Consider the following 70,062-nt stretch of genomic DNA (forward strand, 5'->3'; position numbering starts at 1 on the left):
TGACTTTGCAGATTCAGATGAGTAATACACAATGTGAATTAACTAATACATTATGCTGTGTTATTGTAGACTAAACCCAGCAGTTATATCAGCTCAACCTTCACCAGCTGCAACATTAAAGTGAGGTTTACACATTAATGCACCAATAATTATAATCCACTAATATAATATTATTCTGAAATCAGCCCTTCTGCATAACTAACATTTTGAATGCAGGACATTTACTTGTCAGAGAGTCACTGTGGTATTGCTACTTTTCTTCCACAGCGTTTAATTAGATCAACAAAAAGACAACAATTTCATTGCTTCACTGACAGAAGACGTACGCAGATCATTCCCTTATGTAAAAGTATATACTATAAAATACTCAATTACAAGTCAAGGTAAACATACAAATGTGTTGTCATTATATTATTGGATCAATATTATTGATTCATTAACATTTAAACAGTACTTGTACTGTTGTAGCTGTTAAAGGCAAGCTAATTTTGACTATTTTATGTACTTTTTGGTATTTTAATCTTTAACAATTCATCATATAAAAAAAAAAATTTAAAACTGTTTTTTAAAAAGTAACTAGTAATTACAGATGGGAAATAAATGTAGCACAGTAAAAATTATTTATATATATAGTAAATAAAAAAAAGTAGCATAAAATGGAAATAAGCACCTCAAAATAGTACTTCGGTACAGTACCTGAGTGAATGTACATTTTGACCACTGCTAAACATTATTCAGCTATGAAATCATGTAATTTCTTCCATAAAACCTCTGCTAAACACAAATATAAAGCATAATGTGGTGTCGAATAAAGCACTGTACATTTTATCTCAAGCCTTCTGGTATATGTTTTCATGTTAGCAGTAACATCATAGTGAGTGACCCAAAAACCCGGACCACCACAAACTCTTTCTACTATGGGGTCCGCTTTCCTCTCCTCCGGAAAGAGGACTGACCCCAGGAGAGCTGCAGTTTTTCCGTTTTAGCTTAGCATCTTGAATTTCACTTTACATTTTCCCCTCTCGTGGCTGTACAGTACAGTATACCTGCTGCCTTTTGTTTCTTTTCCGTACAGGAGACATTTTAATCTCCAGCACAGCTTCTCATAAACTAACGTGGCCTGTGACGGTTAATGAAGTGGATGGCACTTGTCTTTATCTTCCCTCTTTAATTCATGCTGGGTGAAACGTTGTCAGAGTTATGATGGAGTTTCCATGGAAGGCAGTAAAAGCTCTGGGCACTTTATCAACCCAATATTAACTGTTAAATGCTCACATATTAAATGTCTGGGTGTGTTGGGTCTCGAATTATGCTCGAAAAGCTATAAATTACATTAGTATTTGCAAATGTACAATAACAATAACAATCCAAACGCTTAACATAATACTGAGAGGCCTTGATTTGTGAACTGTCCTAAGAACTTTTATGAGCAGGATAGGAGAAAGTCCATCTGGCCTGTATTTAATGTCAGCCTTCCCCCTCCATTAAAAGCTGTCCTATACGTCCCTCTTGGCAACCCAGGACAGGGCAACCCATAAAACAAACCAGCCTTTGCAGATTTCGCCAATTTTAACGCTTTGAAAAAGTGACTGTGTAAAACAAATTACATCTGTGAGAGCAGAGGAGGGGGTTTCTGTCTGCAGGGGTTGAGGGATTAACGTGACTAAAACCTGTGACGTCTCCGGTGCTTTGAGGCATTATCTGTGAAGTTGCTTTATAGGCTGATGGAGATTTCTCCTCTGTTGCCATAATGCATCAGAGAAGGCCTTAGAGCCTGTGGCCCTGGCGGAGGAAAGGGGGTAACAAAGCGTTGCTATAACTCAACAAGTGCCTGAGAGGCTGCGGCCGACAAATGTACGAAATGTGTGCTAAAAAACTAAGGTTTTGTTTAGTAATTCAGCTCCTTCCTCATTCGGCAGGAGATGATGATAGTTGTAGTAATTGTCATGATGATAAGGGTGATGTGAATATCTCATTATCATGAATTTGTTTTTATGCAGTAGAGGAAGAAGTGCTCAGATCCTTTACTTTACATAGCAATAACACAGTGCAGAAATACTCTACATCATGCATCAGAAGTATCCTATTGAAATATATATTTGTGTATCATATTATTATTTTATTAATATGAACAGATCTGTATGAAGCATTTTACCATTTTTTTTATGAAGAATGCATTGTGTTTTATGAGCTGATCAAATGTTTCTTCTATAAAATCTTAATCTGCAAAGTACCATTATCTTGCAGATAAATGTAGTGGGATAAAAAGTATTTTCCTCTAATATGTAGTAGAGTGGAAGTCTAAAGTAGTATGAAATGGAAATATCCAAGTAAAATGCGAGTACCTCAAAATTGTGCTTTAGTACAGTACTTGAGTGAATGTATTTAGTAATGTTGTGCTGCTTTTATGTATTTCAAAATTACACCCTAGCGTTATTTGCCCAAAATTTTAAATCTCTCTTTCTCATAATGTTCTTTGGCACCCACGGCAAACAGAGGTGTTAGCTTCTGGCTAATGTGCATTGCAATGTGTTCTTCATCAGTAGTGTATTTTATTTAGTCATTGTAGCTCCATGAGTGAGTGTTGCTCTGGAGGTGGCTCTGTTTCCTTCGGAGGTATGTTTGTTCCATCAAACACTGATTTATGAGATCAGCTGGATGCTCTTTTGCTAAATGAGCTCTGAATCATCAGCGTGAGAGATGACTTCCTCCTGAGACTAGCTAAATATTATTACATGGTACGAATCTTTAATTTGATAGCAGGCCAAAATGTTTCCAGCCGCCCCCAGTCATTTTTGTCCAATTCACTGGAATAAGCAGCTTCAAGTCTTTTATTTATGGTCTTTTATACCAAACACAGTTGGGACATTTCTCACTGAACGGGATTAGAATAGAGTGTGTCTGACGTTGTTTTGGAGAAAGAGTAAAATGCACATTCAACCAACCAACCAACCAACAACAACAGCATGTCAGTGTGTGTGTGTGTGTGTGTGTGTAAATATATATATATATAAAATTGTTAAATTTCACATGCAGTGCATATCAGAAAAAACAATCTGCATGACCTTTAAGTGATATTCTTCCTTACACTTCTTATTAACCTTAAATATACCTAAATATATCTTCAGTGTGTAAATCAAGTGTTTTTCTAAACATTTATATAGAGGACTGTTCTGCAGCTGCACACGTACCAAACATGTTCACCAACGCTGAAAGCTGAGCCCCTCACACAGAAGCTGTCGCCACATTTCCAAAAAGCCACATTATTGAGTGCTTTTTTAACATGGTCGCAGTTTCCAAGCATTTTGGCCTCGCTCTCAAAACCAGGCCCTTGCCAGCAGTTGGGAGTGGAAGAAGAAGAAGAAGAAGGGGGGAAAAAAAGGCATCTCAAGTTAAATTTAAAGATGTGTTTCTCTTGGAAGCCAGGCTGCGCTGCCATAAACCAAGGGAGACATTTTCATGCTCCACATTTTTCATGGTTTCTCTCTGAGTTTCCTCCCTTCCTTTCTCACTCCACCTTGGCTCCAGAGTTACCTACTGCTGCACTGGCTGCAGACCACAGCCAGCGGGGCACTGTGGAGTGGCCAGTTCCTCCCTCTCAGCCTGAACAGAAGCCCCTCCACCTCACCAAAAAGGCTCTCCTGGTTGTCCTTGGATGGCTCTCACAGAGGAGAATCCCTCAGAGAATCCGTCACCTGGACAGTACTACTTAAGCCCTCTTTCACCACCCTTCTCAAATAATACACTGCCTACACACTCTGAGCTGATGGCCAACTGTAATCAGTTATAAGCTAAAAGTCCTCTGACCTACCGCCCTGTTTTTTAATGTGGCCATGAAGGAACCGTTTTATTGCAGACTGCAGACTGTTGTCTTGAGCCAACCCTGTGTGGTATACGCTGTAATTTGTGAAGGGTGCAGAGGTTTGGTATTAATTAGGGCTGTGAAATGGCAGCAGTCCGACCGCCTGCCCGTTTCCATAGAGGCTGAATTCACTGAGTGATGTACACACTGGGAGGGGGATTATGGCCGAGCTCTGGCTGCCCGCTGAGATCCAAACACAAAAGAGAGGATGTAAAAAGCACTTTCATTTCACATGACCTGTCATCAGCAGCAAATTTTCACTCTGCTCTCTGAAACCGGGGTGAACTGCCTGTGGCTTTTAAACTAACCGTATGTTAGGTCCAAGCATCAGATCGAGTTGACGTTATGTGCGTGCAAATGAGAGAGTTGCTCGCATATTCAACCTCAGTGCTGGCTTTAAGGAGCATGAAATTATTATTCTTCTCGGTGATGAGAATATCATATTATGAGGTTAGATTTTAGGGCTTATGTACAAATTTCAAAGTGGGAACATTTCAAATTGGGTTATACTCAAAGTGCACTGTAAAACATTTTAAGCTGGTTCAACTGAAGTTCCCCTGGTGCCTTAAAAATGTGAGTTAATGGAACAAAAGTTTGGTAATCAGTTCAAAGTCTTCTCATAAGTTCCAAAAAGGTAAAACCAGCTGACTTAAAGGCATAGTAAGTCATTGTGATGCAATACACGTTTTCACATTTCTCCTCACAGTTTGCTAACTCTCTGTTTTGTGTGATCTCTGAAAAAAAATCTGGTTTTCCTACACAGCCCTTGCTCTGTAAATGGAAAACAAAGAAAGTGGTGTGGACCTTGCCACAAAACATTGTTTCAGCCAATCAGCAACAGATGGCGTTGGATGGATAGAGTGTTGGGGGGAGTGAGATAGTGTAAGAGAGAGTTCTATACACCGGTACATTTGAACGTGCTGGACTCCTGGCACTGTGATGAAGGAGAGATGGTAGAGAAACAGCCAAAGAAGAAAAGTTCTGAAGAGTATAAACAGAGAAGAAAATTATATGACCAGTTGTTGACCAGTTAACCATTTCAACACTGGAGAAACCTCAGAGATTTGAAATTTTAGGTGCAGAGCTTTTGAGGGAGCATTGAAGGGAGGGGTGTATTTGTTTGGCAGTTGAGTTAAAATATCAACAATCCTTCTGCAGAATCACTTACTCTCCCTTTAAGTTCTTGAACTTAAGAAGATATGTGAAAAACTTTATTTAAGGAGTTTAGCAAACTCTCAACTATGCATTGATTCAACTCATCAAGTCAGAACAACTAATGTTTAAAAGTTTTAAATTTGTCTGGAAATTAAAACTAGACATTTTAAGTTGAATTAACTTCCCAGACACTGTCACATTACTTGTACTTCATCTACATTTCAGTCCTCGGCATTATCAGGCTAAGTTAAAGGTGGAGTAAGCGATTCTAATACAAAATACATCTTTTTGTCAAATTCAGCGAATATCTCTCCTCATGGTCCACCAGCTGTCCGTTCTGTGTGTGGGGTGAAAAAAAATCCAGTGTATGCTCAGACAGAGCATTTAATGTTTAATGACTACAGACATTCAGCTGACTTTCTATTTGACCAAAACATGCAGTTGTTTTGATGTTAGTAGGGCTGTCGCTAACTAAGGATTTAGATAGTCGAATCAGAATTGTCAAGTCCTGCCTATAGTCGACTGATAGTCGTATCATGTGGTTTTTTGTGCACGGTAATTGCCGGGGGGGGGGGTTACACATTATAGCTTTGCTTTAATCTTGAGAAGCTGCAGAGCTGCTGTCTCTATTCATTCAACTTACACTGTAAATTTCCAGCTAAACTGAGGCTTTTTGAAGACCCCTTTCTCTCTCTCTCTCACCTGTTATTCACCATCTTGTGTGAGTTTTACATGCATTACTGCTGCCGACAACTAATACATGTGGGTCTATTCCAAGTAGCCGGCTATTTAAAAACGATAAAATATTCTTTGTGTGGTTCATCAACGGTGATAAATTATCCGAAAGTCCCGCGAGGAGCGGACAACTCAGCACAACACCAGTGAAGACGAGGCTCAGTCTCTTCAGCAATTGTTCCTCTTCCGCCACCACACACACGCTACGCCTACACATGTGCACTGACGACCCAGGGTTAGGGTTACAATTTTGGATTTATTTATGCACTTTAAAAACATTTATTGAAAGTTTTATTCTTTTTACATGTTTATTTACAGCATTAAACATTGAAATGTATATTGTAATAGGCTGTATATTAACTTATTTGGAGAGAACTGGTAGTTCTATGTAAAATCAGACGCTGAGCACCCCCAGATCGCCAAAATGGCATGATCCTTGTTTCGCTGCAAAGCATCGAATCTTTGACTATTGGGGGTCAGCCCTAGATGTTAGCTATAGTAGCAGCAGAGTTGTGAATATCGCTGTTTGGAGCTGCTGTGTTGACTTTGGGACCTTTTCGTCCCCTCTGCATGTTCCCAGCTTCATGTTAGCTTCGCAGCAGCAACTATAACAACAGTATGCTAACCCACATCTTAACTAATGTTAATTACATTACCTGCTGTGTCATTATTCGCTCTATATCATGGTTTTTGTCATGGTGTTGGATTTTGCTAACTGCAGTTTTAATAAAGACAAACAGCACAGTACATATATAAGTTATAGGCCTTCACCTGGGAAAAACACACCAATCAGAGGATGCCAGCAACACTTTACATTATGCATCCAAATTAAGGTCAACAAACTCTTTAAATATACAAACAAACATGATACTGATGTTCACACCAAAGACAATTTAAAATGGGATAAAAGCCTAACAGTCCAATAGTACATAGTACATAATAATAGTGTAATAATTTGATAATATAATGGTATATAGTAGGCAACAATACTCCAAACTCATATCAACAAGGAAAAATATAACAAGAGAACTGTGTCAACAAGGACACATTAAATGTATGGCATGTTTTTGATCCTATGCACCTGTCACTAAGACTTTATGGTGTGCAAGAAACCTTTTGAAATTTAAAGTTAAATGAACTTGAAATACATATGTATTCATAATAAGTTCATGGTAAAAACCAAAAAACTTTTCACAAACAAACTTGCTTTACAGTCAGGCAAAACCTGACACATGATGCAACTGAGGTCACCTGCGTGGCCTCACTGAAGATACATTTTAGGTCTGCTGAGTATAGTCAGAGGTTTCCTCATTTCCCTTTTCTGGGGCTTATCGTGGCTCGCAGATGCTGTTTTATGGAGAACAGCTAAAACAAAACACCACTCAAGATGAACTGCATGTCCGCTTATCATGATGTCAAATGACTTACAAGGTTTTTGCCTCTTCATTCAGTAAATGACAAGTCACCTAAGCATGCTCTCTCTGTGTCAATTCAGATGTTATCATTTAAAGGGAAAACTTCTCAATAATGTTCTGTAACCCTTCTTTTAACCATGGTCATGCAGAACAATATTTCACCTTTGAAAGTGCAACTTTTCTAAGAAATGAGGATAAAAAGACACACATTCTACACTGAAGTTCTGCAAAACACTTGTGCACACACTGACAAAGCAAGAAGCACACAAGCGTGCTGACAGCTATTCTTATCATTAAAATGCTTTCAGAAAAACACATTCAAGTCACGATTGTTTCCTTTGGTGCCTGCAGTAGACCACCCTAGGGACCAATCACAATCAAGCATGTCACTTGGCTCATTGCTCATGCCCTTTTATCTGATAGAGCCCCTTATTATCTGACTCTGTTGTAGCATTAGACTTGGTCACACTCCATTATATATCCGTGTGTGTGTGTGTGTGTGTGTGTGTGTGTGTGTGTGTGTGTGTGTGTGTGGTGTCAACACTCCGGAGAACGCACACTTTAAACTGATACTGATGGATTATCAAGGAATTCTTCTTCATGACTTTTGCTTGTTAAGGGGAGGAGAGGGCAAGAGCGTGAAAATAAATAAGACGTCACTTCGGTTTATCTTGTTCTTGTTCCAAAATAAACAGAGCAGCAATGGCAGAGAGAACTGCAGGGGCTTTCAGGGGCTGCTGAGTATTATGCAGACCCTTTGATCAAAACAATTTGGATCGAGAAAGCGCTGCTCACCCGTCACCACAGCAACCAGAGAGGAGACACGCAAGTGAGAGTGAACAGGTGATTTATACAAAGCACTGCTCAGTTTCACATCCTTCCCACTTCCCTTTAACTGATTTAGACAGATTTAGATGCGGGTGAGAGATCATAATTACTGTCCCTGTTTGCATCAATGTGGTCACAGCAAAGCCATTTCCAAGACTGTAACCTTAATGCACTTTAACAGAGAAAAAGATTTATACTGCTTTAACAAGGATCACACAGTCTAAGCTTTCATGCAAGCTAGCAGGCGCACTGTGACTTTCTTGTTCTGGTGTATGCATGGCTGTGTGCGTAATGTTTGCACATATTTAAGTGCATGAACAAGAGTGTGAGTGCGAGCCCTGTAACCCATATGTGCAAGGGGTGAGAGTTCAGTTCCTGCAGGGTTTGTTTAGGAATATATGACACTGCACAGCTGGCCTAATCATCTGTGCATATCTGACCATAAAACTTTACTGAGCGTCACCAGGGCCAGCTGCCTTTATCAGTGGAGATGCAGTTATTCCCACTCCGGACGGACGGAGGCCTCAACCCCCAGATCTGCTGCTCCTCTCCCAGCGGCCCTCATCAGGAACTGCCCTGCTTGCTCTCTTTGAGGGGCATTTAGATAGTAGTTAGTCAGTAATAGTTAGCAAGAACACAATCAGAATTTAAAGTGTTCAATACAGAAGTGAAACAGTGGCTTGAAAAACAACAAAGATGTGAATTTTAAATAGGTTTTGAATGGATCCCCTGCTCACATACAATACATGTACATATAAACACACATACACTCACACACATAGACACGTGTATATACAAATGCACACAGTCCATTTGTTAGTTTACTGACTTTTAAGGTCTAAACAAGGAGGATGGCTGCAAATTCATTTCAGCTAGATTATATATACTGCATAGTGCATCTGTTGCATTACTTCTAATTATGACTTACTCTAACAAGGTTTTTCTGTTTTGTCCTTGAAAACACAGGAAAATAGTAAAATTATTTTCCTAAACTGTTGATCAAAAACATCCATTATAGTTTGTGGACAGAATTCCTGCAACACTGATCTTCAGTACTCACAATGTTGTGCACACACACAGTTTTCCTTTGCAATGAGGCATTATTACCGACACTTTTGGTGCTCTCACTTTCGCTGCTCTCACTTTCGTTTTTTACCTCCAAATAAAATAGTTTAGATAATCTGGCTTCACTTTTGGCTTGTGTACAACATGCAAGGTGTTTCTTGTTCCATTGGTCTCTGTATTGCAAAATGTCAGCAATTACTTGGTAAGTACACTATTAGCATAAATAATATATATGATGGCAAAAGCTGCAAAAATAAATTGCAATATAGCTGAAATATTTTAAATCTGCTTCTCTCATTTTGGCCTTGATTAGTGACTGTTCTGTCGTTTTTATTGGATCTTTACTAAGACAGCAGTTTAGACTGGGCGCCATACTACACATACACTAACTAAAGCCAGTGGGGGTTAATAATGGTTACACATTTCAAGGTTTTTTGCCAAGCAGAGACAAGTATGTTTAACATATTTAGGTGGGCTTACTGTATCTAGATCAGCTAGAGACAATGCCAACTTTCTGTCTTCTTTTAAAGGAGCCATATGTAGTTTTTTAATGAAATCACTTATCATTTAATAATTATTTTATTGCCTATTTGTGAAAGGGTTGTAAACTCACATAAAAATGAACCAGACACCTGCTTTCTCTGTCCCTATGGAACAGCCACTCTTCTGTGTCCTATGTGAAGATATCCAGTTGGATTTTCTGAAGCGCGCTCCCAAGCCCCTTGCCTATTGACTCTGTACACACAGTAACAACAGATTTAGCTAACGAAGTCTGCTAACAGCAAACAGCTCAATACAAACTCCATGTAAGAATAAAATAACAACTAAAAAGTTAAATTTTCTGAAGCCGATCAGGCCAAATGAGAATCACACAGTCAACATCAGAAAGGATGTATCTTTTGGATATAAAAAAGGATCCAGAGTTAGCTTTTATCCTTTTGGACAGGTAAACTAACATTACTTCAAAGCATGAGAAACATGTTGTGCTTTAGTTGGATCAAGTTAGATAACGTTAGCTTGCAGGCTAACTCCAACCAGTTGCTACTGTTATCTGTAATGTAATACGAAATATACAAAATATTTGTATAGCTTGTCACATTACTTCCCCAGCTATTATGTCATAATGTTGATTTTAGCCTGCAAGAAATGATGTTACAGTACAAATAGCAGAAAAGTTCAATTTAGTTTTGTTATCGTTTTACAGATACTCAGGGACACAGCTTCACTGCCCGTCTCAGTCACTGTAACCTACATGTTATAAATACAACTTATACAACTGTTATAAAGTGGCAACAATCTTATGATATTCAGTCTAGCTCATTAACCGTTTTCTTTATCATCCATTTTAACTGTGCAGACATTGCTGAGCCAGTCTGGTGAAATACACACTACACCAAAGTATCATGTTGGCTAAATGCAGTCAATGTAACGTTATGATGTAACGAGCATGGATAAAGGTCAAGCTGATAAAAATATTACGGGAATGTTGCAGTGGGAGTTTATATGAGTTTCCAGCATTATGTGCGGTGCTGTGTCTTGTTATGTTCCTGTTTTAGTTTTGGCTTACGCCGACTGCTCGTTCGAGCAATTGCACGAGCAATCTGAATCCTCAGCGCTAGAAGGCACTGAAAACTACACATGGCCCCTTTAAGTTCTGGATCCATCTTTAGTGTTACGTACTCATAATAACACCAAAGCACTTGTGTTTTGTGCTGAGCTTGTGCTGGAAAAATTTACTTGTAAGCCTAACAGCCTGTCCTGCACTGGAATCTCTTTCTCTTTGAATTTTCTTTTGGTGACATTTGGTTTTCTGTATTTATGTGATAATATACACTAGCTATTACTATGTTTTTTGTTTCCAAAAAAGGCCCACCAGACATCAAGCAAACATAATCTGATTTCCAACCGTGTCACATGAGTCAGCAAATATAGTTCTGTTAAAAGTTGTTTCACAGTACAGTAGACAGTGACATCCTGATTGCGCATAACTGCCCACCACTCTACTTCCCTCTACTCTCCCTTCTCCGTGCTCTCCTCTCTGACACACATTTGACCTCAGGTTCACAACATCCATCAGGTGATCATCACAAGTTGGAGGTCACGACCTACACACTCCAATCACCACACCTCTGCCTCTTCCTGCAGTAACCCTGTGCTGTATACATACCCCTCACTTCCCCTCACACTGAAAAAAAGGCATCTGCTACATAATGTTTCCCCCGACACAAGCTCGCGGATTGAGATACAAAGTGATCCGGTCTGACTGCAGGAAACACTGAACAGGAAATTGAGATGCACCTCGTCACTTTGAGTGCCACTTCAGGTTATTTATTTCAACGGATTTCTTTTTTTTCTCCATGGGAATCCCCTTCCCTCCATCACTCTTGGAATCCCAGAGTCGATGTCTGGGAGTTGGAGGAACAAGCCTGTAGTGTCACGTAGCTTGTTGAGGCTACAGGGAGGGATCGCTTCCCTACCCTTGCAGCCCGCCACATCACTGCCCTCCTCCTCCAAACAAAACCTCATGTGTGGAATCCAATTAGTTAATCTCACTCTTGACACACTTCCACTTGTTTGCAGCATAGACACGCCATTCCTTCACAGATCCTCTCATAACAAGCTGTCGAAGAAGAGAGAGAGGGAGAGAAAGTCAGAGCTGCTCTGAGTGAGGCTATTGATTATGAGCCTTAAACAGACAGGGAGACATCTGGCTTCCATTACGGCCTGTGATTTGATCCAGGGCTCCTCAGCAGCCGGCAGCACAGGCCACACGACGTACAGACACATGCTACGCAGGCTGTAATTACTGCCTATGGGATGGGATGGGGGAATAGCAGTATGTCAGCTAAAGCTGAAGCAGGATTATTGTGGATTTTCCATTATTCAAAAGAGCTTGACTGATCTTGACCTGTCCAACTGGTGAATGACTTAATTTGGTCATTTTGAAAATGGCTGTGTACTGTATATAGTAAGACTGTAACTTAACCTTCTTTTCACCATCAAAAAAATATACAGTATCTCATTTGGGGGTGTACTCACTTTTATTGCCAGCGGTTTAGACATTAATGGCTGTGTGATGTGTTATTTTGAGGGGACAGGAAATTTACACTGTTGTACAAGCTGTACACTCACTACTTTTCATTGTAGCAAAGTGTCTTTCTTCAGTTTTGTCATGAAAAGGTATAATCAAATATTTACTAAAATGAGGGGTGTACTAATTTTTGTGAGATACTGTATAGTAATATTCACATTTCAGAAGCTAGAACCATCAGCTACTATTTATTGTTGCATTTTTACGGTAGGAATTTAAAACCACATGTATGCCATAAATTAAATCTGTTGCCAAGCTGATTTTTCTGGCGACATTTACATCTACATGATTCTGAAATGTGCTATATTTTACTCCAAAATACATGTAGCTTGGATATAAATACAACAACCCTGTCACCAGACAAAAATGTTTATATTGGATAAGTTTAGTAAGATTCCAAACTGCAAAAGAAAAACATGTTCAGTATGTGTAGAGAAGAACTGAACAACAGTTCATCAGTTCGCCAGAAGTTGACAAGCAAGACTAGCCACATCAGTCACTGTGCATCGATATTGATGTGACTATTTGAGGTACCTATAAACAACAATGCTAAAACAATCTCTAAATCAAATACTCATATGTCAGTCAAGCTGTTGTTATGACTACTAGAAAGGCTTGGCTAGCATAGCCGTGCAACCTCAAAATGGCAGAGCGCTGTTTGACCATTATTATATAATCTGCAATCTACATATAATATAACAATAATCTGTAAAGAATTTGCATTGCATTAATCTCTTTAGGAATGACACCGTGCATTTTGTAAATGATCAAATGACATTTATTCACGAGTTACATGCATTTACATAGCATAGGATTATATGCTATGTTTATATACTGATACTGATATAATATGGTATCAGTTTTTGTTTCAATATATATTCAACATTTTATTTCAGTAGTGTAAAATTTCCACTGTAGCAGCAACAGGTATCTGAGGTGTTGACATCACCAGGGTAATGCACAGGTGATGTTTGCATTGGTGAAGTTGTAGGATGTTCAGAATGGAGGAGTTTTGTTGTTAACCTACGTTCCCTGAATAGGAAGCAGGGAGAAGGGAGTACTGTTTATGTACACTGTGGAACAGAATGCAGCTCAAGGCTTCTCTTTAAATGTGCTCATTGTACCTTTTTCTGTTAGGTTCTACATTTCTTATGACTCTTGTTAGTCATTTCAGATGTTAGTTTTTTTCTGTGATCACTATACTGCTAATTAGGCTAGCCATTAAATTTATGATCTGATGCTTATGTTTTGCTTGCTGTTAAATTGGAAAAACAGTTATTTTTTGTTTACTGTACAGTTTACTCTTTTACTTTTAATGTTGTGCATATGTAATTGCTAGATGAATTGCTGAGCTGTATATGGTGAGTTAATATTCTGTCTCTGGTGATTCGTTTGTATCTTCCTGGCATGAGGGACAATGTATCTAATTTGGCAGTTATTTATTAAATTTTACTTCTGTGAATCCAGTTTGCTTGAAACTTTTACAAGACCTTTGGCCATAGCTACCATTACCGAGGCCACATGTCCTCAATATTTTAACACCCTGAGGAGGAGTTTAAATTATATTCTACAATTTCACATGCCTGAGTTTCAGGTCAGAAACTGTGACAGAAAGGCAAGAGCGGCCACTGCACCCTGATTTGAACCCGGGGCTACAGGGTACCAAACATGCAACTTGACCACAACGCCAGAGCCAGGTACAGTTGTATGGCAGTCACAGCACATACCAAACCGTCACAGAGACATACAATAATTTATCACCAAGTACAGTAAATAGTCTGGGATTGTGAGAAAGGCTTTGAAACAGCATCTAGGTAATCATATCGCTAGAGGAAAAAAAAATATCACTGTTAAAAAAAAATCACTGTAAAAAAATTTCTTAAGGTGGGTGGGGTTGTAGTATTACTACTACGGCCCTGGTTCTGACTTCTGTTTATGGTATGGTCATTTGTTTCTGATTTACCATAACTTTAATTGAATTTGTTGTGTTTTATCCAATACTATTTCAACATTTTCACAATTGCTTTAAAAAGTCCAACTGTTGTCATTAACCTTTATTGTGCGTTTAGCTCTCTGCACAGCTGTGCACCTTACCAGTATAATTATTTCAGTCAGTTCTATAGCATAGTTAAACTTAAATATTTAAATTAAAACAGATTTTAAAGGAGTTTATATTAAGTATATATGACCTTTAAGGAAAAGCAGTACTGTATACATCTTTATCTAGTCTCATCACATTGCTCTTGAGGCCAGACAGTTTGGTATATTTGTAGAATGGGGAAGACTTCCCCTTACTGCTTATTAACCACCACTGTGTACTTGACCAAAGTGTCTGCATTCTCTATAACCAGCAACACTCGTTAACTTTCTCACGGTCGTGTTGCCCTCATTTTGCAATTTCCATCTCTTGCAGACATCTCTATAACCACTTGGCAATGCTGACATTGCCAAGTGGTTATGCAAAAAAGTAAATAAAAAACTCAAATGCTATTTGCCACATTGTTCTTTTACTTGCAAGGGTATTTCTCTCTCAGGGCCAGTTACTCAGAACACATGGTCCGACTGATGTTTTTGCTATAAGAAAACTCAAACTGCCACAGAGAAATAATGGCAAAGTGTCTCCCTGCAATATCACTTATCACTGTGGCGAGATGGAGATTATTGACTTAACTGGTCTAAACATCAACAATGAGTGATTTAAGGTCCCCTCTCAGCGTCTGAGGTTTGTGTATTTTTTTAACCAGGGGTAGAAGAGAAACAAATATCTTTATTTATTCTTTTAAGACAAAGATGCGGGGCCGTGAGCTGCACAGTCATATCATGTCATCTCCACGGGACAAGACGAAAAACTGTTGTGACTTTAATGTGCTTGTTTGGGGTTGCGGGGGCGTGTTGATGAGGTGGGAGCGGGTCGTGTCATGGTAGTGAGTAACACTAACAGCACTAAATCACCTTTAAAGTTAAACTAATCAGACAGTGCACCATAATGTCTGTCTGTGTCTGTGTGTGTATGTGTGCAGAAGATAAGTTTGTCTGTGCGTTCGTGTGAGGAGTGTGAGTGCATTTGTGCAATGAGAGAGGCCCAGATTCCAGGTGATAGGTGATACAGTATGTGTTTTTATTCAGAAATTTAACATTATAAGTTCCACAAAATTAGTATTTATTGCAGGCTTTTTATTTTAGATTTCATATATTCTACAGGTGTTGCTTTTATGTGTTCTTGACAGCTCTGTAGGTTTGACTACACTGAGCTACTCCAGTATGCATCAGATTGCCGGCTTTACTACAGTGTCTCATCTCATCTATCAGTCCTCCCATAAATAAATGTCTCAAGTATATAAGTGCATGCACATACCTGTGTGCGTATGTGCGTCCACTTCTCATGAGCTCTGCAACATGACAGACACTAAAGCTAAACCAAAAGGCAATAATTTACTAATGCACTCCTCAGCCATTCTCCCTGGGTCTGTCTGCAGCTCCTGATGGATGCTGACGGCTCCAGAGATGGACTGCTGCTGATAGGGAGTGACCAGAGAGGAGCCTGATTAAAAGTGGTGGAGCACGGTGGAGGGCGATAACCCCAATCCAGCGGTGATGAATCCACTCTGGACAGGCTGCTGTCTCATTAGGGTCTAACCTCAGCAAGGCACTGCATGTCCAAATAAACTTTGAAACAATCTTGCTTTTATCAGCAGGATTACGCTTGTTTTCCTTTCCACGGCTTTCGTTGTGTGGGCTCATATAGAGCATCCTCCCCCCTCTGTCAGTCTCTATAAACTGAAGGTGTGATTCACCAGCCCTGACTTCACTGTGTTTATACAATTCGGGGTCTATCTTCTTGAATTAATGAGCCCAGCAGCACCATTAGACAACTATTTGCCTGACTAATCTGGAGCCAATATTAAATAGTGAGAAAAAGTTGAAATAAACTGCCCTTTATTTGTGATAACATAAACAGTGGAGTTGTTTTAAAGGATGATAACATTAAATATTGGGCCTGGGGAGAGGGACAGAAAGAGGTAGTTTACATTCTCACTGGAGAAGTCTTGATAACAGGCCAGAGGGAATATGAGCCCCTTTAAATGTGTGCATTAGTGTAATTTATTGGGCTTCCCTCACAGCCCTGCTGTTCCTCCAGCTCCTTTTTCCCAAACAAAAGACAGGCCAAGGCTCCAGAATGGATGGGAATGAAAAATCATTCACACTTGATAATCACATAAAACAACGCCATATTCGCTGCCTAATAAGCACAAAACGTTCCATCGGCCTCCTCCCTCAGATCAGGATTAGGCGACTCCTCCGAGCAGACCTGTGTGATTTACACGCGGTGATTTGGAAATGCTTTGGTTTTTGAGTGGGTACGAGGAGAGCCAGGGAGGGTGGGCTGAGGCCAGAGATTTCATAATTCTTTGTGTATGTCTGGAAGTCATCCACGCGTTCCGATTTTTAACCAATTTATGTCCGAACGCAATGACCCTGGGAATTAATGAGGTTCTGGCCATGAGATCCAGCACTGTAAGGTCAAGTAAATCATGCTTTGGGGCTCCAGTCCTCCTCACTATCCCCGACTCCACATCCTGCGATAACGGAAAAACAAGGGGCCTGAGAAATACCACCTCATCGACACTTGTGTCCATCCAGTAGAACATATTTTAGAGAATAAGCGCCAACCAGCTGTAACGCCTGCTTTTAGTGCAGACTAGCAGCTGATGAATGGGAGTGGGGCAAGAGCAGTGGGACCAGAGTTCACTTTCTTCATTTTAGATTTCACAGCAGATTGCTGATGTTATGCATATTTCTCACTCTAGAGGTGACTTTTTTCTATCCAGGCCTGTGTTTTATTGGGGCATTATAAAGAGTTTATACTTGATTTAGCTGTGCCATTTCCCTTTGAATTAATATCTGGTGGAGCACATTCACATGAGGGAAAAGTTGACATCATTAGACATAATACCATGAAACCTAATAGAGTAACACCTAAGTAACGAGCACTGCAAATCAATCAACACTTTTTATGCAGAAAAATAATTTGTCTTTTCATTTCATAGCTGTTAAAATGCTATAATTTTTACACACGTGTTTAGGGTTTCACATTTAAGAGGAAAAAGGGTGACAACATTGTCAAACAAGCATGAAACTGGAGCACAGTTCACCACTCACGGAACATTGCGGAGAAGGACTGCCACATCCTGCTTGGCTGTGTATTTGTCCTACTGTAACCAACAACATTTATCACCTAAATAAATTCCCCAAGAAGAAAAAAGTCTCCAAAAAGATTTCTAGTTTTCATTTTTGCCAGCATAAAAAAAAAGGAGGAGGGCCCCCCCAGCTGAACAGGGATCTGACCAAAAGTTTCCAAGTCTCTTTTCCGTCAATGAGATAATTTTTTTCCTTCATTAAACTTGCAATAAACATTTATTTGCCATGGTGCAGTACAGGGACTGAGTGATTGAACTGATCAAAACATTGTCAAGTATTAATAAAATTAAAATTAAACCTCCTTTTCTGCATCTACATAAGAAAATTTGTGTTTGCAGTCCTTCAGTCTGTAAATGCAGCCTCTGGATGTAAACTGATCCTCATGAATCCAACCATAAAGCAAAATAACCATAAATTTTGTCCATACTACTGTATATCAATATGGATAGGCCTGGATGGTTGCCAGTTCAAGGCTCTGGACTTGCTCAGAAAATCTGGCAGGGAGAGGGAATGACTAATGCTTTGTCCTGCCTGCAGTGCTACCATCAGCGTGCCCTTGAGCAAGCTACTTAACCTCCAACAGTCTAGCAAAGCTGCTCAGGCTGCCGGCAGTAGGCCTGTAGATAAAGTGGATCAGACCACTAACACAAAACCTAAATCAAGGAAGGTCTCAATTTCCTTTCCAGACCAATGAAATGATCTCCCCTGGCCTGCAGTTTTACATATTTTTCCTTAATGCTACATGGAATATGCTAATCTTTTACAACATAACATATGACACCAGCGCAGCTTTATCCCACACCTCTAATTAAGACAAAGGTTTTCAGTTAGGCAAGCAACTTTCATAAAGTTGGGGGCCTCACAAGAGATGGGTTTCACAAAAAGGAAGTAAAATAACAGCAAAGGCCGAGATATCCTGACTTTCAGTCTGTAGAATGGGTCAAGATCCAAAAAGCTACTACATTTCCATGGTGCAACTCAAGGCATTTCATTAGACCCTCTCTGCAGAGTTACAGAAGACATTATCAAAGTAAACTTCACAAGTAAAGGCAATGCCCCTTTTAAATGATTCCATGGATCACTCCAATGATTTCAGAGGGAGCAGGAGCACTCCCTTCTTGGCCATTTCACAACCTAAGTTTATCCACACATTCCTTCCTCTGTCTAATACTTTACCTTGTTTATAAGATTATCCTCCCAGTAACAGTTAACTTAATGTATGAATTAGACTAGGGCGACAACTCGGAATAAATCTGGCCTGTCTACGATTATCGCCATTACATACTTCAGGCTCTGTTAAAACAAACGGAACAGTGATGTCAGAAGTCCATGTCGGACCAGCTGAGGAGAAGCAGTCTCCACACTCTTGGCTGATGGCTCCAGACAAGCACCTTGATGGCTGTAATTACTGTCATGTTACAAAAGAGATGAGAGATACCAGAGGCCCAAATAAAACCTAAAACGGTTTTGATATGATGGATTTTTCCAACTTTGTTTAAAAATTCCTTGAGCTATCTGTCTGGAGTTTCGAGGAGATGATGACTTGAGCACTACGGTCGGTCCATTCACCCTCTCAATGCACAAAAGCTTTTTAATGTTTAAGTCAATACCGCTCGCCAGGTTCAAGGTTTGAAAACAGCTACAATTGCTGCCTTTTTGCTACACATGTAAGTATGCAGACTGGTTTCAGTAAATGTCTGTTGCTGGGTGTTTACATTCTACCTAATGCACTCAGATGACACAGAATCTAAACACATTCACACAGAGACGCTCCACTGCTCAGCTTTACTGGCACATTCCAAGTAGGTCCATCTTTATGAGTCCAGCTGTCTTAAAGCTGAAGTTTCTCACTGCTTAGCATCTAAACATAAGCAGTCGTTCACTAAGTCAACAAAGATTTGAATTATGATGAGCTTTAGAAGAAGGAATTTTTATTGTTTGAATGTTTAGCTTTGGTGGATCCTTTACTTGTAATTTAAAAATAGGTATTATTAGCAAACTTTACTTAAAGTATCAAAAATTAAAGTAAAGAAAAATGACACTTGTGAGTGTTAAACTGCCATACAGTCTATCACTAGAATAGCAATGCAAATCTGTAATTACATTTTATGTTGCTGGTCGAAGTGGAGCTAATTTTAATTATTTTCTATACTGTTAGATTGCCATTAATTATATATTTTTATTTATTTTTATTATTACTCGTTACATTTTACTCATTGAAAAAAGTTTCTACTTTAAATTACTAGGATCTCAATGGCAAAAGTAATTATTTACATTACTCTTTACATTACCTTCATTACTCAGCTTAGCACCATCAAAAGTGCCTTTAACTCCAAAGTTTCAAACATGTCACATATTCTGTATGTAACATGTGGAAGTAGAACATGAGACACTGTCATTTAACAGTCAGCCTACTGTTTGGAGGAATTTACTTTAAAGTTACTTCACAGTGAAGCTAAAAGTTTCAGTGGCTTTCACACCCTCTCAACCCGTGGATAAGGTTAACAAGCCAACTAAGCTCCTATCTACACTACTCCATTTTGGTTTAAAAACAGAGTTTTAAAACGAATACGCTCTCCGTCCACAGCAACATTTTAGTTGCGCATCAGATATGCGTCTACATTAAAACAACTGAAAACACACATCTAGTGGCCGTTCACGTACACTGGGCATGCACGTGCCCATGTAAACATGAAGCAGACAGTCTATTCCGTAGTTACAGAAGATTAGGCAAAAGAATAAAGTACTACAAATGAAGAATCAAACCAGATTTTTTTTGCATGGACCACGAACGAGCTGGGACTGTTACTGAATGTAAAATGGGGGTTAAAAGCGTCTGTGAAAACAGACTGGGAGTCGTCGCAAAGTAAACGGCGACATGCACAGTTACTTACAAGTGTAGGCTATAAGTGTTATTTGCATGGTTACCCTGGAGTTTTAAAACAAAACCAGGGTCCGCAGCGTTTTCAAACTTCTCTGTTTTAGGTCTACGTTTTCACTGTTTTAGTCTGGACAAGAGGTGCAAACGTAGCAAAAGGTCTCCGTTTTAAACTGAAAACGTAGTAGTGTGGATGGGACCTTAGAACACACAACATGTAAATAAGACAACTTTAGAGTTACCGGGAGTCTAGAGGCCTCCAGCCCCTGCACCAAACAACGCTAACAATTTGTTCTCGGAACACAACGAGACCAAACTGCTGTCAACCCTCCATCAATAGTAAAGAGCCAATGTAATGTTGTGTCACTGTGATTAGTAACTGTAATATAATTACTGAATTTTAAATTTGTAATCCCATAAAAAACTAATTTCTAAAAAAGTAATCACATTAAGATGAGCAGACACTACTAGGCTACATATTTTTTTTTATTAATCTTGTACTTTCTGTTAACTCACACTAGGCCTGACTGTTGTTTTAATTGGCCTGTTGTAACTTTTCTCAGTTGACCGGCCACGACATGGTGCTCACACAGGAAAATAAGGATGGAAACTCTGGTTATTTTTTGTCCGGTAACAATAAAGTTGATTAAAGCAGCACTTGGTAACAAACAGAATGCAAAAACCTCCATGTCTCTCTCTGCTGATTGTGTTACTCTGCTAAGCCCCGCCCACCTAGCCCACAAGCAGGAACTGTTTGCCAGCTCTTCCCGGTGAGAGCCTCGCCAGGAACCTGGTCCCTCTCACCATGACTTGTCTTCCCAAAAGACGCCCCTCCGACACTTTGCAGCCCAGGGCACATTGCCACAAGTTTCAGAAGCAGCTGCAGCAACATCTAACAGCAGGATGAGAGGCTAGTATTTAGCTAGATTATCTGTTTCATTTACCACTGTCAGGATATGGTGACAGTTTTAGCAAATATGACAAAAATTGGGTTAATCGAGTTAATCCATACTGTGTCTGACCAGCTTTAGTGTACCTTATTACTAAGTAATGCTGATGACATGTTTTGTATATAAGATAGTATAAAGTGGCATGAATGGAAATACTCAAGTAAAGTACAAGTGTCTCAAATTTGTATCATTAAAGTAAATGTACATGGCTTCATTCCACAGGTGATAGTTAGTGTTGTTTTCAAATTGCTCTCCTTTTGAATTTTCATTTTTCTGCACAACCCATTAGCCCTCCTATGATACCTATCAGCTCTGTACTTATTGTACCTTACAGTTGTGTTCTGATGGACTCCAGTTAAGTAAATGCATCACAGTGGGAGCTGCCACATCCTTACAGTGAAGACGCCAGAAACCTAAAAATGAATGACTCCAGCGATCACTTGAGGTTTCACAGGCAGTTTCTCCCTCCCTCCATGCTGCCGGGACTTAGAACACCAGGGAGATAAAAATCAAATTTTTGCAAATGGGATTAAGGCACATACAATAACAAAAAGAGGAATGAATGGGCTTACTGTATTAAACAAAAGATGTACCTGATAGTCCCCGTGTGGTTTCTGCTCAACATATTTCTATAAATGGTGGACGGCTTGGAGACGCCTTGAACACAGATCCATTTAGCTCTGAAGGAGGATTAGTCATTTGTGAGCCAAACTACTGTTTAAACTTGTCCGAATAAAAGTCTCTATTTTGAGACTGGAGTGCCCACAATGGGTGAAATATTTTGCGGGAATTCAGTTTGTACTGGCATACGACATGCAGCTTTGTGCATATATCAATAGCTAACCACACGACTTTAATTTGTGCATCAAATATCTATCTCAATCAACTTTATTTTTACATTGACAGGCTCATATATTGTGCAGCTGAAATGCAAAAAGGGCAACAATTATCTCTCACAGCCTTGAAATTCCTCCAAGCTTCATGAATCAAAAATTTGCTCAAATATGTTGTGTTTTTAGTATTGAGGTAATTTACTGTAATTTTGTTGCAAAAAAATAAAAATACTGTCGGGTGTAAACCTTAAAGAAAATGCACAGTAAACAGGACCCTTGAGTATGTTTCTAACAACCTCCTCAACCTAGCTGTTAAACCATGTGTGTCTGTGTTATATTGGGTTGAGAAGGGAAAACGCTCTATGCCTCCTCTGCTTAAGGTGAAGGGCAAAGGGTGATAGGAGTTGCCAGTTCTCACCACAGTTTCCTCTCTTAAGTAGCTCTGATGCTGCAATAACACCAACGTGCCAAAAAACAAGACGATACTAAAGGAAGGGCTACAAGACATTTTCAACTTGTCCAGACCATTTAAAACTTGAACCCAAATGTCACACGCCCGCATCTCAGTTGCATTTCAGGATTATATCATGTGCACGTGATGATTTGTAAGTGACAAGTATAATCTCTTGGATAACTTGATGGATAAGCAGATAGAGAGAAAGACAATGAGCAGACCTCATCATGAATTAGAGAGAAAAGAGAGAAGAGACCCATTGGCCATTCCTAAACCACAGGTATGATTTACAGAGCAGGGTTGGTCGTCTGTGTAAAATTAATAATAGGAAATGCAAGGGCAGTCCAGTGACTAGTCCAAGATATACTTTCCCTGGCTCTCCAGACCCCTGGAAAACCTGGGTGGCCTGCAACCGGGCTTCCTCTGGTTTCTGATGTTAATGTCATTGCTTTTGCTGGTATGACAGGAGCTTCACCACAAGCGTGGTTTGGGTCAGACAAAAGGGACAAGCTGTGATAGCAGGATACAGCTCCATAATTCAGAAAAAAAAAAGAAATTCACTCTGCGTTTATCTGGGTATTTTTGTCCCACGGTGGAGTTTGTTGCCACGGATAGGGAAGGAATGAAGAGGAGGGTGAAATTTTTCAAATCCGATTGTTTTTAAGTACTTCACTTTTCCAGAAATCAGAAACCACACAGTGTATTATGGTTAGTGGATGTTTTGAATTACTTCAGCTACTTAATGGTTCCTCCTTACCCAGCCCACAGAATTGTTTCATAGTGGTTTTAAAACTTTGCTTAAGTCATTGAGTTGGATGTTGAGTAATCTGCTTTCTAAACCTACCCTTCATACTAAAGCACGTAGGTTGTTCACTTTATATTAAGTCTACAGTGCATTTAATATGATGTAACATTAAGAGCAAGAAACCTCACATTACTGTTATTAGGTAAAAATGCCACCGAAAAGAGAGCCTTGTAATAGTTTTTAAATGTTTTCAGTGGCGTTTTTAACCATAAAGTGAAGTTTTCTCAAGCTACAGAGGGGCGTGAAATTGTGATTGAAATGTAAATGTGAAACTTAGTGTGTACATATATTTTACAAGGGTCATAAATAAGTTTAAATTAAGCTGAGAATAGTTTGCAAAATCCTTACAAAAAGTGCAGTGAGTCAAAGTAAGTGAGAACAGCCCTGCTGGTACTTGTCTCTGTGTTAACCCTGCTCAAGTTGGCACCATTTTGAGAATCCCCTGTTTTCTGAAATAACAGAGGATCTAAGGCCCATTACTCTATATACAGAGTATTGTAAAGAGGTAAGGGGAGGCGGGTGGAACATTTTGTAAATCTTGTGTCACTAAAACCGCCGCAAGCAGGATGAATGCGTTAACTTCGCCAACAGGATATCCCCTCAGACTTGCTCACTGCGTCGCTGATGAGGATAACAGAGGGGGCATTATTTTTGCTCAACAGCTCGGCAAGGTGATAAAGGGCTCCCAGATCCTCTCACAGGGGTGCAGCGCTACGCACACATCCATTCACGTTGACGCAACATTTCATCTCCCCGACTACAAGGGGGTTCTCTGGATTTAACTCCTAAAACAGGGCCATGGCCAACCAGACTGGGGTCAGGAGGAAACATTTCTAAACATACAGACACATCCCTTATAAAAATGTCTTCATAATAACATAATTTGGCAGAAGTTAGACATGTAGTTGGAGAGTTTTGACTATACTGAATATCAAACATGTCTGCATTTTCCATTTGTACTGATGTTCTTGCAAAACTGTGGTCATATTTTTTCCTGTTTGTAGAGAATAAAGTGCAATGCTTATGAAAAACTAAGCTGTAAAGGTTATATGATGTGTATAAAGAGTAAATGGCCCTGCATGTGGTAATTTTATTTTCTCATATGCTCATATGTTATTTTATTCACGTCCTGCAGGGTCTAATAATATTTTTTTTGCAACTTCATTGAACTGATTTGTAATATTCATTTTTCTTAGCATATTAGCATGGGCTATAAATGCTGTGGTTTGTGACTGTTCTACCAGGTGTTTGACAACATAAAGGAAAGGATCCCTGTCCCTATTGTGTTTGCCAGCTGAAACCATCTACTGCATGGACTCCAAAACTTTTTTTTACCTACACCAAAATATGTAAAAATAAAGCCCAGGTTTAAAAACTACCGAAATTACCATGTAATTCAGTCAGCTATGTCACAATATGCAGTAGAACAGATGCTTGTGGGTCATAAAATTATCAGGTTTAAGAGAAATGTAGCATTTTGGCCATTTGAAACCCATAAGAAACCTTGTCTAAACGAAAAAGAAACAATCAGGTGGACAGTTGATAGCCGGAGTCCAAGTATGTAAAAAAAAAAAAAAATTAAACTGCTGATTGGCATGGGGACAAGAGCTAGCAGAGGTAACTTACTAACTAACAGGTGTGTGAGGGGCTGCCAAACAAATATGGCAACCTTTGTGCTGAGTTTAAAAACTGTTGTGGTCACTGGTCACGCTGAGATCAACGTCAGTCTTTTAAAAAACAAAGTTTCTGAGCTAAGCAAGCAACCGCGCTAATGCTAAACTAGCGCCTTTTCCACCGACTTTTGACTGGGGTAGCTCATCAAGCTAGCTGACACTTGATGACACGTCCCCGTGGATATCAACGGGACCAACGGGCGGATCTCAACCGCTGCTGATGAGCTGTTTCTCAGCAAACAGCCGTTTCCAGCGTCAATGGACTGAAATACTTAACTGCTGTGATGTGAGTAGGCCTAACCCACTTTCTATAAGTCATGAAATGCAGTCATCATCATGTAAATGTATTTTTTTAAAGTGTGGGTTTAATGTGCTAGTTTAATGATTCAGTTAGTGGAACTTTCATGTGTTTAATGTGTAACTTAAGCCTATTTACCATGAATTTTGCATGTCATGAAATTTAAAAGCATATTAGGGTAAGTGGAGGTTACAGTACACTCTGCAAGTAACGTTACTTCTACACACTGTGTTGTGAGAGATTTTCAATGTATTAGTAAGAGTAAAGGGTTGATTGTGTATTTACCCAGTACAGTTTTTCTTTTGACCTGCCAGGAACAATATTTCATATTCATTTTGGCATTCAATTTTGATTTCATAAAAAACTATTTTTAGAATAAGTGTAGGGTTTGATATTGTTGTTGTAATCCAGGGCAGTAAGAGTGTAGTCCTCTTTATATCCTACACAGTGGGGGATTTTATTTGTCCACCCAATAGTTTGTTACCAGCTGTTCACAAGGCCAACAAGAGCAGGAGCTTAGCTTCTTTCTGTTGTGTCGGTATGGGCTGTGAAAGTCTGAACATTTTCAAATTGTCACAGTACCAATGACAACAAGACAAACTCTATTGTCTCTTGTACTTGGTGATTAAAATGAATGATTCCTGTTATGACTGGTAACCCCGTTTTACTTCCCTTCTATCCACTAGCAAGTGCGAATACTTTCATTGTGAGGAGCAGTTTTCACTCTCGTTTAGTGTTGGATGCATAGAGATTTGCAGTACCTGAACTTCCCCATGTGTTTGTTGCTTATGTTGAAGATTAAATGTTATTTCAAATAAGTCAGTTAAGGTAGGCTTCTGGTGGTGCAGGTTTCATTTGTTAGGAAAATTCTAGCGGCACTAAGAGGGTCATATTTGTGGGAATCTTGACATTTTGTGTTTTTGTGGTGACAACATTGTGGGATAAGTTGATGGACTCTGTGGTCCAAATCCATCTGTTTCAAAATACAGCAAAAAAATCTAATCAAGTTTCTATATTTTGGCAGGCACTTTGCTTTGCAGGTCTTCACATTCTTGGTCTATGCTAGGTTTGCAAGCAACTATATTTGGTTCTTAACATGCAAGTTTTTTTATTTATATTTCCTTGCCCTGTAGTAGTGCTACCAAAACCATTTTGCTGCTTTTTGGCTATTTTGAAATGTAATTTATTAAGACATATTTTTCTTTTTTTCTCTGACTGTGCAATAGTCAGCATCTGTTCATGTCATGTGCTGCAAGTAGATACATAGTAGCCAGTGGGAAGGGGGAAAGAGACTGAGTAGCCCATGCATTAGCCTGGTGAGCTAATGGTCAGTAAAGGATGCAATAGAGCCAAAATGTAACATCGGGTCACTTTTAGGCCCGTGTAGAACCCTTTAGCTGTTGTAAGCAGATATCCAGTAATACAGAGCATCACTTGTACAGTAAGAACTACATCTGCATTCAAAATTAATCTGAATATCCAAAAGTTGTTGAATTCAGGTTGAGGTTTACTCCAGAAAGAAGCTAGCTAACATTGTTTGAAAGGTCTATATTCAATTGTCTTTTAAGCATTAGGCTAATTACTCACACCTGCATGAGTATTCCACCTATGCGTCCACATGTGTGCTCTAAGTGTCTTCCTTTAAAATCATGCTTTGCTTCCACAACTGTTCTACTTCTCTACTTTTCTACTTTTCTACTTCTACTTTTCTAAAATGCTTAACTGTAGAAACGTCAGCACTGATTTACTAAAAGTTCAATAATGAGGCCTCCCCATCTTTGCCATAACTCACATGACTTGTCAAAGGGAGCTGCTCTCAATTATAGTGAAGGTGGTAGAACATAACGCTTCCTTTATAGCCCTGAAATCATTTCACAGGCTCTGGTAGCGCTGGCATAATTTTAAAAAGCTTAGGTCTGAGGTAGCCTATTAAAAATACTCATAAACATTAATTTTGCCAGTGGGATATGAGATTGTGTTACCCTCTTGGCAGAAATGAGTAAAAAATGTGTGGTTTTGCATTGGCTAAAATAGTTCCCAGCCCTCGCTTCCTTTGAAAAGTGCATAATCTAGACTATGACTGTTTGTCAACTCAAGAAATTGGGCTCAACCCAGTCACCACGTGTCTTGTCATGATGTTGATGGTGGTCGTGTCAACATAAAACCCTGCAAATCTGAGGGAGGTTACCAAGCCAGAGAAATGTGCTGACTGATTAGTGCAGCACATTTCATATATACTAAAACCAAAAGATAAATAAAACGCGAGAGATGAAGGGCAGAACGTTACTGAGACATCTCCAGTACAGTGACCTGTTTGAAAATGGTTTTCAACCATTATTGTTTTAGGTTTTGGCCTTTGAGAACTTTCTTAAAAAAGAAATAATAAAAATACCCTTCTGTCCCTCACAATAATTTAATATCTGCAGATACTTGTAACAGTAACAACTGTTTTGCATTTAAAGCACACACATTTCAATTACCATGTAGGGCCAGACTGAACTATCAACTGTTACTCTTACTGAAACCTAATCCAAAGTCATAGCCTGGTTCAAGACCTACTGATTTGTGGAGCGAGTCAAATAGCTCTGATGTTGTGCTCATTTACAGCTTTTTACAGCCTCTTGGAGAAACAGTGCTTTGAAGGCAGGATTAAGAATGCATATTATCTTCTTGCATAGCTAGCTAGCAGAGACAACAACTCAGAGAGGTGCATATGTATTTCATTGTTTGCATGACATTACCTAAACTGCAACTAGCAACTGCTACCACAACTTCTGTGTCAACTAAAAAATGACATTTGCAGATGGATCACTCCCACTGACTCACTACCAACACTAGCTAGGGGTCAGCAGGGTAAAGTAGCAACATGTTCTTTGGGTTTATGGGTAATGCAGTCTTAATTTTGACAACCAGTTCCACCACCTATATCAGTTAACGCTAATAGCACGAACGTCTCATAATAAACTTGTCATTTTAGAAATGTTCTGTTTTCAGCATTTCACTGCGATCTTAAAATACGCCTCGTAATTTCAATTTCAGGTGCTGTGACCATGTGGAGAGCGGGTCAGAATGATGTGAGGAGTCAGATATATGAGCAGTTCTGTGGTAAAAGGGGCTTGGCTTCCTGGCACACACTAGGTACACCCTATTGATGCTCAGCCAGCAGTCTGACCTACGGCGGGTCAAATTTATGGGTAGATATTTAGCTTGTCTCTGCCACTCTGTAGGGCAGAAAGAATAACATCGTGCCTCTCTGCTGGTCACGCTTGGAGCCCGCTGATGTTTCCCCTCAGAGGAACCAGCCTGGCTGCACATCACAGATTTGCTGAGAGTAAACTGACAATGTCAAAAACACTCCGTCAATCTCCTTTTCAAACTTAGCGTGTGGTTTACAGCTTCATTTTATCATTATGTTTGTGAACAGTTTGGTTTCGGACCTTTGTTTTGAATTTGGTTGCCATAACAAAATCATGTTTATTACTCTGATCAAACCAGCAAAATTATTTCCATTTACGTCTGTAGAATCAACATAACCTTTTCATAATTATTAATATATCAGTGACACAAAGTGTTATACTAGTTAAATGACCTTTTCTGGATTATTTACCTTGATCTTTCTTTGTCAGTCTTTTGCAACCTGAAACGCTGATGATAATAAAACAGGAAACAGTCACAATGTGTCATTGTCAGAATAAGGAAGTAAAGCTGCTGCGGTATCAATATAGTTTTCTCCAGAAATTATGAGTTACTAGTCAACAGTTAAATGACCTTTAAGAATGCTCTTATTTTACCACCAACACAGGAAGGCACAGAGTATTTAAACAAACACTTAATATTATATTAAATACTGAGACACATCATTACTAACCCCTCAGCATGTTTATAGATCACACCTCCACCATCCATCTCTGGAGCAGACATTTTTTTTTTATTATTTAGTATGAAATTACATATAGCGTACAAATGGGGAAGTACCGTTTTTATTTTCCTGTTACATGAACCTTGGAACATGTTGCCTTCCAGCTGCTCCAGCAGCTCAACCCCAAAAGTAGTTTCACTTCTCTATGGCTCAAGTTTTCGTTTAAGTTGCAAAATACCTAGTGAGCTCGTTGGTACAATAACTCTCTCCCAAACCACATGTTACTCTGAATGCAGGACTTGAAATCACTGACATGAGGGATCTGGCTTGCTTACTTGCAAGACCTTCAGTGTTACTGTACTTAAACTGAACTACTGTTTATTGAGTTCCACCGTATAATTACATTTACCTGTAATGCCTAAAGTGAAAGTCCTCAATTATCTGTAATGCATAAAGTGGGAATCTTTTTGCAAAGCACTTATTGTTGCTGCTGTTGTGTTTTTCTACTGCGCTTCCCAGAGTGAAAGATCACTGTGTCTGGCTCTTTGCTGAGTTTTCCTGTTGATGAAGTTTGACTTTCTTTAAGTGGTGCTCGTTTGTTCATCCATGGTGGATGTTGCTGCTCATACAAACTACCTGAATTTATGCAGCATCTCCTATCCTGCCCCTGAGGCCTTCGGTATGCTTCAATTGAAATGCTTGTCAGATCATCTAACAGATGAAACCCTCTCCCACCACATCTTTCCAACATCGAAACTGGGGAGGTGGTCACTTTTTGTAACTTCCTGAAACCAACAACCAAGCCAACTTCACATGGTCTTTGAGGAGAGACTGCCCAAAATACCTCCGTGTGTAGCCATACAGAACAGCTACAAACACTTTTGCCTTTGGACACGGTGAGATGAGACGTAATGCGAACTTCAAGCATTGCCCCACTTTGAAACATTGCATTGACGTCTTCCATAACGCTACAATTATCGCAATGAAGGGTAAAATTATTGTTTCTGTTCTAACTTTCCATAGTTGTTAAATCCTTTCTGGTAGTCTTATAAATTGCTGTGCACTGTTCAAGTCTTCATACTCATGGATCTGTCACCCAAACTAGCCTTCCTGGATTGCATTTTATTGTCTTACTGTTACCTGAAACAACATGCCTCCACCAATGCAGCTGTGCTGTTTTCAGTCTGAATGTCTGGTACACATAATTTCCCCACCAGCAAAAAAATACTGGTTCCCATAGTAGTAGTAGTAGTTCCCATACCCAAAAGTCTGGGATCTTAAACCCCAGGACACGATGTGTGATAACAATGGATGCTCAGACACTCAAAAGTAACCAAATATTACTTTTACGCTCTCAAAAACACTGCTAAGCTTGGTTTTCAACATGCTTTTAAATCAGTCAGCATTTGAAGTTAAGTTGAATTCATGCTTGGTCACTTGACGCATGACAGTTGTCTCTCAACAATAGATAATGTGTTGCACAACGCTCTGCATTTGTACTTTGGCAATAGTAAGTAGATTGACAGATAGATGATTAACCAAGTGCATGCTTTTAAGATGTGTGTGTGTGTGTGTGCGTGTGCGCAGAGTGGTTAAGGTGTCCATGCTGGGAAGATAGGCAAGAAGAGAGAGCTTGGGAGTCCAAATAGCACATTTGTCAATGTCACAGAGCATACTGATTTGTAGTACAGCTGTTTCTTTATATGATGTGTTGAAACACTCGATCAGAAAAAATGGGCTGGACCAGCTCGTGTCTCCGGCTCATAATAATGCCCCATTCACAAGGTAACCAGCCTGGGCCAGGCCTTCCATGTCAGCATTGGTCTGTATGAAGTAGCAGTAGACGTCAGCTGCTCTAATTTGTAAACTAGGCAAGAGGAAAGTGTGTGTAGCACTGGATACGGTGGCGGCAGCAGTAGTGGAGGCGGTGGGCAGGAGAGGGGCAGCCCGGAAACACCATATGTTCCTGATTGACGATGATTGAATCAAGAGCGGTAGCAGCGAGAAAGTGTTTTCCAGCCAGTAAGAAATCTGTGTGCACTGAGGCATTTGACAGAGGGACAGGGAGATCTCACTGAAGCTTAAACAGGCAGGACAAATCGATTAGTGATGACCCATTACTCCAAAGAGTGTGTGGAAAGGCCCCTACATTTTCAGCTTCACTATTGCTCTCCTGGAAAATACTCTTGGCATGGAATTACATAAACCTCACCATGCATGACTTTGTGTCAACTTTCTGTACTTTTAAATTGGTGTCATAAAAAGATGACAAACAAAACAGCTTCTGGGATCATCTGATCCCATACCACGGTGTCACGGTTACAGAAAGATATGAAAGAGTAATTTTGGGTGAAAAATCTCAACCATGAAGTTCCCCAAAATGCTGCCCTGTGCCATGATGGCCTCTAGTGGTACACTGGCGATTGACACAGACAGCTCAATCATTTCCTTATAGGCGTGTGCTGCTAGGTCCAGCTGGCTTTGACATTAACACCAGGCTCTGACTGACAGAGGCCCTGGCCTTGGGCTGGGCTCCTGGGGCCTCCACAGTACATTCAGCTCTCCTTTTAGCCTGTTGATTTACTGTCCCCGGTGGCCGCTCGTTGATCCATTTCCCCTCTCAGTTTGCTCACAGGGCACCCCGAAAACCGTCCTCCAGCAATATATTTGCTTTATGATTTCCTGAGGAGCCAATGAAGAAAAACAAGCCCCACTCACTGCACCTGTTCCAGTTAATGTGCAGCGGGCTGGTCGGCCTCCTCTGGTCTCAGTGACTGGGGAAAAGCAGAGGGCTGCAGTGTCACAAGCTCCATGTGGATCTTCCATTTCCCCCAACCGGCCCAGTCGGGACCGAGCAGCCAGGGGAACAGAGGGGATAGATGCCATATTATATGTGTGTCAGTTTAACACACGCAGGTCAAATGGGGCCCACATAGAGTCTCGCTGTGTGTGCATTATTAACATGTGTGTGGGTGTTTATGTAGCTCAGCGCCCAACATGGAGCTGACATTAATAAGGGGAAAGTGATGGGAACTTGCTTACATCATTTTGGACGACATGCAGATGTGACTGAATGGAAGGTCCCAGCCATCTTCTATTTGCACGATGATGTGACCAACGTGGCATTTACATATTCCAAAATAGGGGGAAAAATGGCAATAAAATCGGCAGATTTATTTGCCCGTAAATGAATTTTATAATAAAAACCCCTACCTTGTGATCCAAGTTAAAATGACAAGTGAAATGGGTTTTAGGAACACAGGAGTAGTGTGATTCAGCGTAGCTGGTGAAGACTGCAGGGTGACCAGCTATGAAGCTCGAATCCTGCTGGGTAACATTCAGTGATTTGGGGGCACTGTGTCCATTTTACAGCAGAACGCGGGCTCTTATTTGACACCCAGTTCCTGTTTCTTCAGCCATGCATGTTTCCCCAGGTGTTAATGGATGCTTGAGATATTTCATGACCCCTCTTTGACCTTTGTCACTGTCTAAACTCATAGGTAGATGTATACTGTCACTAATCCAAAGTAAAAACAGGATATATCTAAGACAGAGTTTTTTACTCATTATATCAACTTCTTAAGTGGAAGACCAGGCAGCAATCCCCTGGCCTGAAAGTGATCCATTTCCAATGATATTTCCATTGATAAATGTTATATATTTTCCAAGTCAGAAAAGAGTGAATGATATTGTCCATGAATTGCCAGAAAATCTAAACTCATAATTCAGGCAAATTCCTTTTTTATTGTCAAAGGTCAGTTATTATTTAGTTATTTACTTACTTAGTTACTTCCCCCTAACCCTTATTAGCTGACAGCAGGAAAATTTGGTTTGACAATTATGAGGCTCATGTCTGGGTAATTGCCATTTGCAGAGTGGGAACAGCCCTCACTTCCTCACGGTAAGCCTCTGAACATGGTAGATCTCACCAATAGTCCATCTGAAAGCTGTCAACTGCCTCGCTGGCCCAGTTCATCCTGTTTCCTTGGAAGTGGCCCAGTGGCTTTTAGGTCAAGAAGAGAGGTGAACAGAATTATGAGAGGAAGCATGCATGTGGCAGTGTCTGCTTTTCTCAGTCATGTGTGTTTAAGTAGTAACCTGACAGAGTAAATGTATTCCAGGGTGATTTTTTTCCCATCTTAACTCAAGTTGTCTTCCTGATGGCAGATGCATTGGAGCTCACCCTTGCTTTTAGTTGGTGAGTGTGTTTGAGTCCTTGTGCTTTTCCTTATGTTGCCCCCACCCCTTTTTTTCTGTGGGCTTAAACAGTGTGTTAACCACCAGATCCCATCGCTATCAATCTTAATGGTGGTGGGTCAATGTAAACGCACACATGTGTAGGCTCTTTCTGCAAGCCACAGTTTAAGAATAATCCCCCCCCCAAAAAAAGAGAGAGGGAAAATATGCTGGCCCCATTAACAAAATAGGTGCTCAGAAAACACCCCAGCCAGCCCAGAGTGATGGCTACTTCCTCAGCTTTTCCACTTCATTGATGGTTATGTGAGTTAAAACAACGAGCTTAATGGAGGCTTCGGGCCCTCAGGGGACTAATCATAGTCACATGACTTCCTCCGGGGCTTCCATGAAAATAACTCCATTACAATGGCCTGTGATATTAATATCGAGTTTGGGAAAGTCAGGCATGGGATCCACAGGGAGGGCTCAGTATGAGCAAACAAAGAGGAATGCACGGCATTCAAGGGAGCGAGGGAGGGAAAGAGAAAAGGAGAAGCAGAGCAAAAGACAGAGAGGAAGAAAATAGTGAGCCATTTGTGATGAGTGATGGCATATTGCACAGTCATGATGTTTGCTTTTTCTGCTTCTGACCTTTTGCACTATATTTTTCTGGGCTGAAAAAACTGATGGTAGTTCCTGTCACTTGTGCAGACAGATAATCACTTCCTTACAAGTGCTCCAGATTTAAACACATATTAACACTATCTACAAGTGGTTGTTGAATTAAGGCAGCTGAAGTACTTTTCATTTGGGGAAACTTTATAGTTTTACTCCACTACCTTCCAGAGGGAAATACTGTACTTTTTACTAAAAGTAGTTCATTTGTTATTTTAATGATTTTACATGCAAAACAAGCTTACAAATATGATGCATTGGTATATTTTAAACTACATACATGAAGTGTCACTAACACTGGATTTTTGAGACCAATAACAAAATTGATGTTCAAGAATTAAAAAAATTTGATAATCAACTGGTAGTTAGCGGGCGGCACGGTGGTGCAGTTGCCGGTTGCCCCAGCCTTTCTGTGTGGAGTTTGCATGTTCTCCCCGTGTCTGCGTGGGTTCTCTCCGGGTTCTCTCTTACTCCCACCGTCCAAAGACATGCGGACTAGGTTAATTGGTGACCCTAAATTGTCCTTAGGTGTGAGTGTGAGCGTGCGTGGTTGTTTGTCTATGTGAGGCCCTGCGATGGACTGGCGACCTGCCCAGGGTGTACCCCGCCTTTCGCCCGATAACAGCAGGGATTGGCTCCAGCCCCCTGCGACCCTATACGCAGGATAAGCGGTTGACGATGGATGGATGGATGGACTGATAGTTAGCACATAGAAATAAATCTGTCTGCTTGGCTAGATACTAGCAACAATTATTCCAATAATCCACTGGTTGTCTACTATTAAATTAACCACCAACTATTTAGAAAATGGGTTGGAGTCTTTTTTTCTTTTCTTTTCTTTTTTTTGAACAATTATCTGATTCCAGCTTCTTAAATGTAAATGTTTTCCGGTTTCATTACTCCTCTATGACATTAAACTGAATATCTTTGGGTTGTGGAGAAATCAAGTGACTTGAGGACATCAAGGGCTTTGGGAAACAGTGATTGACATTTTTTGTCTGACACTTTATAGACTAAACAACTAATGCATTAATTGAAAATAATCGACAGATTAATCGACACTGAAAATAATCGTTAGTAGCAGCCCTGCTAGATACCATTTAAAATGCACAGTAACTAGGTATAATTTACACGCATGAGTTCAAGTAAATAGTTTAGATTACTAATCTAAAAGTAGTCTGACATTTTCATGTATCTGTAAAAAATCGTACCTGCCATTTCAACTATGACAAAATCACACATATGAAGCATTAGATAATAACGATGACATTTAACAGTCAAGAGGAGACGGGATACAGTAAGTGAGAGACGTGAAGTGTTTCAAAGACATGTCCGATTGTCCCTGCAGAGCATTTTCTGGCCAGGCCTCCATTTTAACCATCTTCTCCTCCTCCCTGTAAACCTGCCATGCTGTCAATCTGTATAGGCAGTAACTCGTCGCCAGCTGCATTCAGAACAATTAAACCTCAATGATTGCAGCGAGGACAAGTCGCCCACCTCAGAGTTCAGTACCCGCTGAAGACTCCCAGACCTGCTCCACTTCTTCCCATTCAAACGGACACTTGCATTAGCTCTTCCAACCAAACAGTATAGAGCAGCTGACTCTTGTAAGTCGTCACTTGCAAAGAAAGAAATTCACTGGATCATAAGCCAGACACTTTTTTTTTTCTCCCGTTCCTCCTGTTGTAGGAGATTTATTGAATGAAATAACACTGGCTTCACTTTTACCCCTGCTTTTATGAATATATATATTGTTTTAACAATGCTTTTAAATTCCTCCTACACCCCTGTTAGGGTCACAGTTAGGCCTTCATCTCTTTGAGCATTCAACATGATAAAAGATTTCAAACATTATCATAAACTGTTTGTCCTGGACAGAACCATGCATTTTCTGCTGAGGTATGGATTTGATATGGGCAGAGAAATACTGAGGAGTATGTAAAGCCTTTAAAAGTCTTATGCTAATACTGGTGGTTTTTAAGTAACTGGACTGAGATCAAATGAATCTTTTCTTGGTTTAGAATTGAGATCTTTAGTGATAATCAGAATCAGCTGTATGTGAGAAAGGCATATCTTAAAATTTAGTTAAAAGAAGCACATGTTAAATGCAATAGAAATTAATTAGCGGCTAATTGTTGAAGAAGAATTGCTAAACATTTGCTGAGTCCTGCTCCCGGAGGTGGGAGATGTTTGTGGATTTGCTGCTTTTCATCTGTTTAATATGCCTTTTTATGCACTTGCCTTGTAAATAGTTCAATTTAAGTTCAAGTTAAATTGAATATGTTTTGGACTTTTGGTAAAAATAAAGACCTTTAAGATGCCACTGTGAGGCTGGGAAATTGTGATTGGTATTTTCCACTCTTTTATTTACTATTTATGTGATGATTAGTTGTAGTTGTCAGAATAATCAACACTTACAGTAATCATTAGTCGCAGCCATAAAATGCAACCATACCAAACCCATACAAGAGCTTTTTGTTCAATGCTCATCAGTTAAACTGAGAATAATGCAAGTATGACTGGTTCCGTAATATTGTTGTAATAGAAAGCAGATCTACTTCAAACCACCTGAGTTGTAGTGGAAATTCAAACCACTTTATAATTTAGTTTTAGACTTCAGTGGCACGTAGATCCTGACCCCATTGTGGTTCCAGTAAGTTGTTTATCATTCAGCATATAAAGATTTCAGAAAAGCAGGATTCCAAAAGCTGTAGAAAATAAAATCAACATATCCCACTATATGACAGACAGTTGTAGATTTAGAGAATTAGACATTCAAAAATTAGTTTGCACTCCATGGAGAGCAAATTAATGGTAATTAGTGGAATTTCAGTGAGTGGGGAATACATTTGCAAGAAGATTTAGGAATTTTCAGCAGTGTGCATACACCACAAGTAGTGATATGGCTTTCACATCTTTCGGGTGAAATATTAGATGGCAGTAGCCAAGCCAAAGAAAAGGTCCTCCTCCAGGGTCCAAATAATTATAAGAGTGCCATAACAGATCAAACATTATTTCCTTGACCTTGTCTCCAGCTTGAGAAACCGCTCAGACTTTTTGGCTGAAAGCTCAGGCAGCAAAAATCTCTGCAGGAGCTCTCGCTACACGGACCTGGCGTTTACACAGGATTAGAGATTCATTCACCATTAAGTAAATGACCCTCTGCTGGCCAGGAGCAACACTTCTCTGGCTGTTTGGAGTGTGTGGTACAGAATTCACACAGGGATTAGTTTAGAGTATTAAATCAGCTGCTTTGGCAAAGTTAGAATAGTACGAGCCAAAAGAATCCTTGCATACGTGCTTTGTGTCAACAACCTTAGAAAATAACTTTTTTTTCCACTGTTCTTTGAAGTGGCAGCTATGTCGATGGACTTGTTTTTCCTCCACATTTAGGATGGAGGATATTGCATATTTCAGAAAACAATGCACAGATGCACTGTGGGCTGCAGCCACATCTGAGAAAACACAGATTGTCTTGTGTGCATTTTAATAGAATCTGAGGAAATGAAAGCGAGGCGATGAAAGACAAAATCATGACATTAGGTTATATTTTGAGGGCATGATGCAACACTCTCCTTTAAAGAGTTAACAAGCTCAAGTCAGTTTCAAGCTTGACAAATGAAACAAAATCAAACAACCAAATTAGATAAACAGAGCTGAGGTAGCTCGGAGCACAGCCACAGGTCTTTTGTTTTTGTTGAGTCAGTTGCCTCAGGGTTTCCTGTCAGGTGTAACCTCATCAGCTCTATTGCCTGTAATGACTTAATTTCAGGAAATGCAGTCTGTTAAGAATGCAAACCTCCTTATTATTGATCTTTTTTCCTCTTAGAAAGTTTGCAGTGTGGGAATAGAAAATGAGCCCAATAATTCACACTGGTTTAAACAAGCCGTTGAATTTTCCCATTTGTGCCTACAGGCAATCACACCTTCTGCCACTTAACTAAAGGCCCTTACAGGCCACAGAAAGACGCATAAAACTTATCCTGGTCAACTGCTTACAGCTGGATGAAACAGTCCAGATTATTGTGTTAAGTAGATGCCTTAGTATTTGAATTAAATGATCGTCTTATACAAGCTTACAGCTGGAGGCAATTTTGAAAGCAGTGAGGCAGGACGCACTATGCTTTTCCAAAGACAAGCAGATAGGAATGAAATTCTTATTATTTTTAGCGTACAATGCACCACTTGTCTGGGTTTTCCTATTTTCCAAAATATGCCCTTGGTTTTTAGATAAAACATTTTAATTTCACAGTCCTCAAATCACATTTGAGAAGCTCGAACCAGAGAAATGCGGCATTTTTGCTTAATCATTGACTTAAAGGTTTTATTGATAACATTTATATATAAATGAAATAATAATAATAAACACATCCACAGAGCTTTTATAAAGTCCATAAAGACGGGTTTTATAAAGACGGGTCCATAATGAATGTCTTGTTTATCTCTGTGTTAGAAGTCTGTTTGGTCTCTGCTTCTGGCAAGGCTTGTGATCCAATAGAATAACAACGTTGGTATCACCTGATATCTCTGTGTCATCAGCTGTCAAGACTCTAAATAATTGCCAGTTAAAAATGGAAAAAATGGCAGCTTCTGGTACCAATCCCAAGTTCTCAGCAATAAAGGGAAGAACAAGGCCAGGGTGAACATTGGTTCAGCTTTTGCTCGTTGGATTCAGGATATGGTTGTCAATATGGACATGCTACACATTGTTCAATTATATCCTTTAAATTCTCCACAATTAAACTAGTCTTAGTCATCTCTCTCAATTTTCAATTCAAATTAGCCTTATTGGCATGAATATGTAATAACAATATTGTCTAAATATAATCTCTCTCTCTCTCTCTCTCTCTCTCTCTCTCTCTCTCTCTCTCTCTCTCTCTCTCTCTCTTTCTCTCTCTCTCTTTCTATTCAAATTAGCTTTATTGGCATGAATGTGTAACAACAATATTGCCAAAGCATCATACATACTACATAAGAACAATCAACCCCATACATTTCATTAAACAAGTAATTAAAGCGTAAAGTCATGAAAGCGTATGTGTGTTTGTGTTAAAAAAATAAAAGAATATTAAAAATTAAATAAATAAATAAAACAGTTAGTGTGTGTGTGCGTGTGTTTAAAAAATAAAAATATATTAAAAATAAAATAAAGAAATAAAACGGTAAGTGTGTGTGTGTGTGTGTGTGTGTGTGGGTTAAAAAAATATCAAATGATCAAAATAATAATAATTTGAAAATCTGTACAATTATTTATCAGTCTGATGTTCCACTGGTTGTCCTCACTTCATGGCATGAGGAGACATATTTTGCAGCACATTCACATTTGGGCATTTCTCCCAGTAAATAGGGGAGTTTCTGTGTGTCTGATATGAATTGGAATTCGGGGTATATTTGGGAAATGTTTGCAAAGTGTTTTTGTCTTAGTGTTTTATATTAGGGGCATGAGGTTAGAAAGTGCAGCTCTGTCTCTACCTGTCCCCTGTCACACTGGGAGCAGAGTTTCTCCTCTTGTGGTAGCCACAGCTCTGCCTATGGCCAGGCTGAGTTCACTCAGTCTGTATGTTGTCAACATTTTTCTCTCCCACTTAGGGTTGGGCTGATAAACGATGCCATCGTCCATCGGCAATGGCTGACAGACATCACAACGTTGAGCCGGCAAAAAAAATCTCAAATTTTTACATTATACCACCCTGTGAAAGCAGGTTTTAATAACCACAAACATTCTCATTATTGTTTTGAAGTGTTTGTGTGTGTAGGTGTGTGTCTGTGTTGTTTCCCAGCTGGAAAAGTGAAGGGGGTTATCGCGTTGTCACATTGAATACCTTTGGGATTTCTAAATACCCTGGCATAGCCTTCCGAAATACTTTAATACCGCCCAAGCCTAATGTCAAGTACAATGGGAACCTACTAGTAAAAACATTTCTCCAAAGCACTAGTGGTCATAAAACATTATCTGTTGATTGACAGAATCGATTGATAAACAAGTTGTTTCAGCTCTACACCATTGACATTCATAAACTGCAGGATGTTTACCATACACTGCATTATCACTCAAGCGTAATGTAATTTTGCTAAAAAAAAAAAAGGTGGATGATGTTCACACAGTGATAGATATCTTACATCTAGTACATTTCAAGCCTCTGAAAGTACATTTGTAGTATGAGAAACTCTGGTCTGCAGTATTGCAGTGTGTATTATTATTTGAGTTTATAATTATACTTTGTGATTTGTAGTAAAATATCTTAAACATGTAAAAACCAATAGCACTTGGCAATAACCATGAGCCATTATAAAACCTTTCAGTGCACATTGTCACAATGTTCTGTTTTGCATATGGCTCCCACAACTCCATCATCACTTCAGCCACCTGTCAGCTGAGCACCATCAGCATTTGAACTTGGCTCACAAATAACCCCCTCATTCACTGGGGGATATGACAGATGCATGCTTTAATGTTGATGCTGATACATAGTTGTCCAATGCAGACTTGTACCCATTCAGTGTTCAATATTAACAGCCAAAACCCTGGAGGAAAGTCAGAGAAGCCAGTACTGTTGTGGTGAATGATTTAGGAAGGAGCTAAGGCTCGCTCTATTTCTTCCTTTTTTCTTTTTCTTTTTTTTTTTTAAATGAGAGCTTTTCTTTTGTGCCACCCTTTAGAGTTGGGGTTTAATTGTCAGGAAGGGGATAGATTTATTTCCCCATAAATTACACAAGTTTTCTGTGGTAGGACCCAAAGCATAATGTAATCTACACATGTGCACACATGTGCATTGTGAGGGTGTGGGTGAGGTTGCTGCTCTATTTCTCCTTACTCCATTCTCCCGAAGCAAGACGTGATTTTTGTTATTTGTCTATTTAAGCATTTGTTTAGTGTAAAATGTTAACAGAAAAGTGAATGAAAATATATATTTTGTACTGCTAAGCATTGATAAAACACAATAACCGCAGCAAATTATTCTTTTTCTTTTCTAAATGTGGACAGGCAATTCATCTTATTGAGTGACTCACTTTCTCCTGTTATGAAAGAAGCGTTTATCCCTTAATGGTTTCAACTCTCAATTTGGAATCTGCACAAAATGTATAACATTTTCAAGTAATTACAGCAAAGAGAGCAAGAGATTTGATTGATGCTCCATATGAAACAGAATTGTGGACATTTTGCCAGAGTTTTTGGAATATCCTCTCTTTTTTGCTGCAAATTGGTTGGTTTTTCTCCCTGACTTTACAGAGTCGCCACTCAGCATCATGAGGAAGCTTCTGCAGGGAGCCATAACTGCCGCCAAAGGCCTTTAAATCCTCCATTTGATGGCTTGAGGATTCGGCAGGAGGATTCGAAAAGGATGAAGAGAAGAAAATTGCACATCCTTAAGAAAACAAAGAGCATTTCCTTCCCTGTGTCAGGATGAAAAAGGGAGAAGAGGGGGAAAAAAAGAGAAATACATACTAATTCATCATTGGCTTTTACTGCTCCTTGATGGTCCATAACTCACTTTGACCATGATTCCCTTTCCCCTTCATACTTTCGGATTCACAATCCACTACGCCATGTTTTAATGACCATATTATAGGCAATTCTACACTGTCCAATAAAAGGTTTACACTTTGAACTGTGATCCATAGTATGACTAACATATTTAATGATATCTCATGAATTATACAGTAATGGAATAATGGATAAGAGAGCCCAAATAGCCCGTCATTGAAATGGAGAAAATGGGAAATCGCACAGCAGAGTGATGAAGTGACTCAACTTTGTCCTGAAATCCCAAAATGATGACTCTGGTCCTCTCAATTGATCTGTTTGTCATCTTACATTAATTCAGTGCATGGAGGTTTTATCAAAACTTTAATAGCAATTCACTGTAGCTGACAGACATGACATATGAGTTCATGCTGTAACCTGTCTCAACATTTAAGCACCACCGCCATATGGCAACTCGATTTTGGAAGCGCTGCTTCAGTGGATTCCTGAAAGTTGTCTGGTACTGTCATTGCTCGTCCTACAGACAGGACAGTGTATCTTCCCCAAACTCTATTCCTTGTAGACAGTATGGAATTGACTGAATAGACAGGCAGACCAGCAGATAGATACACAGATGGATAGATACATAAATGCATGCATATATTATATTCATACTCTACCTACATGCTTCAATGTTTATATTCTAAAACCTCAGCAAAAGGTTGAATCATAAATCAAAATCTGAAACAATGGTAGCATTTACAACCACTTTCGTAGAGATGAACTTCACTGGCAGTATCCTTTGGAAACTGGAGCCATAAATTTTATTACTATTAAATGTTTCTAAAGGGAGTTGACAAATAGTTGAATGGAGTTGATTTTCCCCTCCTGCTCTTGGCAGGGCTGAAGGGAGGAAAATTCCCTGTCTTAAAAAGAAAAAATGCACTCACATCAGTGCTGCCAATCCATTCATCCTGATGCTGTTTGAGTGTAATTTAAGCCTTTTTAAACGCCTGCTGAAAATACAATGTGCTTAAGGGCAGTTGCGAGCATTTTATGAGCACAATAAAATTGTCGCTGCATATGGATTAGATGAATGTTGATATACGGGTACGACATTTTTCATGTGCATGGGTGTTTACAGCTGAGTGTTTATATGTCTGCTGATGAAGGAGTAACTGAGCTGATATTACTCAGATTTAGCCCTTTTTGGCATTAATCATAACCTCTGCTTAACAAATAACAGCGATAATCCTAACATATATTTGGGGTTGAGCATTTATGTTTAAATCCCAGATACTGATCTTAAAAATAAACTGTAAAACTAGCTTTCTACTTGCATTATTACTCAAGCATAACTCCCAGACTCAAACAGGATATCAATAGCTAACTGTTAATAATGTGGGTTTACAGGTTAGATTAGAAAAAAGACATTTACTGTGTGGGAGCCAAGATGCTACCAACAACAGAAGGAGCACGCTGTACTCATCTTTATATTAAGTCTTTTTAGGGTGCTACCAACTGCTCAGTTAACATGTCTATGATTCATCAGATGGAGAGCATGATGACTTTTTGCCCGGGACATGAAGCATTCGCTTTAGCCTAATTAGCTAGCAAAAGCTGCTAAAAATCTGTTAGTGACAGTTGTCATTTCAGCGGACAAAATCAACGTTGTTGGCTTGAAATGAGAAGGCTGCTTTTGTGTACTTTGTGAAATCAAAGACCTCTTGTTTCAAAAGTACGTACGATTTTTCTGTGTTAAATCTGACGCCGTTATCATTTTAAACTGCCTGCGTTCTAGAATGGTGAGGATTGCTGGTGTTCTGTCGATTTATGCTACCTATCGAGATGTGCTACTTAGCGGTTCTGCGTATGATCCACAAGCGTGGTCTGTTTCCACCAGTGCTTGAAGTGGGCCGGAACGCACCGGTACGCAGTACCGGCACCTCAACATTTTTCTCTTTGGCGTACCGGGACTTCTCCCACTCTGGATAAAAGCGTCAGCTAAATGAATAAATGTAATGTAAATGTAAGATGGCATAATATAGTATTTCAGTGAAATAAAACGACATCCAACAGTCTCTCTCCAATTCATAAAGGAATCTAGGTGCGCAACAGGTGAATTCGGGTGGAGATGTACAGCTGTTTTAGCCTCATTTGGCAAGAAACAGTTGTCGAGCAAATTGCATGACACACTTATGATTTGCTTGTTTTTATTGTCACAACTACTGTGAGGTCACCGAAAGGACAATCTCTCATAATTCATACAGACAAAAAATCAAGAATCTGGGAATAGCCTTAACATTGTCCTGCCGCCAGTGCTGTACTCATCCAGCCACAAGATCATTTTGTGGAGAGACTTTTCCTACCATCGCTTTGGGTCACTGTGATTTACGCACATGTTTACTGATGTCTTTCAGATGATCCCTTTTGCTGGTTATTGTCTTCCACTATTAGTTCCCAGATGAATCACCAGTGGACAAATTTGGGGATGTCTCTGCGGATTTGCAATATTTATTGAGGTTACACATCACTGTGGACCTCTCCATTGGCTTCCCAATGTAACGAGGGAAAAACAGATGGCTTGCGGTCATGGCATGTTTGGACATTGAAACACTTGGGTTTCATGGTGCTTTTTATGCTTTTCTGCACATTTGGTTTACATCTTGTTCAGAGATCACAGCAGGCCTCCTTTTGTCCTTCAGGATGTTAAATATATATTGACATAATGTTATTCTGAACTTTTGTTAGATTTCTGTATCCCTCCTGTTCTCTGAGACCTCTGAATCATGATCTCTTGACCCCTGCAAAATTGCTAATCTATAACATTCTCCTGAACATATACGATTTCTACATCCATCACTCTCTGGCCATGTACTGGAGTTGCTTGCTGTCAATTGTAGTTGGGTAGAAATTCCTCATACCAAAGCAATTCACGTATTTCTGAGTTTATACTGCAGGGGTTTTTTTTAATTCTCCATTCTATTAACCAGCTGGTAATACTCCATGCATGTTTATTTTAATAGGGTAAAAATAAATGAACCGCAATGATTAAAGCAGATACGTAAATATTGTGTCGTGCAATTCACAGAGCAGTGAGCCCCACTGATTACCTTTAAGTAAAGAATAATGAACTCAGCTCAAAGTTAAGATGAGAATGAAAGTATTCTCTTCTATTAATGCACAGGTCTGCACTGCAGTGATCTTTTTATCTTACAGACTATGCCGTGAGTTTTACTTTTCACTTGTTTGCATGCAACCGTTGTGCCAAAAGTTAACAAATAATTTGGGTCAATACACAAATATTGTATATACAGTCTTCAGCAAATTAAATTTCACCTTTCTGGACAGCAGTTCAGAAAGTATACGGTTTGGAAGTCATACAAGCATAAGTGTTAGAAATTGCATCTTAGACCAATAGAGCTCCTCTGAGGCAGGTTATTGCCCGACTTTTATCTATTACGCTGTCAGTTGGATTAACTAGATGACTCCGTAAACCACTCACTGATGTTTTGGAGACCATCTACACATTACTACACTATTCATTTTACAGTGACAAGCATTTGGAGCAGAGCAGATGGTGAATGTTTTATACTCTTAACAGACACACCCTGATAGTGATTGCTAACCTACAGCATGACCGTTTTAGAAACACAATAACACAGAGCTGTGGAAAGAAAACCCTGGAGATCTGTTTTAAGCATGGCATATAATTTTCAGATGCATGCTTGCCAGTGAGAACATGAGCAATTCCAAATCATTTTTAATCCCATGCTTTTTTTTCTTTTTAAATCTGTGTTTCTCTCCAGCATGCTACGTTTAAAGTGAAAACAAATGGGGGGAGGAAAAGGGGAAAAAAACACACTCACTTCACCGTCTTTAAATGGCCGTACCGGAGTTTTGTTCAAATCTTGAAAACATGTGGAAACCCCTTTGAAGCGCACTGGGAGCAGCTGAGGCGGCTGCAGAACTTCTCATTGTTTACCTTTCAACCCCTAACCTCCTTCCTCCAAATAAAAAGGTAAAATGTTCAACCTTGCAGGGGTGCACATCGGCTCAGTTCATTACACCCGGCAAAGTGAAGACTTCCTAATTCACCTACCACCCCACAACCCCCCAGAGTATCTTCTGTGGGGCTTTGAATGCTGCCAGTTACTTTCTCCCAATTAAATGCTGCAGATTGGCCTGAAAACCCAGATACCTCCATCATCTGACAGTGATCTAAAGAACAGCCAGCTGTCTGTAATATGTAATGCAAGTTTTTAATCAAAATGAATTATGTTTTCAAAAGTGAGGAAGTGTTATTTCGTCGTTATAGCTTCCTCTCTGGCTAAATTTAAACCAAAAGCCTGTGCCATTATATTGTGTGGCTGGGAGATGAGTCTCTGGAGGGAAACACTACGGGCGAGGGGCCTGGATGTATTTATCTTCCAGTTTTTCACCTGTCTTCAAATACGTTTCCTTTTTAAGTCAAGCAGTGGGGATTTACTGGGCTGCTTCCTTCCGGGACCCAGTGGAATACAACATTAAACTGCAGGGAGGAGAGAAAACCTGTAGCACACTAAAATAAAGTTATGTCAAAACCATTCTGCTCTTCCTGTAGTCTTTCCTCAACCTTGCAAGTATCCTCCAAGGGCCTGAGAACATTACAAGCCATTCAGTTTATATGAATGGGCACTAACAGACCTTTTCGCCATTTTGATATGTCTAAATTTTGCAGGCATATCCTGTGGTCCATCAGGCACAGACTTAGTTTCAATTTAGTGTCTCCCGGTGGACCACTGTTTTCCTATTTCATGTGGAAATTGTATAGAGTCTTTATCCCTGTGCGCTTTCAGCTGCTTCAAAGCTGGGGATCATTTTTTTACACCAGGGAGATGTACAAACTAGCATTTGAATGTTTGGAGAAGTTTGGCAAATCATTCACAAACAGCAAAGAACAGACTTGGACAAGGTGTCCTAACATTGTCTCTCACCTCAGCCAGATCAGTCAAAGGATAAATACATGATATATCAATGTTCAGTTGTAATTGAACAGAAGTCTGCAAAAGTCTTTGGAAGAGGAAGAAAAGCACCTGTATTTTTATTAGGGCAGGCTTGCCTTATACTACTCTATAAAGTTTGGACACTGCCACGGGAATCATTTCTGATGATCTTTAGAACAGCAGTGCGCCTTGCTTCACACAAAGTTGGCCCAAAAGGATTATAGCCGGAAGAAATGTTTAAAGATGATGTCAATGAAAAAAATTCATTTGATAGGACAATTAAGGGTTGTCATTTTATTTCATAGAATTTCTCTGCAGTGACCCTTTTTAATGAGAATAACCATCAATGTTAAGCATATTACATTTAACCACTTAGCTGTCCCATGTGGCACGTATCAGTGAACTTTCACAGATTTCTAAAATCAGAAGGAGAATAATGTAGCAATATAAAGAGTTCAACCCAGCCATATCAAGCTGTGAATAGCATGTTTTTCTGAGATTATACCTGAAATAGCCAAATTCTCTCTGTATATAGTATTGTGCTTTTTTGGAACATTAGAAAATAGCGAGAACATCAAGTTATCATTTCCAAAAGGCCAACATCACATCATCAACTTCCTTATTTCATCCGACCAACTGTCCACAGCCAAATATATATAATTTACTATTGTATATTAAAAAGAAAATTATCAAATCATCAAATGTAAGAAGTTGAAACTAGATGTGTTTTTGCTTATAAATCATTTGTTTAGAACTGTTTGATTAATCGACTAATTGTTTCAGCTCATGTATAAAGCAGTTTATTGCACATAATGTGCTTTCTTAGCACTGAAGTTAATAACTTTAACCACTATACTGAGTTCTGTGGTTAAACAATGTAATGATAAAAGAGCCCATAATTAGTCCGTCACTAAATGCACATCAACATTTTACTACATCGACTGTCACATGTAGCTACAATTATGTATCATGAAGTTCTGTATTAGCAAAGTTGCACTCCTCTGACTGATGACTGAATATTTTTCTACTGTGTGGGAATACATTTTTTCCTTAACTGACTCGCTGGCTTTGTTTGGGGAAAAGTTTTATGTTTCACTCTTAAATTATGATCATTCGCTTCCTGTGTGCTGAAGTTATTTCCCACCAGTAATACCACAACCACTTTTGACAAATAATGCTAAAATCAGAATCAGAAATACTTAATTTATATGAGGGGAAATTCTTGTGTTACAGTTGCTTAATTTGCTAATCAAGGCATTAAAGGAATAGAAGTAACAACAGAAAGTTAAATAGAAAATATACAGAAAATAAACAAATCTAAAAATATAATATACTGGGAATGTGATGCATCAGATATTGATTCAGTAAGGTGGGTGTATGTTTTCACAGAAAATGTAGTTTTTAAAAAAAACTTTTACATATTAATCTGATTTGCATTTCTAGTTATTCAACCTCCAACTGTTTATGCACATTTTTCAAATTGAACAAGATAAACGTTTTTTAAATAGACAGCTTATTAGATTTTGAATGCATCACTTTCTGTTTTTCTGATTTTACCGAATCTTAACCAGACTGCAAATGCAGTGATGAGTCTGTGGTTCAGAACTTCAGGCCAGCCTCCAGTTTCTGCCCAGTTGTAGTAATCATATCCGCCACAGCTGCCACTTTATCAGAGATCTTGAGGACAAATAGATTCCTGGAAGTAAACAGGCCGCTGTGGCAGCTTTTGCTGAGTGACAAGTCTGTAACCCGTGGTATAAAGAAAATTTATATGATCTTTTTCAAAGCAGTCAGAAAGAAACAGTCTTTGAGTAAATCACTTTTACCAAATGTACAATACAATATATAAATAATAGTTTGTTAGAATAAGATGTTTAGTTCAGGTTAAACTGAACTGGAGCATTTTTTTTAAAGCTGTGATTGAAATGTATGTCCTTATAGTGCCTGTGATGTCTTAATAAAGTAGACCTACAAGCTTCCAAAGACGCACAGAATTAGTCCAACAGCTTTTAGAAATGACCTCACATCATCTTATTACATACCGTTTATGTTTCCCTGCACATCCATGTCAGATCCCTTTCAGCAATTAGCCTTGAACTAGGAAAGATGATCGGCTCCAGTTTCCCATTGCTGCGTCCCTCGTCATCTTGGAGTACTTTGAATCTTCCCCCTTGCGTCCTAATTAAGAACTTAATGCTACCTCCCACAGGGATGCGGATGCCCCGGTCCCACCCACCACATTCCCTGTGTAGCCATCAAAACTGTTATGATAATAGTCAGCTTTGCACAGGTGCAAATTGCTTACATTTAGTCTACATTTGCTCTCAATCACGGGTGATCATCAAAGCTCAGCTCTCCCCCGGTTTATTTGCATTTGCTCACCAGTTGCATATTTGCTTGGATGTTATTTGAAAGTTACACAGTAGAAAATTACAGTTATTTCCATGCATCTGATTGCTGTGAAAGAACTTTGCTGCCACTGTGGTCAAGACCACCCTCCTAATTTAGTATGATTTTCAAGCAAACCTATATTTTCTTAAAAAATGGGAGCTCAGCTGTCATCAAGAACCTCAGCACTTCCACATGACAGTAATTTATTCAGGCCAGGTACAGCACAAAATTAACATACTTATTCCGTTAAACCTCACCATGACCTTCTAACTATTGAGTTGGACTGGTGCCACATAATGTGTATAAGCTGCCCTGGGCAATTGCAAAGACCTGTGATTGAAAGAGTGCTGTCATTAGGATGTGCTTTCACATACCAGCCTGCAGAGTTTGGCTGCAGTCCAGGCTGGCAAATGGGGCCGGCTCAGCGAGGAGAGTCGAGGGCCAGGCCATAGGCCGTGGGGGATAATTAGACAGTTTTATCCCAGCTTGTTGATATAAATGTGGCTGGCTTAGCCCCCTATGCCTTGCTTCGTGGTAATGATCATGTCTAACAGGTGGCAGGCAAACAGACGGGGGCATGAAATGGATACCTCGCTTCCTGGCCGCGTCTCCTTTTTTGTTTTATTTTGTTTTCCGGTCCAATCGGAGCAGTGTTCTCCTCCATTGTGGTTGCATTTGGGATTGTTGATGCAGGGGAGTGTTGGATATTTGTCACCATCTCATCACATTCTAGCTAATCTCAAACTCCCCCGGGACCCTCGTACTGAGGGCCAGCTTCGCAGAGGGTGAAACAAAACACATCAATGTGTTTAACTCAAGTGGGCTTTAGAATCTGATGCAGAAGAAAGTTGACACTCCTCTTAGATAGAGACATAGTGTTTACATTTTTTCTTTCTCATGTCGTCTCTGGAAAAGCCTGGCCGTGTATTCTACTTTATGACTGACGTGTGCATGAGAATACTTTTATCTAATAGAGAAAGCATGTTTATGGAGGCCTGGAAACAAATCCCTTCTACTCCTTTCCTCCCATTTCGCCTACTTTCAGGATCTACAAGATGTGTTCTGGAGTTACAAGCCTCTGGATTGAGTCATCTCTGACATCAGGGCCTGAGCACAGCTCTGCACATCCAAATCTCCTGTATCCTGTGTGGGGGGTGTATTGAGGTATGCATGTGAAGAGCCATTGGAGACTACTCAACTCCAGGCTGCTGATTCACTGTCATATAATGGATCATTTGGGGCAAAAAGAACCAGAAAAAAAATGATGCATGTATTAAAATTTACTACCTTCCCAGAAATGCATGGAATAGATCCAGACTACCAGACAAGGCTAATTTTCTTCGACAAATTACTTTTTAATTTGGACGTCCTGTTGAGCAGAAATGTGTGATTATCTAGATTTCTGTGTGGATAGCTGATTTGTTGATGGTCTGCCTTGTGACCAAGGAGAGCGTTTAGTAAAACATCCACATGGCTCTTGTGCCCCGGCTTGCGGTCCTTGCGGTCGTTTGTGTCCAGCTGATTGCGGAGGCGAGGCTCTAGATTTAGGAGCTTGATCCTTTCTGGCCAGGCTGCAATGCTGGATTTTGTTATAATTTTCACCTAGCAAGATGTTTTTAAAGCTTACCCTAACCTTAACCCTAATCTTACTCTCATCGGAGGCTTAAAGCCTAACCCTAGCTTTAAATAGAGAAGAAGAAAAAACAAGTTTTATGATTGCAAATGTTATAGCTAAGCTAAAAGATATAGCTTTTTTTCTCTTCTTTGTGGTTTGGCTCTGCAAAGTGAAAACCGATTTAGGGTGTTTTGTGGGGCAGTTGGGCTTTCACTGGGCTGCCTGACGTGATGTCCTCAGACCTTTGGGTCACTCCGCCTGTTGGTGGTGAGCATTTGGTATTTTTGTAAGAATTACCATGTGCTCAAATCTTAAGTATTTTGTGTTATATGGATATAGGGACCGGGTGAAAAACAGCCAGATGACGACAGGACAGCACAGTGGAGACGTCAGGTCCTACTGGCAACACTCACAGCTCATAATCCAACACTCTATATTTGTTTGATTGGCCACCACAGCTGACAGCAGGTCATCTGCCTCTTTTGAGACAACAAGAGTTGTAACGGCGGCTCTCATTAATAGCCAGCTACTCTGTTTAGTATTTTTAGTGTAATGCCGTAGACGCTTACGGAACATTTCTCTCACCTCGTTGCTTCTCCAAAATAATTTTTCCTTCTCGCCCATTCGTTCTCCTTTCTGAAAAGGATCTTGGCTCATTTTGTCCGCGGCAGAGCTGGTTCACCGGCTTCAGGTCACGGCGGCTGTAACAGAGCCGCTGTGAGGCTCCATTGCACTGCACATTGAGCGTCCTATCTAACATTTGCGTTTTGAAGCATTGAACTTGAAGTGATGCACACAGACCCTGGGATCACAGTGAGGTTTTTTTTTTTGATAAGATGTAATGAAGCAAATAACTAGTTGTTTTATATAGTCATGTCTAGAAGGAAACTATTCTCCACTATGGCTGGGTTTATTGTTTTTTCTGGGCTACCTGAAACATGTGAGAATTATTCAGAACCAGTTTAAGGTTTAGGTTTGGCTGAGGGTGTTTTTATTTTTAGTATTTACCAATTTTTTGATGTATGAATTTAAGTCAAATTTAAATTTTTTGAACCAGCATCACTGGGAGCAGTCATTGGCAGTAATGTGAGACAACATAATTGGTTTGGATTAAAGGAGTTAAAGGACATACATTTATGCTCAGTGTCTTGGCTCATATGCATATTTTTTTCTATTCTAGTTGTTCAATTATTTAAACAGGATAGTCATTTATATTAACATTTAAAAAACTTGTAGCCCAAACATAACCAAAAACTCAATAAAGATAACAAAACCTTTTTTACACAATTAAATCTACTGACAGCAATAAAATGCATAAAATCTAAATGAAGTGAAGTGTAAATGGCTTTTCACATTTTGTTTGACAAAAAGGCTAAGCCATTTATACTTCATCATGTGAATATTAAGTTGCAGTACATACAGCTGCTGATGATGTGTCAACCTCAGCTTTCCACATAGAGCTGACCTCCAAAAAGGCATATTTTCCCAAAAGCCCACTGTCATCTGAATCTGTCTTGCGTGCACAAGCACTCTATTTCTCCATATGTTTGTTTCTTTTTTCAGTGCTTGAAATATCTCTGACCAAAAGGTGACGAATATCATTCCCACTCAGGCGACTCAAGGTCTAAATTTGTCTCTTTGTCTTTGTGTCTGAATCCTGTCCAAAAGCTCTGACGTCCTCAACCCCCGAAGAATATTGCCCTGTCATTGTCTGAAGATACTAGCAAGATATATATTTTTAGCAGACTTCTACCCCTACGCACACACAAACACACATAGACATGTTATTACCTTTGTCTTTATGAGAGTCTCTACATTTGTTAATCATCCACTAACACACAGTTTGTGCCCATTTTTAGATCCCAAAATTGTCATGACTTACATGAAGTCACTTTTAAAGGAAAATTGTGCCACACTCACTACATCCTGCTTCTCAAATTGTGAGGATTTACAGCCTGTCTCTGTTTTATGTCATTGCAAATTATATATCGTTGTGTTGTGGACTGTTGGTTAGACAGTCGTGACCTTTGGTTTTTTTAACCTGTGATCAACAGTTTTCCCAATTTTCTTACCTTTTGTGAATAAGTGATTAATCATAAAAGTAGTCATCAGATTAAGTGGTAGCTCTTTAGCCGCGGTCCTAATTTACATTTTGAGAACATGAAAGGAGCTTTGCATCAGCAAAGTGAATACTGTTTTTCAAACATAGTTCACTTTAAATAAATGTACCAAATTTTAAATCTCCCAGGACTCCATCTGCCTATCAGGTGACTCCTTGTGGGGACCTATATGGAGTTAATATTGTTCAGATATAAAAAACAAAAAAGAAATATGGGATTGCATACCATTCAACAATAACAGAAACTATTATCATCACAACATATAACAACACAGCTTGACATGCACAGCATTTAGCTTGTGAATTGGGTTGCATTGTCTATTTTGTGGTTTCTTTTTCTTTTTCTCCCAAACTCAACATTGAGAAACTCTGCTCTAATCTTAACTGTCAAAATGTAGAACGTCAACCCTTACATCCTTAACTTTTCCCTACTCAGAATGACCTTAGTTTGCAAATGCCCTCAATCTAAAATTATATTCTAACACTCAAGGCGGGTTCTTCAATCAGGTCATTCAACCCTGAACAACGAGGCTGATAAAGTGTCAAGGCCCCATCAGTGCAGCTGTTTAAGTGTCGTCCTCATCGAAATGTTGCCTCGTGTTAGTTTAAATCTATGTTGTGTGGTTGACTCACGTGTGCTTAAAATACAGCTCCCATTAGCGTGTCTGTGGTGGGAAAGGTCCTTGTGGAGGGGCTCTATTATTACAGCCATTATTATACTTCATCAAAATCCAAAGGCCAAACTGGAGATGTTGTTTCATCCACTCACGGAGAGAGAATCACCGTGCCTTCGTCCGAAAGGAGGTTAACAAAGACAGGAAGATTAAATAATACATTCATCACATTCTGAGAGGCCGGGGGCCAAGTTCATGTCAAATCCATAACAAGCAAAGTATCCTCAGCCCAGCTCATTTCCCCACACGCACGTCACACTCTGCTGGAAATCTACGTAGAGGATGTATTGATCTTACTGGTGCTTCCTTTCTCACAAGCGCACAAACAGAGCCGCCGTATCACAGGCAGTGCTGCAAAACAAGCTCCCCCACCTCCCAGCCCCATAAAACAAAATAATAAACTCGCCGCTTGCCAAAATAATCCATGTACCTTTTGTGTGTGCAAGCGCTGTTGTGTGCGTGCAGCCTGAGCTAATGCGCTGTTATTTGCTTCCTTTAACTTCAGTAGTTGAAAATAGTCCATGTGTGTATGTGCAGTACGTGTGTTAGAGGTGAGATTTGTCATACAATTAAGTAACGTGACATTTAACCTTCTGTTTTAGTTGGTAATGACCAGGGCCCGTATTTATCAAGCTTCTCAGAATTACTCATAAGAACACTGCTAAGAACTGACTTAAGAGTAAAAAAAATTCTTGGCTCAAAGCTGTGCTTAAAAGTTAGTTATCAAGCATCATAGTCCTAATTTGAGTGAAGTGTAGGACAAAATCTTAAATGTCAGTCTTAGTGCTGAATCACAACAGTTTGCTGTGCCGAAAACAGGATTTTGGATGATGATGTAGCCAAGGACCAATCACGGAAGAGATTTCCTTATTTAAGAATATTCTCAGATAAATTCACATTGAATGGTGAAATTCCTAAAAGGAGTTTATATTCAACACACATTCAACAATTAAGAATTTTCAAGAGAATACATTATGATATAGGCCTACACATTAAGAAAGATAAAAAAGTTTATCTTCTATTAGATAAACTTTGTCTTATCCCCAGCTATATGAACTGTGTCTGCTTCTGTCGGATTACGGGGGGGGGGAGTCAATGAAACGCGTGACAGTGTGTGGAGCTGTAAGTGCCATAATTGTTTCCATGACTATTCGGCTTTTTGATGGTTGTGAGCCAAAATCATCAGCATTGCTGCATTTGTCCTGACGCAAAGAAACGAAGCATCATCATCACCTTCAGTTTAACTGAAAACGCATTACTGCGTAAAGTCAGTGTTGAGATGACCTCCCTCACCAACTGGCTGACAAGGATTATGCCTGCGCTGTCCGACCCCGTCTTATTGACTGCGCGTCGTCAAATAATTGAGAAACATTCTTCCTCTCCTGAAAGATTTGCGCATGTCCCTGTCTCCATAGTGCCATCACAAGCCCCTACTGGCAGCTCCCAAACACTTGAGAGACCTCTGGAGTGATTCTTAGCTTTAAGAAATTTGATAACTTGCTTTTATTCTTAAGTTTAAAAGTAGGAGTAAATTTCATGAATTCTCAGCACATAAGACTAAAATTGCACTAAAATTGCAGCTTGATAAATACTGGCTCAGGTATCTTCTCTTATATTTAGTGTTGCTCATATATATATATATATATATATATATATATATATATATATATATATATATATATATAATTTTTTTTTTATAATATTCATTCCAGGGATGGAGAACATAGTCAAATTCTTATCCTAAGTAAAGGTACAAATACTCTGTAATGTAGAAATACTCGGTAAATACTCAAAAGTAAAGGTCTATTGTTGAAAAGTTTGCTGTATAACATTTTTTTATTTTATTTAACCAGATGATCTCATTGAGATTTAAAACCTCTTTTTCCAGAGAGACCTGACCAAAATGGCAACATATTAACAGTGTGCAGTTACAAATATGAACACCAAGCACACGCAACAAGGAACATTTAACAAGACCCTTAAGATACATAAACAAACAACATTAGACTACTTAAAATTACAATTTATATATACCGTAGGTTTAAAGGATTTAGTTATTTTAAAAGTAGTGACAACAATTTATGGCATCTATTTCCAAATCTTTCATGCAGTGTTTAAATTCACCAAAAGATATCATATTTCGCAACTGCAAATCAGTCTCTAGGTGGATGGGGTTGCATAACTAAGGCCTTCTTACTGAGCTCTGTACGGACCGTAGGTACAGATAACAAATACAAGTTGCCAGAGCACACATTATAGGAAGTGTTGTTGAGTGACATATAAGTGCAAAGATAAGAGGGAAGCATTTCCAGCATAGACTTGTAAATAAAAGTAAGCCAATGTATGTGCCTCCTCACTGATAATGAGGGCCAGTTTGTCATTGTAGCAGTAACTTATGACTATAATTGTCAAACAAATGAAGTGGAGTAAAAAGTTCAATATAGGGCGGCAACTAAATTTAAGTAGCGAGTAATCTTCTGAAGATGTTCTTGAGTAATCAATAAAATATATAAATGCTACAAAATATCGAAAAATCTCACTTCCTAAAACCCAAGTTGGTGTTGCTTTGTTTTTGTTTTTTTCAAAGAAGAAGTCAAAGAAAAGCAACACATTCTCACTGTTGAGAAGCTGGAGGTAATATATTCTGATTAATCTTCTCTTCTAGTCAATTAATCAATTTTATTGACAATATTCCCCCCGAGGAAATTTAGCATTATAAAAATAAGTAAACTCTTATGTTACAAACATCCAGATTCATTTTCACCACAGTTGACATTGATGCACAACACCACTGTCATAATAACTGACATAGCAAGTGATCTAAAATGAGCACAACCCATCATTAAAAATTAAACTTACTGTATATTGCCCTCAAAGTTAAAAAAAAAATACTAGGAAATACTTGTATGTATGTTTTGCTCCATTATTGCGTATTTTGTTTCCCTTGAAGCAAAATACGATGATTATGGTTGTCCTCAAACAGGAAAACAGCATGTTGTTTTCCTTTCTTCATTATTGTCTTGTTTGTCCAGCCTGTAATTGCAAGACTGATGTCAAGATAATTGACTGAGTGATAACTAACCTGTAGGATGATCAACAGTGAGACACAGGAAGTCAAACAATGTCAGAGCAGAGAGTGCATTAGGTCACGTTATCAACTGGGCACTCATCAAACACCAAATAAAGATTTAAACTTTTTTAGGGGAAAGTTTAAAGTGTATCATCATCATGATCGTCATCGTCGTCATCACAAACAGTGATATGGTAGAAGCCATCAGAAAGTCACCAGGACACCAGTATGATGACCGTTTACAGTACACACTGTTTATGTCTGCCTCCTGAAATGTGTTTTAATACATTTGATAAGAAAAACTGACTCCTAGTGGATCTAGAGAGCCACTGCATTTGTCAATCAGACTGTTTTTACAGTGTGTTGAACTGAAAAGTACAACTTAGCAGTGTAGCGCAGATATACTGTAGCTAAGTATTTGTACATTATATATTGTTTGGAGGGGGTACATACAATGCCTGGTTAGGACACTTATACATACTGTTATTTTTTTACATATTAATATTATATTTGCCATAATGCCTAAATAGTGAGGATTAAATTCACCGTACCATGTGGTGGAAGTAACGAAGTACTGTACTTAGGAACAAATTCAATGTACTTTGAGTTTATCCAATTTTATACTTTACACCACTATATTCAGAGGGAAATATTGTACTTTTTACTCCACCACATTTATTTCACAGCTGTAGTTGACTATAACATCATAATTGTTTTCCAAAACATATGCTCATCTTATAAGTTATGTGTTGCTCTAGCTTGAACTATCCAGCTTCATAAACTAGTTAAAATTAGCTCAACTTTCACCAGCTGCAACATTAAAATCCTACTTACAAATTAATGTATCACTGATGGCAATCCAATAATATGATATAAATAATTTAACACTATTAAAGAGTGCGATCTGCATAATAATTACTTTAAGTTTTGATACGTAAAGTATATTCTGCAAATACTTCATTTGTACATTTACATACTTATATTTACTTAATGTTCGATTCAGGACTTGCAGACTTGAACACTATCTCCACCACTATGTGTATATTTATTCTCATGTATGAAAATAAAAACCTTGCTTAATTGACAGTGGTCTACATGAGATGGTGAGAGGTCAGTGAGCTGAGGTCACATTTCTGCTTAGGACACGTCTTGTACAAAACATCAGTCAGAGCGTCCGTGTGGGCATTCTTTGAAAAATGCCAGAAATGTAAAAACACTCTTGATTGTAATGGAAGGGAACTTTTGAAACACGACTCCGAGAGCAATGGAGAGGAAGAGAGATAGATTTAAAGGGTGAGTAGAAGAGTATGCTGACTGGGTGGCTTTTTGCTCTCTATCTCTTTCTGTCTATTGAGCATTGCATTCCTGAAGACAAGGAAGCATATTTCTGCACATACTTTTGTTTTCCAGCAGCAGAATTTCTTCAGCTGTGACTCAACCTTTCCACCTCTTCTCTCTGAGCTCGTTCAACTGCGCTTGTAGCCATGGCCAAGACGAAGTCCCCTGGCTCTTCAGAAGGTCGAGGCAGCTGTGTGTGGCCCTCTATCCTTGCTGGGCCTACCAACTGGTTAATTATCCTGCCACATGGGGCAGCAGGCGGGTAGGCAGGGGATTATGAGAAGAGAGTGCTGGGTTAGCTGTGGGTTGTAATTCAACACAAGTAGTGTTGATCCTGAGCTGTGATTGGTGTGGAGTCATGATCAGAGCCACAATGAAATAAAATATAAATCAGCCAACTATTAAACCCAAATCTGTGACTGCATTTATGTGAATTATAATGACCAAAGAAGCAGCTGTTCACCTTTTCCGTGCTCTATTCAAATGCATGCACAAGGGATTCACAGGAAACGAGCTTATGTGCTTACAGGATGAAATCAGAAAACAAGATCCCTCTGCCACATAATGACGTAATCCAAAGATTTAGAAGATTACATGTATTCACAAAAGCATTGTTGACTTCTTTATTATAACAACATGAGTGTGATGTAAACAGATATTTGCTTGTATTCTTCTGATGTATTCTGAAAGACTAGCTGCTCAAAGTGCATTTCCTGTCCCCAGTGATCATTAAACGTATCATTTCATACAGAACTCTGGGATTAAGGGTTTTGTTGTTTGTTTTGTTTTGGGCTTTTTTGCCATTTCCCCTTTATTTAACAGTGCCAGTAGAGAAACAGGAAAGGCAGGGAAGAGAGAGGGGATGACATGCAGCAAAGGGCCTGTGCGGGACTCTTGCAGTAAGGACTCAGCCTTGATACTTTCTGGGTGTTTTATCAGGTGAGCTACGTTCTTCTTAAAATGTTCTTAAGAAACTTCTGGTGTCACCATGTCAGTACTACTACATGTGTGAAAAAAGTTGTATAAAGCCTTTGATGGCTCCAGAAGGAGCTGCACAAAGGCTGATAAATTACCTTATGTGATGTCACTTGAGTCAACATCGGTTGGGTCTGAAAACTACAAGTTTGAAAATGAAATCTGGATAATTGAGGGAAATTGAGGCACCAGATTTTGACAAGACAGTAGAATCACTGGAATAAAAAGGACAAAATCTCAGGCGCCTGTTAGCTCACCTAGTAGAGCGCGGCCCTTTGCTTTGAACCCTTTGCTGCATGTCGTCTCTCTTCAGCTGTCCTATCAAGCAAAGACAATAAAAGCCCCCAAAGATAATCTTTAAAAAAGACGTTATCTCTACATCAAAATTGATCCTTGTTTAAAGTTTTTATGGTTCATTGTGAATCCGACAGTGTAATAGAAGTGCAATATTGAATCAGTGGAGTAGTAATTAAAGATTATAAGTCTAATGTTGTTCAAAAGAAAATCCGCTGTGGTTTAGTCATTTTAGCACAGCTTTTCTCTGGGTTGCGTCGTGCCTAACAACGCCTCATAGCTATTCTAAATCACTGCAAGCCACAGCCTCGAGTGGCTTGTTGCTTAAATGAAAACGGAGTAAGTTTTTTGCTGTCCTAATGAGCTCTAATAAAAAAAAAAGCAGGACCCATATAGCATGCATGACCACCACCTCCACCACCACTTCTTCTTCTCTTATTCTCCCACACACACACACACACACACACACACACACACACTCACTCTCTCATCCTCTTCACTGCATCTGCTGCAGTACAATCCCATAGGCTATCCAGTTACGGCCTGCCTGGCCAGGAGCTTGCATTAGTGGCGTAGGAGAGCTGTGAACAGGGAGTATCAGATGCTGTAATATGGAAATTCCTCTGTAATGCAGAGGCTGCGGGATTGTGCGATTACTTAATTCATTTAGCTGAGTAAATGTTACTTGTCTGCCAAAGCATAGAGGGAATGGGGGGGGGTTCGGGTGGGATTTTGGAGGGTGTAGATCTGTCTTAGGTAAGAGATGGTCATACTGATTCGGTTTGCTTGTGTGTGAGAATGTAATGGCATGCATGTGTGGTTATGTGTGTGTGTGTTACGGGTAGGTGGGAGTACAAATGGGGCCTCAGTAACAACAGGTCGGGTTTAAGGCTCGAGTTTCATGCGTCCAGGGAACAAACCATTAAGAAAGAGCGTCGAGACCACCAAGCCCACACTCCTCCTCCAGTACCCACATGACCTATCCCAGACGTTGATTTGTGGCTCCTGACACTTTAATTCATTGGAAAACACTAGTCAGGGCCCGGGAGTTAAGTAAGTCCATTAACACTATGCAGAAGTAATGCTTTCCAGTGCGGTGCCAGCCCAGCCACCCAGTGTGATCAAGCATGGAGACCCAGTCGTTTCACAGTGGGTGAAGATTTCCTGCAAGTTTTACACCTTAGGTTGCTGACAACATAATTTAAAACTAAAGTTTTTTTAGGTGAATTTATCAACAATCAGGGATGTGATTTTTCCGGATTAATCCGGAATTCTGGATTTCCGACCTGAAAATCTGACCCATGTGAATCATGCAGATCTGTAATTAAAAAAAAGGGTGGGGTGGGGGGGTACTAATCATGTTAAGGCTGTTAGCCAAAAAGCTAAAGGAAGACAAGAGAACAGGGAGGAGAGGTATTTTTGACAGCTGTAAGTAACGTTGCTGCCATTATTGTGTCACAGTCTAAGATGCAAAGAACATTGACGTCCGTTTAAACTTTGTGCGACCAGTAAAAAGCTTTTAACCGTGAACAATTCTACATTAACTTAGGCTAATTGAAGCATCAGCTAAAGCAAAACAGCAACGTGAAACTCAGAAAGAAACTCCAGTCGCTACTGCCAGTGATGCTTGGACTCATCGGGAGAGAGTGGTGTTATATCACCCAGTAATAAGTAGGCTAGAGTAGCTAATATTACTTTTTTAAGGAGTAGCCTATATGCTAAGTGACTACGTAATAGCTATATTATTTGACTTGCCCAACACTGAGTGGGATAAATTTGGTATGTTTTGATTATTACTTGTTATAGGCCTAATGTTTACTTTGAGTTGTGCATTGATCAGTCATATAGCCTATACACACTTTGCTGTATGAATGGTTGCCTTTGTCTTTATGTCCTTATGTTAAAGGTTTTGGCAAGTTATAAATTAATTTCTTGTGAATGGTTGTTACGGGTTTATATAAGGCCTTTTCAGACAGCTTTGATCCGCAGGTCGCTCTGCGCTCCTCATCAACAGACAGGCAAACAAGCGCTCCGCGAGGTAACCATGGCAACGGCTTCTGTGTAACTGGCGCGATCCCGTGAAACTGTCGCGGTCGTTCTCGTCTCACGCACACGCCCGCTGCCAGAGTTGAAATGTGAAAACTTTCTCCTACAGTTTATCAATAGACAGAGACTGATCTGACTGTGTGATCTGAGTTTCCTGAATAATATAAGTGTTTCTTTAACAGTTAGGCCACCTGCTGTCTCTTATTTATTAAAAATAATCTATTAACTTCTACTGACCTAATTTGAAAATTAGTAGTTATATTATTTAGTTATAGAATCAATTACTTCATGTTGCATGTTGCACATTTAACTGTTGAAGCTTGGTAAAAAATGAATATAAAATAATTATTATAGAGAGGTGGCAATGGGGCAGTGGATTAGACACTTGTCTTTGATTCCCAGTGCAACACATCCACCAAATAAGTTGTTGTCATGGGTCCTGCTTTACCATCAATCTTATAATAGAGCCGCCGCCAGTTTTATCGGGGTGTGAGGGAGGTCTTAGTATATTTTCCTGCTTTTTTGCCCTTTGCCAATCACATGCCTGAACAATACATATTTGTATTATCATGGTACCTTATTCCTACATTAGATTACTCCTTTGGTACTTTATAATCATTGAATTATCGACCATGCCATTTAAATGCCATTGCAAAGGGTTATTTAAATAGACCGTGTTACACATAATAGCACAAAGCATCAGCTGGACTCCTACTGTACAGAATGAGCATATAGATAAAGTTTACAAAAATGATGTAACTGCGAGTTGTTTTGACATTCATATATTGAGAACAAGTAGGACTGGTTACCATTTAAAAAAAAGGTGTTAAAATGGACGTGTTAAAAAAACTAAATCTTCTGATTCTGCTTGAAACAGTCATGTCTGCAATCATTTGTATAGCTTTTCTTGGATGTACAGTAAATTTCACATTAGTTGTGGAGTGTAACAAATGCCTATATGTGTAATTCATATGTATTCATTGCACATTTTTGGCAGAAGAAATAATGCAACACTTTATTTTACCGTGGTTACCCTAAATTAAGTAATAAAGATGTGATCTTTCTCTCGACTCAATCTAGATTTTCAACACAATATCAAGTCAAAGATGCATTTTATCAGCTGTTGCATCCACCAAATCCATCATTTCCCTAAAGGCGTCCCTCAAAAAATGATTTCATTGTCCTCTAATCCATTATATGGAGTAGCGATGTCAGCTGAGCTGTAAATGACTCAAAACACAGCTGCTGGGGAATGGAAAACTGGGAGCCAAATTCAACTCGGGCAAAATGGAAAAAGGTGGAGTCGAAAAGCTGTTAAAACTATCTGACAGATTCGATACGCTCTGCAATGTGGAACAGAATTATTAATTTGGGAACTGGGTCTGTTAAATCTATCATTCCATTATTCTAACAGGACATTTGCAGCCTCCAGTTCAGCGGCCAGCGAGCCTGTTGTTTTAACAGCTAAGAGTCGGTTTATCTTCCATTTTAATACAAGGAAGTGTTACCGTACTGTGCAGCTTGTGTTCAGTTGGAAACTTTGCAGTGCCACCCCCTGGTCACTTTTCTGTATTGGAAAGCATCACAATGACATCCAGTCACCTTGCACCAGAGACACAGAATCTTGCTTTTGAAGCTCCAACATACTTTGTTCTGAGACAGCTTCCTGAACTTTTTTACACCTCAGCCTTAGGTGAGATCAGTCTTTGTTTCTGGCTATTTCTCTTAAATAAAACGGGTTTACGGCTGAATATAGGACCCACAGGAGGACAAAGGTTCAATTTATTGATCTATAAAGTCCTGGAAATTACAGTGCTTCCATTATAATCAAAGAGAAGAGAGACAGTTCTTGTAAGATCCCAGATATGTCCCAAATAATTTCTGTATTTTTGTCCTTGGCACTGTCTATATGGTCAGCAAGTGACAACAGGAGTGTGGGACAACATACTTCACCAGTAAAGAGGCTCCATTATATTCTTTATTGTCTTGCAGTATTTTATATTTTGAAATTACATTCCTAAAATTCTAATGAAATCATATCCTGTTTTTAATACCATATGGTCTGCATTTTTTCAATAATAGTCAATGTATTTATTTTATGTTGTGTAATTACCTCTCGTTATAGTTGCTTAATAATAATAATAATAATAATAATAATACATTTTATTTGATGGCACCTTTCATGACACTCAAGGTCGCCTTACATCATAAAATACGACAAAAAACAGGATGAAAACAAAAGGTAAATAAAATTAAAACATCAGCAATCAAATGGGAATCAGTGTACATTGTTACAGTGAGTATGCTAGTTTGAAAAGATGAAGTTTGAGTTTTCTTAAGTAGTGAGTCCACCAGCATTCTGGGACCTGTAATATTAAACTGCACTAGCTTCTACAACCAGTAATGTGTCGCGAAATTAACCAGGACTAAAATCTAAAGGATTATAACTTTTAGTCTGTTTACATCTCTGGGTCTGAGCCTGTTAATGTTAAGACAATAAAGGTCTGCTGAGATCTGTTTAAATAAAAATAAAAAAAGTCTCAGAAACCTTTGCAAACAGTATTTTATAAATTCTGTAAAATATAAGGAAATTGCATTACCATGTAGATAGGATAAGTGATAAATCTAAGTATGTTTAAAGACTGGCGTTTAAGACGTCATTGCCTTTGCCAGCCTAAGCTCCTGAAATTGGTCTCTCTAAAGCGAAAGTCCTCCCAGCGGCACAGGCCCGATAGTATTCGCCTTCAGTCTAGACTTCAAAAAAGCAGGCAGTGTCTTGCGTGTGTTGTGGTTGAGGCTAAGAGGTTGAGGGGTCTCACAGCAATGCCAACGGGAATCACAGGGGGCACAGGAGCCTTGGAGGTCCTGGTTTTACAGCGCAGCAGTTCACAACGTACACACCGGCCCCCGCTCTGCTACGACTGGAGTTTGTCACTTGCAGATTTATATTCCTCTCTATTAAAACTCCTTTACAAGCCCACCGAGATTCCTAGAGATGTTGAGAGGGAGAGAGAGAGGGAAACACATAAGGAGAGGCATGAAATGGAAGAATAAAGCAAGCGAGACACCAGGAACAAAGCACATTTTAATGGCTGTGAGAGAGTTAGGGAAAGTGTGTGTCAATGCCAGTTCACCATAATATTGAGTCTGAGCCTTACAGATCCATTTAGTGGCAGTCCAATCACCGTGGAACTAAATTGCTGTTTAAAGGAGAAAACCTTTTGACTTTGTGTTACTCTCCCTGTGAAAGTGAAGAACATATCAAAACTTTATCTTGTGATTGTAGGATCTTAAGTGTGAATCTTTAAAGTGTGGTTTAAGAACTTGAAGTAACTTAATAAGAGTTATAAAAAACAGCTTTAAGGTAGAGACATATAAGGACAGTATGTAGCCTTTTAACAGACAAAGACGGCTGATGGTCACCAATTTAAACGGTTTTCACCCCAAAACAAGACAACTACATAGTCCAATTAACTGTCCAAAACACCTACTTGCCCAAAATTCCAGGTGGATTGGCTATTTACTTTTTACGATTAAAACGGAAAGCATCCACATAAATATTTCTATTATGTAAATAATTATAAACAACATATACAAAACCACTTTCCCAAACAGTCATTGAAGGAGAAACACTGGGCAGTTCCTACAGTAATAAGAAATGTGTCCTCGGAAACCAACACTGAATTAAATCAACGCTTGTATTACACAAGATGCAGAAATGTATGTTTTGAGCTTTGACAAACTGGAATGTATTTTAACAGATCTATTCATAAACTGTTTCTGTGATGGAGAAGGTCATATGGAGCCAGATGAATCACTGTAGCTCTTTGTTTCAGCTTTTCTCCCACACAAACTCAAAATACTGTTTGTCTCCTACCAACCACCGTGTTCTCACTACACTTGTTGCACCCCCCTGTAATGTGTTATCAGTAGTGCACACCCAGCTTGCACACTACTGCAGTGTGGTTGTAGGGATCAGATGTCATATCACAATGCATTAAGGTTGTTCAGCTGTGGTAATGATTTAATCTGATTTAATCATTTTGTCATGTGTGTTAATTACTCTCATTGTCATGTAACTACCAGGTAATGAAAGGCCTTTTTAAAGGACAAGGAGCAGCCTGAAAGTTGCAAAAATACATTCCCTCATGTCTTTAAACATGACACCGCCATACAAAGTAAAAATTGTTTAGTGAAAGCAGGATGAGGTTACATGTCTTTCATAATATTTCCAATCTGCAAATGTAAATATTTTTAGTTGATCCGTCAAGGCTTTGAATTCTTTCCATTTTTTGTTCCCCTACTCACTGTTCGGGATCCAGTGTGACAGCAATGAATTCATACACAGTTCAGACACTCATTCCCTTCAGCCCTCCTGCAGTAAAATAAGTAGTTTTCATGAGAGTCTGACTTTCTAGACTTGCTGAACATTACAGTTCTGATATCCAAATGAAATTACATTTATGTCATCATCTGTGGTAGGCTGAACCCAGAAGTATCTACATCCTCATAAACGCACCCTGGGAGCTTTCACAATCCTGTTTTCCATCCTGTCCAATCATTTCTCAGTGGTCCTATGCATCTCTGTCATTACAGACAGAGGAAGAGAGAAACCTTCTTTCTTTCACAACAGAAGTGAACAAAATCCAAGACATTATCTGTTGTGGTCTTTGATAAAGAGAGTAAAGAGTTGGTTATTCACAAACGAAGCATCTAAGTTAGCTAGTATTTAAGGATAAACTTCAGACTTGTAGCATTTCTTTAGTGTCCTTTGCTATAAACTGTGCAATGTATTTGACATATAGGTGATTAATCTTTTTCTATTAAAAAATGTTGGGTATCACTTTAAGCCCCTCTCTCTAGCATTTATAGAAATACAGAAACATTTAATAAATGGTTTAACATTCTATAATGTAGTTGTACACATTTGTTTAAGTCTGCAATTGTAACTTTTCCTATGAAGAAATATTTTATAGAATTAAAACTGTATTTTGTCATTATTATATTATTATCTGTATTATTATCTTCACTTATGAGGGCCACAGGATGAATTGTAGTTGTTGACAAATACAAACACATATCTAACTTACTTATCTGCTTGCAGTTACATTAAATCTTACTCTTGCAAAATTCCCACAAGCCACAAAATCAACCTCCTGGTTTATGTTTTTGTTCAAATTTAACTTATTTCAATTCCCAGCACCACCAAACCTAAAGGAACAAGAACATGAGGTACTGTAGGGTCTGTGCACTGCTTCCTTTGTACGCAAGAGGGCGGTGTGTCCCTTTCTAACCTAATCTTTGTTGCAAAGCGTTCAGTCACAGGCCTGTTTCTGTGCAGGAGATTAATGAACGGTGTATAAATTCACAATGCATCGCCAGCGCCTATGTGAAGGGAGAAAGTGGTGGACACGAGCTGCATGCATATGGACGTGAGGCACAGTGAGCATATGGAAGGGAGGTGTCTCACTGTCTCTTCCTCCTGCATTCCCTTGTTCCCTCTATTCTTCCTTCCTCTTAAAGCCAGCCACCTGCATTATGACAAAAATCTACATCCCTGTCCAAAAGGCAGATGGGCTCTTTAGAGGGCTGTATCTTCAGTGAGTAGACTTTGTGTTTTTGTCAGCTTGTACAAAAAAGCATTTAAAAAAACAAGCAGGTTTTAGTTGGAGCAGCATGTTTCACAAAGCCCATACTGTCATCTGAGTCACATCACACACTTTTTTCCCCACTTTTCCTGCAGGCTCTTGGCCTCGGTCCTGTCGCGATCTGAGACTGCATGCTGAATCATTGCGTCTAAAGATAGATGCTCATTTGCCTCAACAGCATGGGTCAAGCAGTGCAAGATAAAGGTGACTCAAAAGTCACGTAGCTGAGTTAAAAAGTTCAACAGCCTGTTTTGCAAAGCAAAAGAGACAGGCATATGGCCGTCTTGTCCTCCCACCTCAACCCTCTAGAGAACTGGTGTTTGTCAAAGTAATAAAGCTGTCCTATAACCCTATAACCTCTGTAATATTCATGATCCAAAGTTTGTGCCTCCACAAGACAGCTTGATAAGTGTTAGACCCGAGTCTGTTCCCAGGCTCAGCCATAACAAGTACATTGTCTACCTGGGTTACCATAGGACGAGCTAGTCCAGACTCCCAACAACCCACGCTGGCTTGTTAAAACACACTCCTCATTGGCTCAGCCCGGGCGCTCACTGAGAGCTGTCCTCCTCTGTTTACTGATGTCACGGGCTGGACGGAGCCCATAATAGGCAATGGCTCATCTCAACATTACGAGCTGTTTATAAACGAGGTGAAAAATGACACTTTTATTGCTGCATCCCTCTGTCCTTCCGTACCCCGGCTTGTCCTGCCTTGTCCTGTCATATCAACGGAGCACTTGTGGGAGAAAATAAGTCAACAAGGAGACAAGAGGGAGAAACGCGTACATACAACAGGGAGAGAAGGAGGGGGCTATCTAGACAATGACAGCTTCAACGCGGTGTCTCATAAACATGCATTAATCAGAGCAGAAGGCTGGTATAACTGCCGTGGCATACAAATAAGGACCCGGAGGGGAAGAGAGAGAGACTGGTGAGCCGATGATTCACAGTCTGTGCCCTGGTCAAGTTGTGTATTCTCCAAAGTCCTCCAGTGTGATTTTTTACAACCACATACGCAAACGCAAGCGTCATCAGCAGCACATTTTGACTAAAGCTTACTGTTTAACCAACTTTGATCTACTGGATAGACTTTTTAAAGTCATCCCTCGTATAATATATCTCAAATGAATGTACAATATACAAGAATGTAATTCAAACTGACATTATATTTAATTTATAGTGTACTATGTAACCATAGTACTGCAAAAATGCCATTATTTAATATTAGATATTTTATTTTATATATATATATATATGTGTGTGTGTGTCTTGTATTTTAGGCTACAACAAGCATCTTAAAATGACAACATTTTTCTTTAGTGCATGAAAATGTGTCATGATGAGAAAACCTATTTTCTTATAACATAAAAAGGATGAGAAATATTTTTCATTACTGTGCATAAGATTTTCTGGGCATTCATACTTGGCATTCAGTCTAAACTCAGCTAGAAACCATCTGTAGACTCTTTTTATACATGGTGTTAAAGCGTGTGCTACTTTGGAAATGACTCAAAACACTCATAAGTTAAATCACTTCTGAAGTACATTGTAAGCAAATGGGGATAAAATGTGAGCGATGTGGTCACTCACTTGTCCTGCAAAGTCAGACACAACGGTTTAGTTTTCCATTTGTGGTACTTAATACAGTAATATGTAATGGTTTAAATATAACTACATGAGCATTTGCTTTTTTTTGTGACCATAAATTTGTTCGATCTTACAGGAAAGAGAGTTCCTCAATACATCAAGGAGACACATGAACCACATAAAACATACAAACAGGACAAGAACTGGAGTTGTGAGCTTGTCCCACACAACCAGATATGTGATCTAATCAGTTTGCCTGTTTCAAACAGCAGCTGTCAGACTATCAAACTAAGAACAAAGTCTTCAGAAGATAGTCATCCCCTGCGGGTGTTGCCATGGAATTACATTTGTACTGGCAGAGCTGAGAGGCTGTATTTTTCCAGGGAGCATTCTGTTAATGGAAGAACATACAGGTCATTATAATTATGCAACCCTATGAGTTCTCCATTGGAGGACTTTATTCCATTTCTATATCAATGGTGCAAAGAATACCACAGTAATATATAATTTTCTGGCCACCAGAGAGCAGCATTCATTCATTCAGCTTCCCTCATTTCTCTACCATATGAGTTTGGCTGCAGGGAGCTTCAGCAGCCCCACTGAGAAGCTCTGTTATGTTATCACAGTCTGTGCTATTTATAAAAGTCCTGATTCAGCTCCACTGATGGTTCCATTTTGAGAAAAAAAAGAGAACCTAAAGGAACTAAGCATGCTGAAAGTCACTCTTGGAGGAGATACCATATCGGGTTTGTTTTTACAGATATGCCACTATACATGATAATCATGAATAAATCCACCACTGTAACAGCAGTAATGACAGTTGATAGTATGTTGTCAAAACAGATTGCATTATATTATAGATGTCTAGGTTATGAATGTAGAGTGTAATGGGCTGTTTATGTGTCATTCGTCTTGCACTGTCCCATTGCACTGCCTGAGTTTTTGCTGTGGGGGAAGCACAGTGAGGTGAAAAGGGTTCTGCCCGTAATAGAGTCTGGAGCAAAATGCCTTCTGTTTTGTTATCAGTGTCTCACTCTCCTCAATAATTACAATAATACAAAACAAGCCATAAATAACTTGCCATGTCACAAACATGAGTTTCTGACGCGCAAAAGAAAAATGCTGAATATACCCAAACAGACACAAAATACCCAAACCTCTACTGCTACATCAACACTGAAGTGAACTGAAGCACCAAGTAGGTTTTTAGTATGTTTTGGATATGAGCATCACCAATTTTTTTTTCTTTTCTGTCAGTTCTTTATTTCATTCCATTGGGGCTTCGCTTGCATGGGAGAGTTTACATTTCCAAAACAAGTGTGAAATAAATCCATGTACATAAACAGAAGAACTGTGTTATTAATATATGTATGTGTGTATACAAGTAAAAAAAAAAAAGTAATAGAAATAATAATAATAATGATAATAAATGTAGACTTTATGTAAAAAAAAATACAAATAACTGAGAACTACAGTACATAAATGTCGGAGGTCTGCCCATCTTTTGCTTCACATTTAATTTTTCTGTCTAAATGAATCCTGGTAACCTGAATACTGCCTTGCTAGCATCAGAGAACTCTATTTGTTCCCACATAAATCAAACTCATTCAATTTTCATTTCAATCCATATTTTTCACCCCATTGTCACGCTGAGGTTCCATTCCTGTTTGAAAGGACAGAAGCCAACCATGCATTGATCCAACTAACAAGATTTATCTTTGAAGCCAGAGACTCATATCATATTCCTCTATGCCATAGAGTCACTGTTAAAAACACATCATTGAGGCACACTGTTGCACTGGGCATCATATTCCTTCATTAATATGAACATGTGCACTGTTGTTTATTTTTATTAGATCCCATATACGCTGTCCTTCTGCTGCAGATACTCCAGCTCACCAA

The 70,062-nt window shown here is 39.2% G+C and overlaps 1 long non-coding RNA gene across 1 annotated transcript; it reads left to right on the forward strand.

Moving 5' to 3' along the window:
- The first annotated feature begins 24,848 nt into the window (after positions 1 to 24,848).
- On the forward strand, positions 24,849 to 41,567 carry LOC119909589. The gene is made up of 2 exons (XR_005445486.1): positions 24,849 to 25,229; positions 41,183 to 41,567. It is a non-coding gene; the product is annotated as an uncharacterized LOC119909589 (long non-coding RNA).
- Positions 41,568 to 70,062: the final 28,495 nt, after the last annotated feature.

This window comes from Micropterus salmoides, unplaced genomic scaffold (assembly GCF_014851395.1).
Source record: "Micropterus salmoides isolate LMB-PRFRI ecotype aquatic unplaced genomic scaffold, ASM1485139v1 Ms_hic_scaffold_18, whole genome shotgun sequence".
NCBI lineage: Eukaryota > Metazoa > Chordata > Actinopteri > Centrarchiformes > Centrarchidae > Micropterus > Micropterus salmoides.